This window comes from Mauremys reevesii, linkage group 1 (assembly GCF_016161935.1).
Source record: "Mauremys reevesii isolate NIE-2019 linkage group 1, ASM1616193v1, whole genome shotgun sequence".
Lineage (NCBI taxonomy): Eukaryota > Metazoa > Chordata > Testudines > Geoemydidae > Mauremys > Mauremys reevesii.
Genome location: NC_052623.1, coordinates 92,669,733 through 92,741,821, shown reverse-complemented (window position 1 = coordinate 92,741,821; position 72,089 = coordinate 92,669,733). Strand labels below are relative to the sequence as shown.

The window sequence follows — 72,089 nt, the reverse complement described above, 5'->3', positions numbered from 1 at the left end:
ATCCTAAGAAATGGTAGGAGGGAAAATATTAGAATAAAAACAGTGGCCTTCAAGAAGGCAGATTCCAGCAAGCTCAGATAATTGGTAGGTAAGATCCCATGGGAAACAAGTCTAAAAGGGAAAAAGAGTTCAGGCAGTGGGCATTTTTTTGAATGAGACATTATTAAGCGTGTGATGTTGTACTGAATGTGTGAGAAATATTATGACATTAACAATATCAATATTATAAAACGGCAACAAATCTTAACAGGTATGCCGTGTAAGGTATCAGTGGCATTTTGACTTGCTAAGTATGATAATCTTGTTAACATGTTTATATCATCTTTGTATCATGAATTATAATTATGTGTGATATATCTGTATTTCAAACTTGTGCTATGTTTCTAGGTGGCACCCCCAGACATATTGGCATCAACACTAAGCCTGAGTGATGTCTCATCAAGGACAATCAGCTATAAATGGACCCATTGAGAAAGGGCAGTGGTTAAACCTATGAGTCAGTAGGACAAGAGTCAGCAACCTTTGCCACACAGCCTATCAGGGTAATCTGCTGTCAGGATGTGAGACATTTTGTTTATATTGACCGTCCACATGCACAGCCCCCTGCTGCTCCCAGTGGCCATGGTTCACCATACTTGGACAATGGGAGCTGCAGGAAGTGGAGGGCCACAGGGATGTGCGGGCCGCTGCTTTCCACAGCGCCCATTGGCCAGGAACATTGAACCACGGCCACTGGGAGCGGCAGGGGGCCCTGCCTGCGTACGGTCAATGAAATCAAAATGTCTCGTGGCCTGCCAACGGATTATTCTGATGGGCCGCGTACAAAGATTGCCAACCCCTGCAGTAGTATATGTAGGGACATGTCTAATGCTTTTCCACACCATTTGTTGCAAGGAGTATAAGCAATATGACAAAGGATATAAAAAGGTAGCTGTATCGTCTCCATTTTGTCTTCAATCCTGTTTCTTACTTCTGAAGTAGCTTCTCTACAAACTGAAGCTCTGAACAAAGGACGGAATGACCCATCCAGGTTTTGGATGTATATTCCAGAGGGATATGCAAACCAGCAAACTCACCAATACTGCTAGGAAAGTGATATATGGAATCTGATGTCTTATGTATGTATCTGCTTTTACCATTTAACAACTCACTTCTTTTTTTTTTCCTAATAAGCCTTTAGTTTTAGATACAAAAGGTCTGGCTGGCAGCCTGTTTTTTTGGGTAAGATCCAAACTAATATTGACCTGATAATGTGTCTGGCCCTTTGCGTACCAGAAGAACATTTTGCACAGTGAGCAGAGTTTTTAAATAACTTCTCACTTTATTGGACCTAAATGCTGACTACGAACCAGAGAACTGGAATGCAGCAAAGTGGACTATGTGATTTCTTTTTTCAGCTTCTTGATAAACAATGCAGGGGATCAGGAGGACAGTTTGTGACTGGTTGGTGAATTTAACTTCAGTTTTAATGTCCAGTTTTAGGAGAATCAGCTCTTCTTTTTGAAGCCTGCACGGACCTTGGCATTTTCACTGAGGGCTGCCCTAGGCACCATGTGTCACAAACGGCACAAAAGCAAGCTTTCCCAGTACATAGGAAAAATAGGAAGTATGATAAAAGACCATCCTGATTTAACCAGGAGATCTTCAATGATCTTAAACAAACAAAAAAGTCATACAAAAAGTGGAAACTAGGTCAAATGATGAAAGATGAATATATAAAAACAACATAAGCAGGTAGGAAAAAAATTAGAATAGCCAAGATTAAACTAGCTAGGGACATAAAGGGTAATAAGAAAACATTTTACTTATACATTAGAAGCAAGAGGAATACCAGAAGCAGAGTAGGCCAATGAACCAATGAGTAGGGAAAGACAATAACAGAAAACAGAGCAATGGCCAAAATGTTAAATGCCTTTTTTTGTTTCAACCAAAAAGATTAGCAGTGATTGGATGTCTAAGATAGTGAACATCACTGTAAATGGGGTATGATCTTAGACTAAAATAAGGAAAGAACTAATTATGTATTGCTTGGACAAGTCAACAGAACTTAACAAAATACTTCCTAGTATACTAAAAGAACTGGCTGAATAGATCTCTGAAACATTAGTGATTATCTCTGAGAACTCGTGGAGGATGGGAGAGATCCTAAATAACTGGAAAAGGTCAAATATAGTACCTATCTATAAAAAGGGGAATAAGAACAACCCAGGGAATTCTACATCAGTCATCTTAACTTCAGTACCTATAAGATAACAGAACAAATAATCAAACAATAAAATTTTAAGTACTTAGAGGATAATGAGGTGATAAAAAAGATAAAATTCTGTCATGGAGGTCATGGGTTCTGTGACTTTCAGGGAGCTCTGTGACTTCTTCTGGGGCAAGGCAGGACCCGCTGTCATCCCCGGGGGATGCTGGAAGAGTGACCCCCAGGGCTGAAGCAGCAGTTGGTGTTTAGCTTGGGTCAGAAGAAGCAGGGGGGGTGGAGCAGCTGCTGGCAGTCAGCCCCGATGCTGCCAGAGCAGGAGCAGCAACAGTCTTTGGGGTCTCTGGAAAAGCTGAATGGCGGTCAGCTCTGGTGGCCACCAGAGCAGCTGACCAGTGGTCGATCCTGGGCCACTGGAGCAACTGACCGGTGGTCAGCCCTCAGGCTGTCAGATCAGTGGTTCCTGGGCCATGTGAGCAGCAGCCAGGGCTGGAGCAGCTGCAAGCCCACAGTCATACTCTATTTGTTTCCCCTACAGGGTATTTTTAGTAAAAGTCATGGGCAGGTCAGAGGCTTGCATGAATTTTTGTTTATTGCCTGTGACCTGTCCCTGGCTTTTACTAAAAATACCCGTGACAGAATCTTAACCATAGTAATAAATAACAGTCAACATAGATTTGTTGAGAACAAATAATATCAAACCAACCTAATATCCTCTTTGGACAGGGTAACAAGCCTTGTGGGTTGGGGGGAGGGAGCAGAAGATGTGATATATATTGACTTTAATAAGACTTTTGATAACCTTATTATGAGCAAACTAAGAGAATATAGCCTAGATGAACCTACTATAAGGTGGGTGAATAACTCATTGAAATCCTTACTCAGAGAGTAGTTATCAATTGTTCACAGTTAAGCTGGAAGGCATGTGGGACCCCCAAGTGGCGTCCCACATAGATCTGTCTTGGGTCTGGTTCTTTCAATATGTTCATAAATGGTGTGGATAATGGCCAATTCCTTACTCTGTCCCAGACTTTCTCTATGAACCTGGGCAAATCACTTAGTCTCATCTGTAAAATGGATACAATACTTTGCACAGAAGGGTATTGTGGGGATAAATACATTAAAGGTTTTTAGGTGCCATATAAGTACTTAAAAGAGGAATTTGTTTCTTTCATCAGGAAAAAGGCAACAGTGTTTCTAAAAAGAACGAGGAGTCCTTGTAGCACCTTAGAGACTAACAAATTTATTTGAGCATAAGCTTTCGTGGGCTAAAACCCACTTCTTTGTTTAGATATACACCACATAAGTAAAGCCCAATATTTCTTACAGGTATTTCACTTAGCTTTATGAACGAATTGGGCAAATTCTAGTATAAAGTACAGAAGTTTAGAAAACATTCACTGATTCCCTCAGTGTCATTTATAAAGAATGTATAGCACTTTTTGATTGACTGATACTATCTTTGTTCTCATCTGCAGTGGCACAGACATAGTAACATGAGAAGATAATAGGGTTAGTTGCTTTAAATAACAAACTCAAAGTTTGTTACATTCAAATCTTCAGTATTACTGTGGAATTATATGCAGTTCTGCACTGGTATGTCTCAATTATGTTAATGCATCATAGCTTGAGATGCTATATGTGCACAGGAGTCAGGACATTTTCTTATGACTCCCACAGCAAACATAATTCAGTAACATTCCAGATAGGTAATAATTTGCATGTCTACATTTGTTGTTAACTTTAGTGCTTTACCTTCTGAATATAATGGGCTAGATTTTACTTTTGGTTACACTAGTGCAGGGGTTCCCAAACTTGGTTCACCACTTGTTCAGGGTAAGCTCCTGGCAGGCCATGAGACGCTTTGTTTTCCTGAGCATCCGCAGGTATGACCGCTCCCAGCTCCCAGTGGTCGTGGTTCGCTGTTCCTGGCCAATGGGAGCTGAGGGAAGCGGTGCCCAGCCCGCGCCACTTAGCACAGCTCCCATTGGCCGGCAATGGTGAACCACGGCCACTGTGAGCTGCGAGCAGCCATACCTATGGATGCTCAAGTAAACAAAACATCTCGCGGTCCACCAGGGGCTTACCATGAACAAGTCGTGAACCAAGTTTGGGAACCCCTGCACTAGTGTTTAACGTTTCTGGGCCAGATCACAGCCTTAACACTGAGGGCAACTGAATAGTGAAGAAAGGAAAAGTTGCTCTAAGCCACTTTTCTGCTCCACTTTTCCTGGACCATTTAAGGCAAAACTACCCCAACAGATAAAATTCCAAATTGACTTTAATGGGAGCTGAGTTTAGGCTGAGAGTCTTTGAAAATCTGACCTATATCTTTCAGCACTAAGTGCAAGGTGAAAACTTGCCACACTGGCTGGACCCCCTTTAACAGATTTCTTAAGGCCAGGAGAGGCAGAGATGGATTATCAAAGTATAAGAGGCAAGCAGGTAGCCAAAACTTATCTGTGCTTTAGTGAGGTATGGAGTTGCCTCACTAATATATTTGCCCCAGGGTGACTTGTTAATAGGTAAAGTGTTTTTAACAGCTGTTATTCAAAGGTTTCACCAATAGGCATGGTCTTTGCTTATAACTGGCATGTAACAGGTTACATTTAGTTATGCAGGAGAACTAGAAGGAAAATTAAAAATGAGAACAAGCATTATTGTGTGTAGTTTAAATTGTCTCATCTAAACTTTGCTAAATAAAAGACTTTTGGTTTTAATGGGAAACTTGTGGTCATATAAATTCACAAAATACTGATGTGAGATGACAGAGGAGACAAGAGGAAAACGTCAGCTTCTGTGTGACATTGACAATAGAGCTTTTCCAAAAAAAATAAAATAAAAATAAAGCTAATCTTTGTCAAATAGTAATTATATTTCTTACCACCTCTGTATTCCAGAAATATAAACAATGTGGTCAACTTCTGTTATTAATTACCCCCATTCAGCTCCACTAATTTCAGTAAGATTGTAAAAGAATAACTGAGGGCAGATTATGGTTGTATGTCTTGTTTGGTTTTTTTAAGCATTTCTTTACATGAATCTCTTTCTATGAGTGTTGCAATGGCCTCTCTATTTCTCAGGCTTAATAGCAAACAGATTAATCCTTTGGAGTTTCATGTAGTGAAAATTTCTCTTACTGTTGAATGACACAAATATTAAAACCAACTGTCCATATTAACCAATATCAGAAGGGTACCCTGAAATCAATTTTGTCAAACTAATGCATACCTCTTCACATTTCATTACAACATGAACTTTCATTCCATAATTAATTATTTGAGCTGCATGAGTAGACACTGGATAGTAAAAGATTAGGATCTGGTTTTTTATGTCTTAGTTCAGCCATGAAGGTACGTGTCTGAATTTAGAAATGAGCCAAATCAATAGTTTGGATCCAAATCCAGAAATAAATTTTGGGGTATTTAGACCTGTAATGTTGATTCAGACCCATCACAGATTTCGAGTCAGCTTAAAAATGTCAATTTAAAAATCTATCTATTTTAGACAAAAATTGGATTCTATACTAGGTTTTCTTATAGTTCTGTTCTATTCTATATGGATTCTTATATAGTCCTCCTCCTCATCATATCTGTATAGTATCTTTACCAGAGATGTTATGAGGCTTTTTAAATTCACATTTTTTAAATGGTTTGAGATCCTCAGATTAAACACGTTATATAATTGCAAAGAATTTTCCAAGCTAAATGGTACAAGCAATGTAATGCTCACCTTCAGATAAGGTGAGGAGCACATCAATTTTGATGGTGGTCAGAACATATCTCAATATTTTGGTATGATACAGTGTTTTATCATTTGGTGGTCATGGGATAAGAGGGAAGGTCCTCTCATGGACCAGGAACTGGTTAAAAGAGAGGAAACAAAAGTTAGGAATAAATGGTCACTTTTCACAATGGAGAAATTATCTGTACTGGGACCTGTGCTGTTCAACATATTCATAAATGACCTTGGAAAGGAGGTGAACAGTGAGGTGACAAAATTTGCATATAATTCAAAATTACTCAAGATAGGTCCAAAGCTGACTTAAAATAGTTATAAAACAATCTTACTAACTTGGGTGACTGGACAACAAAATGAAAGATGAAATTCATTGTTGATAAGTGCCAAGCAATGCACATCAAGAAACATAATCTCAACTGCACAAACAGAATGATGGGGTCTAAATTAACTGTTACCACTAAAGAAAGACTATTATAGGTTTCACCCTCACTCTGAACCATAGAGTATAGATGTGGGGACCTGCATGTGAACCTCCTAAGCTTAATTACCAGCTTAGATCAATGGGCTGCCACTATCCAAATGTTTGAGTCATTTGGAGAACTCTGTCTTCCCCCCAAAACCTTCCCCTCCCTGGGTAGCCTTGAGAGACTCCTCCACCAATTCCCTGGTGAACACTGATCCAAACCCCTTGGATCTTAAAAAAAGGAAGAATTACTCATTCTCCCTCCCTTTTTCCCCCCACCAATCCCTGGTGAGTCCAGATCCAATCCCCTTGGATCTAAAAACAAGGAAAAAAATCAATCAGGTTCTTAAAAATAAGACTTTTTATTAAAGAAAAGAAAAGTAAAAGAAAAAAAAACCTCTGGGAGATAGCATACAAGCTGATCTCACAGAGAACAGATTCAAAACACAGAGGATGTTCCACTGGACAAAATTTAGTACACAAAAGAATTCCCAATTTGATTATTCCTCTAATTGCACAAAGACAAAGTCACAAAAAGAAAATAAACATAACCCTATTTATTCTTTTCTAAAACTTACTATTCTGATAAGAGGCTGGTTCTTTGATCTTTTCCACTCCGGCTGAAACTGAAACTGACTTTAAACAAAGGAAACTTCCCTCATTCCTTTTGAAACATCTTGTTCCCCCATTGGTTCCTCTGATCAGGTGTCAGCTAGGCTAGGTGAACTTCTTAACCCTTTACAGGTAAAAGAGGCATTAACCCTTAACTATCTGTTTATGACAAAGACATTCATAAATGCATTAATTCCAGGGCTGGAAGGGACCTCGAGAGGTCACTGAGTCCAGTCCCCTGCCCTCATGGCAGGACCAAATACTGTTTAGACCAGCCCGGATAGATATTTATCTAAGCTACTCTTAAATATCTCCAAAGATGGAGATTCCACAACCTCTCTAGGCAGTTTATTCCAGTGTTTAAACACCCTGACAGTTAGGAACTTTTTCCTAATGTTCAACCTAAACCTCCCTTGCTGCAGTTTAAGCCCGTTGCTTCTTGTTCCATCCTTACAGGCTAAGATGAACAAGTTTTCTCCCTCCTCATTATGAGACCCTTTTAGATACCTGAAAACTGCTATCATGTCCCCTCTCATGTCCTGCTATCATGTCACCCCCCTTCTCTTTTCCAAACTAAACAAACCCAATTCTTTCAGCCTTCCTTCATAAGTCATGTTCTCAAGACCTTTAATCATTCTTGTTTCTCTTCTCTGGACTCTCTCCAATTTCTCCACATCTTTCTTGAAATGTGGTGCCCAGAACTGGATGCAATATTCCAGTTGAGGCCTAGCCAGCACAGAATAGAGCAGAAGAATGACTTCTCGTATCTTGCTCACAACACACCTGTTTAATGCATCCCTGAATCACAATCGTGATTGTGGCCTTTTTTTTTGGGGGGGGGGGGCTGCTTGGGGTGGCAAAACCCCTGGAGCCGGCCCTGGTTAGCCCCAGACTAAACAAATCCTAGTTACCATGGTAACTAAATGGCTGTTGCTCCAGGTTAATCAAGACACCTGGGGCCAATTAAGATCCTTCCAGAATGCAATGGAGACAGTTAGATTGATTGGGACACCTGAAGCCAATTAGGGGCTGGCTGACACTCCCAGTTAGTCAAGTGGGGGCACGTGTCAGGAGCCGTGGGAGGAAGTTGTGCTATTGGAGAGACTGAGCAATACACACCATATCAGGCACAAGGAAAGAGGCCCTGACGTAAGGGTGAAGTGGAGCTTGAGGAAGTGGGGGCTGCTGTGGGGCAGTAGCAGAGGGAATTGTATGTGTCCTGTTTCTAAAAGATCAGCTGCCATAGCTGATACTGTTAGGGTCCCTACGCTGGAGCCCGGAGTAGGGGTGGGCCTGGGCTCCCCCTTTTGCCCCCATGATAATCACTGAGACTGAGAGACAACAGAGACTGTGCAAGGGAGGATAGTTTCTCCTCACCTCCCTCACTGGCTTCTGATGAAAATAGCTCAGTAGGCTCTGACCCCTGCCTCTAGAGAGAGAAGGGCTATGTGGAGGGTCACAGTGAGCCTCTGAGGCTAGCGAAATCTGCCAGGAAATGAGGGACCCACGGAGACAAGGACAGAGCTTTGTCACAGGGGATATGATAGCAGTCTATAAAATCATGAGTGGTATAGCGGAAGTGAATAGGGAAACATTATTTACCTCTTCACGTTACATACAAACAAGATGTCACCTAATGAAATTTAATAAGCAGCAGGTTTAAAACAAACAAAAGGAAATACTTTGTCATGCAATGTACAGTCAACCTGTGGAAGTCATTGTCATGGAATGTTGAGAAGACCAAAAGTATAACTCAGCTAAAAGAGAATTAGATAAGTTCATGAAGAATAGATCCATTAATGGCTATTAGCCAACCTAGTCAGAAATGCAATCCCAAGTTCTGGATATACCTAAATCTCCAATTGCCAGAAGCTGGGACTAGATGACAGTGGATGGATCATTCAAAATTGCCCTGTTCTGTTCATTCTTCCTGAATCACCAACCACTGGCCACTGTTGGAAGACAGGATACTGAGCTAGATGGTCCATTTGTCTGACCCCGTATGTCCATTCTTATGATCTTATGATGGGATGCAGCAGGAGAAGAGAATGGGGAGAAAAGAGGAAGTACATCCAAAGCATGACTGTACCTTGACAAATAAAAGTAGATGTATGTGCAGTCTGTGTGTGTGGTGAGTGGAATTGTGAGTGGCATAACCCTGATGCTCCTTCCCAGGACTATTTCTATACATTTTAGCACTTACGTTTGACTAGCATGGAAAATAGAGATTGATGTGAAAACAGATAAAAATGTGATGTTTCTTTCCCAGAATATTTTAAAATACCAAATGTGATTTCCTGTATTTTGGAGCAATGCCAAGCTGCTGGACCTCATCGGCATTTGGGGAGAGGAGGCAGTGCAGTCACAGCTGTTCACCAACTGTCGGAATTATGATACCTATTGACAGATTTCACGATGCATGATAGAAAGGGACTATGACCGGGACACATGGCAGTGCAGGGTCAAAGTGAAGGAGCTGCGGAATGCCTCCCACAAGGCATAGGAGGCAAACCGCCATTCCGGTGGTGCGCCCACGAGCTGCCAGTTCTACAAGATTCAGTGGTGACCCCACCTCCACTGCGAAGTCCTCCATGGATACTAAAATTGTCAGACACATAGAAAAACATAAACTCTTGAGCAATAGTCAACATGGTTTCTGTAAAGGGAAATCGTGTCTTACTAATCTATTAGAGTTCTTTGAAGGGGTCAACAAACATGTGGACAAGGGGGATCCAGTGGACATAGTGTACTTAGATTTCCAGAAAGCCTTTGACAAGGTCCCTCACCAAAGGCTCTTACGTAAATTAAGCTGTCATGGGATAAAAGGAAAGGTCCTTTCATGGATTGAGAACTGGTTAAAGGACAGGGAACAAAGGGTAGGAATTAATGGTAAATTCTCAGAATGGAGAGGGGTAACTAGTGGTGTTCCCCAAGGGTCAGTCCTAGGACCAATCCTATTCAATTTATTCATAAATGATCTGGAGAAAGGGGTAAACAGTGAGGTGGCAAAGTTTGCAGATGATACTAAACTACTCAAGATAGTTAAGACCAAAGCAGATTGTGAAGAACTTCAACAAGATCTCACAAAACTAAGTGATTGGGCAACAAAATGGCAAATGAAATTTAATGTGGATAAATGTAAAGTAATGCACATTGGAAAAAATAACCCCAACTATACATACAACATGATGGGGGCTAATTTAGCTACAACGAGTCAGGAAAAGATCTTGGAGTTATCGTGGATAGTTCTCTGAAGATGTCCACGCAGTGTGCAGAGGCGGTCAAAAAAGCAAACAGGATGTTAGGAATCATTAAAAAGGGGATAGAGAATAAGACTGAGAATATATTATTGCCCTTATATAAATCCATGGTACGCCCGCATCTCGAATACTGTGTACAGATGTGGTCTCCTCACCTCAAAAAAGATATTCTAGCACTAGAAAAGGTTCAGAAAAGAGCAACTAAAATGATTAGGGGTTTAGAGAAGGTCCCATATGAGGAAAGATTAAAGAGGCTAGGACTCTTCAGTTTGGAAAAGAGAAGACTAAGGGGGGACATGATAGAGGTATATAAAATCATGAGTGATGTTGAGAAAGTGGATAAGGAAAAGTTATTTACTTATTCACATAATACAAGAACTAGGGGTCACCAAATGAAATTAATAGGCAGCAGGTTTAAAACAAATAAAAGGAAGTTCTTCTTCACGCAGCGCACAGTCAACTTGTGGAACTCCTTACCTGAGGAGGTTGTGAAGGCTAGGACTATAACAATGTTTAAAAGGGGACTGGATAAATTCATGGTGGCTAAGTCCATAAATGGCTATTAGCCAGGATGGGTAAGAATGGTGTCCCTAGCCTCTGTTCGTCAGAGGATGGAGATGGATGGCAGGAGAGAGATCATTTGATCATTGCCTGTTAGGTTCACTCCCTCAGGGTCACCTGGCATTGGCCACTGTCGGTAGACAGATACTGGGCTAGATGGACCTTTGGTCTGACCCGGTACGGCCTTTCTTATGTTCTTATGTTCTTATGTTGCCAGTTGAGAGTGGACCGAGCCAAGAAGAGGCAATCTTGGATGAAGATGAAGAGGGAAAGGGGGAACCAGAGGCAGAGGATGACTTAGAGGCCAGAGATGCATGCAGTCAGGAGCTCTTTTCTACCTCAGAGGACCCCAGCGAGTCACAGCAGTCAGATTTTGGCGAAGTGCAAACAGGGAGGAGGACCCTGATAAGAGAATCTGATTTTGGGAATTGCTGAAGCTAGTTGTTGGGGGCAGGAGGGTTGCAGAAATCAGGCTTGTCTCCCACCTCATGCCTAATGTGAGTGGCAGAACAGGCTGTTGATACACTCCCTCACTTCACATGAATCTCCCTCAGAGATCTCCAGGAAACTCTCGTGGAGATATTGGGCAACTCGCTCCTGCAGGTTCCTCAGCAGAGCTGCTTTGTTTCTTGCCCCATTAACGGTAACTTTCCCGTGCCACTGTGCCATTGCGGCACAGGGAGACCATAGCTCCTCACAGGCTAGCCACATAGGGTCAGGGTAGAAGCTGAAGGCTTGGAGAAGACCCTCCCTTTATTCCCTGCTCACCCTCAGCAGTGAGCTATCTTCCATAATGATCACCTCCTATGGAAAGTGTGGGGACAGGAATGAATCAGGCCCCCTTATAGTGCTGGCTCTCCCCAGGTGCCCAAGAGCCACTTGCCCAGTATACAGCAGTGTCCAGGAACAGTGATTTAACCTGCCCCTGCAGCTACTCACTATTTTGGGGGTCTTGTGGCTTATGTGTGCTTGCACTCTGCCCCCGAGAAAAAGGAACTGAAGGAGTGTCAGGACAGTGAGAAGAGGGAAGAAAAGGAGAATGTGACACACCAGAAAGAAGCCACGTAGCAGCTCTTAACAATTATGGAGCGCCAAGTGGACATGCTCCAGGAGATACTAGCTCTTCAAACTGAGCAGCTCCGCACCTGCCCTCCCCTGCAGCCACTGTCACAAAATTCTTTCCCATGCACCCCTCCCCCACACACTGCCAAAACACTCTTATCAACCTCCTGGTTCCACTCTCTACCCGCAGCATTCCACTGCTACCGCCTCACAGTCCAGAAGTGTGGACTCCCACTACCCACTGCACTCAACATCCACCCATCTGCAGTTTTGCCCTACTGAAGTACAGCACCTCTGCATCGTTCTCCATAGGAGAAGGTTGGGTATAATCCCTGGACATACACAAATCTGTAGCCGTCCTGGGACCTCTCCTCCCCTTGAGCCCTTCCATTCCCCCATCCTCTTCCCTGCTGATGATTTTTTTTGTTTGACTCTCTCCTCTGGTGGTTGTCTTTTAATAAAAGAATGCTGTTTGCTTGAAAGCAATCTTTATTCTATTAAGTGAAAGCAAAAAGAGCACTGAAAAGCAACATACAATTATGTTAAGGTCCCTTCTTGCATCATGTGCAACAATCACTTCCTAGCATTACAAGTATTGCAATCCCAAGCATAGCAACAAATATTAGTGGCTTTCAACTTCAAATCTCTGCCTCAGAGCATCCCTGATCCTTATGGCCCCACGCTGTGCCCCTCTAATAGCCCTTGTCTCCAGCTGTTCAAAATCAGCCTCCAGGCTCTGAGCCTCTATGGACCAACCCTGAGTGAAACTTTCACCCTTCCCTTCACAAATATTATAGAGCATACAGCATGCAGCTATAAGCATAGGAATATTGTCATCGGCCATGTCCAGCTTCCCACACAGGCATCACCAGCAGGCTTTTAAACAGCCAAATGCACATTCCAGTCATTCTGCACTTGCTCAGCCTATTGTTGAACCACTCCTTGCTGCTGTCAAGTTGCCCCGTGTATAGCTTCAGGAACCATGGCATTAAGGGGTAGGTGGTGTCTCCCAGGATCACAATGGGCATTTTGACTTCCCCTACGGTGATCTTCTGGTCCGGGAAAAAAGTTCCTGCTTGCAGCTTCTTTAGCAGGCCAGTGTTCTGAACCAGCCTGCATTAATGTCTGTGAAATGCCCACACTGATCCATGAGCACCTGCAGAACCATTGAGAAATACCCTTGCAATTAATGTACTCGGTGTCTAGGTGGTCTGGTGCCAGAATTGGAATGTGTGTGCCATCGATCGCTCCTCCGCAGTTAGGGAAGCCCATTTGTGAAAATCCATCCACAATCTCACACATGTTGCCCAGAATCATGGTCTTTCAGAGCAGGATGCGATTAGTGACCCTGCACACTTGCATCAACACGACTCCAACGGTCAACTTTCCCACTCCGAAATGGTTAGCGACTGATCAGTAGCAGTCTGGAGTAGCCAGCTTCCACAGTGCAATCACCATGCACTTCTCCAGCAACAGGACAGCTCTCATTCTTGTGTCCTTGCACCGCAGGGCAGGTGCGAGCTCATCACACAGTCTCATGAATGTGGCTGTCCTCATGTGAAAGTTCTGCAGCCACTGCTCATCATCCCAGACGTGTATCATGATGTGATCCCACCACTCAGTGCTTGTTTCCCGAGCCCAGAAGTGGCATTCCACTGTGGTCAGCACATCCGTGAATGCCACAAGCAATATCATGTCATAGCTACTACCTGTGGCGAGATCAATGTCACACTCCTCTTGCCTTTGTAGTTTAAAGAATAACTCCACTGCCACTCGTGACATGTTGGTCAGTGCGAACAGCATTCTTGTCAACAGCTTGGGATCCATTCCTGCAGCCTGAAAGAGCCAGGGCAGGGCGCGCAGTACACAAACTGTTGAAAGATGGCACCAAATGCAGATGGAAGTACAGGTATTGCTGGGATGCGAAGCAATGCATCACAGGGCATTGGGACAGGACCCAGGATGGCCTGCAACCCCTTCTGCCCCCACAAGTCTTAGCAGCTAAAGAGAAAGAAGTGCTTTGTGGGATAGCTGCCCAGAGTGCACCCCTCTGAATAGCGCTGCAAGTGCCGCAAGTATGAACAAGCTATTGTGCAGGCAGCTGTCAGTGTGAACACACAACAGCTCTTTTCCTTCGGCGCTCTCTGAGTGGTGCTGTAACTTCCGGTACAGTAACTTTACCAGTGTAGACATGCCCTTAGTTCCAGGGCTCACACTGCCAGCTGCTGTACTTCAGAGAATTCACAGCTCTGATGTTGCCAGATGTTTTATTTGCAAAGAGTGAAGCTGAATACAGGTTAAGTTGAACAAGTGGAACTTTATTAAACTCTGTGAACTGTTCTGTTCATGTGGCTGAGTTTCTTCCAGTCTAACTCCCTGCATTCCAGGTGCACTGGTGTCTCATCAATAACAGATCTTTCCAGGTAACATGGGGTCTTTGACTCCACTTCCACAGATCATGATACATGGCTGATGAGAAGCAAGTGCAAAGATCTAAATGTCAGTTTGTTCAACAAATGTGGTCACAATTCTTTCTTGCCTGCTCAACTGTGCAGATCTCTAAAATGAATAATTTTGCAATTAAAAAACAGTTCAGGAGAAATGCCTCTCAACCCTCTTTTAAGACGTATGTATCAAAGGACTTAATCAGAGTGATACCCCCGATGTTAAAGTTCCTGACCTGTTTTGAACTTGCTTCCAACATGCAGCATTTTGCACATATACATATGTTCCCAAGGATTTTTTTTTCCAGATCTTTCTTTGTAGTGTGGTTTTTAATTGCTTTATAGTACCATAATTTTGCAAACCATTAGAGATAAAAATGACAGTCTCTCTAGTCTATTGGCTAGCCTGAGCCTTTGTTCAATGACCTGTGTAAGGAGCAGAGTTTTGCTGCTCCACCATAAGCACAGCACTGTGAAGTAATTGTGACTCAGAGTCAAAACCTGATCCCTAGTTTCCTCCGTTGCTCTGGAGTACAGTGGGGGTGGGTAGTAATCTGAGCCAAACCTGTACCTGGTGCAGAATACTTCCCTTAATGGGTCAGCTCATCGATGCTGGCTGGCGCTTTGTGAGGCAGAACAAAGGCTCTACCCACTCCCCACCCATATGGGAGTAGCAGCCCCAGGAAAACTGCTCTCCTTCCCTTTTTGCTACCATGATATGGATAGCAAATACAGATGGATAACAAGCACATATTAGACCTTTATGAACATTACCAATGGAGTTAAATAAGGGTCAAAGAGTTAAATGGGTATAATTGCTTCAAGAGCAAAAATGTTATGTGTATGAAACAAAAACAATAGAACTTCCGGGACATGGAATTCCAGGACTGTGAAAAATGTCAAGTTTTAGAAAAAAATTCATCCCAAAGTGGGACCCTGAACATTCTGGGAGGCCTGGCTTTGTAGTAGCCCATCCAGTTTGGTGATAAGAAGTGGAGGTTCAGGGTCAGGGCAGGAAACTAGGCAGGAACCTACCTGCCTTTGGTCAGAAATTTATCAAAATCAACATGTTCACACGGAACATGTCAATTTCAACAATTTGATATTTTCTAATGGAGAAAAATGTTCCATCAGAAAATTTCCAACCATTTAAAATCATTATTTCTTAGAATATTTTTGTAAGAGTAGTGTATTCAAATGGTTTGATTTATGTTACACATAAATAAATTAGTTCTGACTCCACTGAAGTCAGAAGAGGTCAACCGCTGTAAAATAGTTGTAAGTGAAATCAGAGTCAGACCCAATTTCATTATAATCACTTTCTCTGGACTAGCTTTAAAATCTTTTGCAACTTATTCTGAGAACTTGGTCTTTCCTAGACAGCACCGATAAAAAGTTGGGAGATATTTAAGAGAAAGTTATTGTATCGCTGTCAAGGTATAGTGGTAATTAGAAGGTCATACTTATTTAAAATACATAAATTTCAAATAAACCATCACTATCTTCCTTCAGCATTATCAGACGACTATCATCCCTAAGAGCAGTGCAGGATAAAAGAACTGTGGCATGAATGTATACTTATCAAAATAACATATTAATGAAAATGTCAACCTTCAAAACACAAAACATAACTGAATAAAGGAAATGTCTCTTATGGATAAAATACTCTAAATATCTCTGGATCAGTCTGTAGGACTCGCTGTCTCTGTCTCTCTCTGAAACACACCATTTGACTGAGACTACAAGGGTCATATTCTGCTCCGCTTGCTCATGATGAGCTGTACCATACTGCATAAGAAACAGAATGGCCTTGTGGAGAAAGTATTGGGCTGTGATTCAGGAGACCTCATTTCTATTCACAAGTCTGCTACTAGTCCGCTCATTGACTTTGGGAAAGTCAGTTCTCTGCCCCACTTCTCTCCGCACCCATCTCTTATATTGAGGTGATGATACTTATAAAGTTCTTTGAAATCTGCAAGAAAAACACTATAGAAAGAGTGAGATTATGAATAATCCTGAATTACTTGCATATTAAGGTGCCAGTGACTGTAAGTGAACCTAGCCAAAACATGGTGCATACTAATACATCTCATAAATCTCAGTTAGAAGGTCTCCAGTCATCTCATGCACCAGCCAGCAAAGTTGGCTGGCTATGGGAGAGCAGGGAGTGCATTTCAACCTCACCGGGGGATGCAGTAGTGGGCTTCCACTCTGTGAGTCCTTGGAGATGTTAAACAAACAAGCCAATGTTATTGGTCACTAACAGGCCTTTCTGCCTATAATAAGGATCAGCTAAAGGAGCTCAAAAGATCCAAGGAGAAGTTGAACTTAAACTAATCTATTACTTTAATTCAGAAATAATGAGTATGTATTTTAAACCAATCCCACCTCCTGCCTTTGCCAGAATCAATTTACTAGAAATAAAATTCTTGATTCCTAAAGGAAGGACTATGCAGATGAAGAATATTGCTGATTCTCGTTTTCTGTAGGGAAAAAAATAGGCCAGAATAACCCTGCTTGCTATATATATTCTATCCTGTTTGAAAAGTCAAATAATAAACTAACCATCTTTCAGATGTAGGATGCACCACAGGACTGATTTGGCTGAACCGTGTCTCTGATAGTCCATGCTAACAGATTGCTTTGTTGGATCGAGTCTTTACAAATGTATTCCCAATCCAGTTGTATTAATATGATGTATCCATTTGGGAATTGCTCCTACTTCTATTAAAAACAATAGCAAAATTCCCACTGATTTCATCTGGAGCAAAAGAAGACACTGGTAAAAGCTAAAAACAGATTGTTTGCTCAGTAGACCATAACAACACATTTTAGCTGTCCAGATAGTTTTATTATGATGAATCTGCATTATAAAGAATGACATACTAGGAAAAGCCAAAAGGCAATTATGAATGCACAATATCTAAGGCACAATCCCAAACCCATTGAAGACGGTAAACGATGCATGCTGACTTCAATGTGCTCTACATCAGGTGCTCAGAGTCAGGAGGCCCTTTTGGTAAATTAAGTCTATACAGTTTATTTAAAAAAAAATACTAAAGATATTATATAAATCATGTGACAGAAAAAAAGCCCATAACCTTTTCTAGGTGAATTATACTTTGTCATGCATGAAATATTTTTAAATTCCTCTCTATCCTCCAACCTTTTATAAAATAAATAAAAATAACTTCTGACCTGAAACCATACACCTGAAGGCCAGATTCTTTTCTCAGTGTAAATCTACAGTAATTGGATTGAAAAAAAATGTGTAAGAGAAGGAAGATTTTTTTCCTGCAAAATTCTTCACTGAATGCACTTTCAGAATGAATTATAACCCTCTGAAATAGATTAAAATTCAAATGCTAACTGATCTTTAATGACATTGGCACTAGAGGAAATCACTAAGTATACCATAAATAAATACTTCTTATTATAGAGCCCCATGTGGAGTGCATTACAATAATCCAGTCTGGTGGTGACAAAGACACGTCACACACATTCTGAGGTCTTTAAACAAGTGAAGGCTGCTAAGATAAGTGAATCCTGTGTTAAAATAGAATTTGCATTTCAATGGCTTAATGAAATCATACGGTGGGAAATATATTTGAATATATTTTTACCATGGTCTGGGAAGTGCAGGCCAGTTTCCTTTTACAATCTTTGGTAAGTTTTTTTTACAAATATTAAACATTGCAACATGTACTGTCAGAAAATAAAACTGTGGCTCTGTATATTTAAAAATCTTCTCTCATTTTTAACAACTTATTCTATCTGTGCAAAAAGCATTTGGTTTTAAGCAGATAGGGCAACACATACTGAACAGAGCTGGCTCGTTACATTGTTTGCCTTCTAGCCTTCCCATAAATTATCTTTCTTGACGGCTTCTTCAGGCAAGCCAAATGTGTAGCTTAGGTTTTGGCAAAGATTAAATCAAAATAACTAGCACGTTCTTCTTTAGGAAAGCTCTGAAAATAACCCAAAGTACAAACGAATTTTGACTACAGGAGAGAAAACAGATTTACCAGGGCATTTGACATTGAAGTTAACTTACTTTTTGGACTTGATTACACTTTGCTGTTCACATTTCTGCAAAATCTTGTCGGATACAATATAGCCATGATCTTTGCTAACCAGAACAATAAAGCACTACAAAGACCTCTACTTAGAAATGTCATTTATGATAATTCTTTCCATTTGCCTTTATGTCTTAGAGCTGTGTAAACCCATCCAGTTTGGGTTTGCTCAGCATGCTGAGTGTTTTCCTGTTGACCCAGCTTATGTGACAATTGCAAGCCATAACTACAGACACCTTTTGCATTAAAATCAGTAAAGAGCTCATGGTTGTGTTTACCTGAGTTCAAACTCCCACAATATCAATCATGGTTCAATGTAGATACATAGTTATTAGCTGTGAGTCTGTATAAATTCACTAGACACTGTTGCCAAAACATTATTAAATGTACTATAAATAAATAAAACAACAGAATGAGAAGATTAAAAAGTATCACAATAATAAAGTTGAGCAGTAGACAATCCAGCCTTCGCCATACCATGGTCCTGAAAGGATTGGTATTCATTTATTAATATGGATGTAACTGTGCAGTGGAAAGGGCATTCAACTGTGGTGGATAGGTGCCTAGGCCCCTTTGAAAAATCTCACTGGGTGTGTATCTGGACCTGTAGGTGCCTGAATACTTTAAATTTCTGTCCCTAAATTATAGAATCATATAAATGTGGGTTTCAAAGAGATCATGAGGGGTCTTCTAGTCCAGCCCTCTGTGCTAAGACAGGACCAAGTATATATATGCCATTTCTGACAGGTGTTTGTCTATTTTTTTTTCTTAAAAACTTGAAAGGATGGAGATTCTACAACCTCCTATGGTAACCTATTATAGAATTTAACTACTCTTATAGTTAGAGAGTTTTTCCTAGTATCTAACCTAAAGGTCCCTTGCTGCATATTAAACTGCTTTCTTTCTGTCCTACCTTCAGTGGGCATAGAGCAGGGATCGGCAACCTTCAGCACATGACCCAGGGTAAGCCTCCTGGTGGGCCAGGCAAGTTGTTTACCTACCATGTCAGCAGGTTTGGCCGTTCGCGGCTCTCACTAGCTACGGTTTGCCATTCCAGGCCAATGGGGACCGCGGGAAGCAGTGTGGGCTGAGGGATGTGCTGGCTGCAGCTTCTCACAGCCCCCATTGACCTGGAATGATGAACCAGGGCCAGTGGGAGCAGCTAACGGCCAAACCTGCGGATGCTGCAGGTAAACAAACCAGCCCAGCCTACCAGAAGACTTACCCTGGTGGTCCACGTGCCAAAGATTGAAGATCCCTGGCACAGAGAATAATGAATCACCAACCTCTTTATAACAGTCCTTAAAATATATGAAGACTGTTATTGGGTCACCTCTCAGTCTTCTTTTCTCAAGACTAAACATGCCCAGTTTTTTTTAATCTTTCCTCATAGGTCAGGTTTTTTTAACCTTTTATCATTTTTGTTGTTCTCCTCTAGACTCTCTCCATTTTGTCTACATATCACTTTAAAAATGAGATTTAGATTTTAAATTACTTGGTCATTTTTGAAAACATTTTTCTAGTTGGTCCAATGATTTTTCTAGAGTTCAGTGTTAGAACTTATGTCTAGTATTTGAAACAATCATGAACTAATAGCAAAACTGAAGTCCCCTAGAAGTGGGTGCATATTTTTCAGCAAATAGTAAATTTATCAAAGAATTTGTTTTGTTTTTAGGTGAATTCAGGTGAAATTCACCAAATAGTTGTGTCTGGGGGAAATAAAAACCTCTTAAACAAATGATTTGGAAATGTCAAAACATTTTATTTTGACATTTTTGAAGCTGTATTTACATTTAATTTTGGAATGAAATATTGTTTTGAACTGTTGACTCAAAAATGACATTAAAACGTTTAGTTCAACTCAATTTTCAGATTTATTTTGTTTCAGCAAGAAAAAATGAAAAAAAAATCAGGTTTTGTTAAAAACAAATGGATTGATTTTTGTTTTATTTTTATTTTTTTCAGTTTACCCACTGAACCAAAAGATTCAGTCATACAGTCAGCTCTTCTCCTTCCTATCCCCCATTGTGGAGAATTATTTTTTTTTCATATTGAAAGCAAACACAACTGTTCTTCAACTACTTATAGACAGACAAACACTGAAATGAGCAAGAAATTCATAAGCAAACCTTGTATGGTAAAAGCCACCTTAGCGGGGGGGGGGGGGGGGGAAGGGAAAGAAAAAGAAAAGAAAAAAAGGAGGGATGTGCACCAAAGTTGCATTCACTCACTTATTCACTCACTCTCTCGTGCACACACATACACAGTCACATACACAGATATATGTCTCTGTTCAAGAGTAAAAACACTACCTCAGCATGATGGCACTCACATGTCAGTGAAACAACTGTAAATTTCCCTATTTAAAATTATGAGACTGTGCTTATGTCAGGTGAAATGTAAAATGATAATAGTAAGACACTTGTCATTAACAGGGGGAGATAATTACTAGAACCTACTGTGGATCAGCCTTTGTCTGTTTAGGAATAATAATAAACTACAGTCTTCAGGCTGATAGCAAAAGACGATGCAGCCATCATGAATCAAATGCATTTCCCCTTGTAGCACTAGCAGATGCGTGTGCCAAATCTGAAATAAAAATAAGACACTTCTCAAAGGAATTGCAGAAGATAGCAAATATACTAGGTCAATGTCTCCTGTGAGGGTTACAACTAGAGGAAGGCAATTAGCCTTTACTGAGAATGTCCTGCAAGTAACCACCTCCCTTTTAAACTGAGGGGGCTGAAGATTTAGTACCTCTGCAATACAGTGTGAAAAGAGAAGCGGTTCCTCAGGTAACCAGGTCCCAAGACAGCTAGGTTTCTATAGGAAACCTGGAAGCATACTGGCAGCAGACTGGAACACTGGTTTAATGTGCTCTTTGTGTGACACACTTTGTAATAAATAGGCAGCTGCATCCCACAAAAGGCAAAAAGGGGGAAGAAACCTCTAAATAAGGGAAGAGGAATAAAACCTAGCAGTTCGGAGATTTCCAGTTTACTCTGATGGATCTGCCAGGCCAGCTGCAGTCATCCAGCTTACGGAGTAGTAATGGGAGAAGAAGAACAAGGCAGTGGCCTCATGCTAAACAGAGCTGCAAGCATCATGTCTGCTCTTACCACAGTCAACTCGATCCCTTTACAAATATAATAAAGAAATCCTGCACAAAACACAAAACTAGCTGTCATTTATTCAGTGAGACAAAGAATAAAATACACAACTAGGTTAAGACTTACAAAGCATGGGGACAGCATTAATACAATATAAATATATGTTTTCTACTGTGTCCCACTTGTTCATGAAAACATAATTGATTTTTCAAAGTCCCTTATGCTTCTTGCAAGATGAAATGTTAAAATTCATATGGAAAATGGGAGGTATTGATTAGATGAAGTGATTAACTGAAAGTTGACAAGATCGTACATCATATTAACTGCTTCTCTATAACTAGGGATAGATATATCATTACTTTCAAGCATTAAAGGTGATACATTATGTTTTATATTTGTCTTCAATTGATCTTATAGGGAAGCTGCATTCATGTCATCCTGTTTATTTGTCACCATATACCATTGTTTCTTATCAATCAGGATGTTATTGATATCACTGTTGCAAAAGTTCCTTAAACTGACCATTGGTCAATTAAAATAGGCAACAGTATTATCTCTTGAATATGAGCATTTCTTGTATTATCTTTTTTTTGGGGGGGAGGGTTAACATTTTATTTTGAAGCCCACATTGCTATCTTCTAGCCAAGTGAACTGATTCTTCAGGAATCGTTCCTAAATGCTAAGGCTCATCGACCACATTATTTCCCCCTTCTTTATTGAATATTCCTCTATACTACATGCTTCAAAAGGCTTCAGGACATCTGAGGCTAAACATTTTGCTATTTAAAATAATTTTTTAATGTGAATTAGAGATTCAGGTAATAATAATATATTGTAAATAACTTTTATACAGTACTTGTGGCTAGGTAGTTCATTTAATAGTTTAGCAGTCGAAGTCCCAGCCAATTTTATTTCAGGAGCTTAAAGTGAGGACACTTTCCTACTAATTAATAAAAAAATTGTACAGATTAGGGCTGATTTTTTAAAAGACCAGTAATAAAGGAGATGATTTTATTTCAAAATATTAGTGATCAAAAATATTGTAAAAGGTGGTTTAAAAACTAAAAATTTAAAGCATGTTTTAAAGGAAAATTACTCTAAGGTGCTGAAATAATAGTACAGCATTCTTCACATGTTTATAATATATAGCTTTAAGGTGAGTTTTGCCTTCATAATATATCAGGCCTGTACTGGGTTCCATTCCTGGCTCTGTCACTTAATCATATTCAACTTGGAAATGTACTCCTGATGGCAAATATTAATGTCTGGAAGAGAGCATTTTCATATGGTCAAACTATGTCTATAGATGGAAGTATTACTTCTAATATAAAAGAGTGGATGATAAAAATTTTAAAGGCTATTCCCCCCCCCCTCTCTCTGTGTATATATATATTGGAAATTACAATAGGAAATCTGACAAAATAGCATCTTTTTGTAACACAGATTTAAGCATGAAATAATCTATTATAGGATTTTAGGATATGATTTATTTTCTTTGTTTAGTACTGACATGATCATTAATAATACACAGATGTGTAGCTACTGAACAAAATATTCCATGTACAAATTTTCTCAAAATTCAGTGAATTATGAATGGAGATTAATGTGAATCATTAATTTATGCCAGTAATGTTTTCTAGTTTAAAAAAACATTAATTTGTTAAAATGATGTAAAACAAAACAATGTACAAGTGCTTACCTAGTACTTTTACATGTGTTAGTAGTATTGATTTCACTCCAAAAAAATAATTAAATATTAAAGACTTTCTTTGACATTCAGTAGTTACTGAATAGTTTATTTTCTATTCAACCAATTCCAATCCAGTTGTGTACTGATTTTTTTATTCTTCTTCAAAATAACGAGCTACATCTCATAAAATTACAAGAAAATACTGAGCCAGAAGAAGCTCCAAAGTGGAACAAGCTCTCTATTCTCTCTATTGGTGGAAAAGGGCTGTGTCACAGGCTCTGCACAAGTTATTGCCCTTTTGTCCCTGTGCTCTGTACTTGGGCTGGTTCACCTGTGTCTTTTTATTTACAGTGCTTAATAAATAGTCCCGATTCACACAACACCAATCCCCACTCTGACCCTTCTCTGGGTCTACCTGGCCCTCGAGGCTTTCTGCAGCCCTTAGAGACAGAGCTGCAGTCCCTTTGTCTTCCCCCTGGCTCACCTTCCCCCTTCAGTGAGCCTTCCCCGGGCTTATATCTTCTCTGAGCCCCCAACACAGATGGCTCCACTCAACTCAGCTGATTCCTCTGAGCCTGCCCTGGAACTGAGCTCCTTACTGAGTGTCTGAGCCCCAGCACTTGGCCATTCTACTGGGAAGCCAGGGAGGAGCTACCCCTTTGACAGGGCATCCAAGGGGTTTATACCCCAGCCCTGCCACACATCTCCCCCCTTCAATTAGCCGTCAGGCTCCACCAGCCCCTACCTCTTCTCAGCCGGACGTATCAGACCTTTGGCGGGAGTTTGTTTACCACTGCTGGGGGTTGCAGCAGGTCACCCTGGGGTTCCCCTCCCCTGCCACCGCAACAGGGGCAGCCCCCCTCCACGTATGTCCCTCTACTCGGCAGAGTACACACTCCTTCTCTGGCCATGGCTGGTTGCCCTCTCACCACCTTGGGCCATCCCTCTGGCCCGGTGGGGTGCCTCTGGCCAGGTCTGGGTTCGGCTCGCCGGACTCTTGGCCTTTGCCTTCAGTGGGCTCTCGAGGGCCACACTCCTGGCACTCCTGCCCAGGGGGTCCTTTGTTACCACATAACCAACATTCTTTGAGTCCATCTGCTTGTTGTCTACTTCACCCCACCCCCCACATTATTGTGAGGGGGGGGGGTCTTACACCTGAGGGTGTTCTACTATTCCCTCTCCTCTGTCACTTCTTTAATTGGGTTCTCTGTGCCCCCTTCCGCAGGCTGCCTCTCCCAGTATTGTGCCTCACCAGCAGGAGACCTCCAATCCCTTCCCAGAAGGACCGGGTAGGGTAAATTCCCTACTACCCCTATCCACTGCCACCAAAAGCGTCCCTGGACCTCCATAGGTACCCGGGCCATCCGGTAGCTCCTCATGTCCCCATGGATACATCGAAGGGCCACCTTCGCTTCTGGAATCATCCAGCACTCTTTTGCTAGACCTTTCTGAACCAGTGAGCGGGTGAAGGCGGAGTCTACCACCTCTGTCCAAGGCTTCCTCCTCAACAACACTGGTATGGTGGTCAGGGGCTGCTTCCCTGATCCCTTCCGCCTCCCAGTCCACCCACAAAAGTCCACTTGTGCACACTCCATCTGCGGACAGTCCTGCTTTTTATGGCCTTGGTGTATGCACTGCCAATAGGTCAATTCATGGATGTGGGGGCGGCCCGGGTCCATCCCCATCTTGGGTGTCGATTCCAGTGGGCTCCTTACAGGACCTGCTCCTTTTCTGGGTTTCATCGCCCTCTGCCTATATGTACACTTCCATCAGACTGCATTGTTTACTTAGGCTGGCTGATGTCTTCGGACCCAAATGTACACTGGGTCTGGGAGCCACAGAAGGAATTGCTCTAGGATCACTTGGTTCTCCTCCACTGTCTGGGTGGTGGGTCTCAGCCACCTCATGGCCCAGTCTGTCAGCTTCTGGGCGAATGCTCTGGGCCTCAGGCCTTCTGTCCAGTGGGCGGTCCGAAACCACTGATGGTACCTCTTGATTGAGAGTCCGACCCTGTGTAGCAGGAATCGGCAACGTTTGGCACGCGGCTCGCCAGGGTAAGCACCCTGGCAGGCCCGGCCAGTTTGTTTAGTTGCTGCATCAGCAGATTCGGCAGACCGCAGCTCCCACTGGCCACGGTTTGCCATCCTAGGCCAATGGGGGCAACGGGAAGCATCGTGGGCCGAGGGATGTGCTGGCCGCAGCTTCCTGCCATCCCCATTGGCCTGGGACGGTGAACCACGGCCAGTGGGAGCCGCTATCAGCCAAACCTGCCGACACGGCAGATAAACAAACTGGCCAGGCCCGCCAGGATGCTTACCCTGGTGAGCCGCATGCCAGAGGTTGCTGACCCCTGCTATATAGGATAGTGGCCTTTACCACCTCGTAGTCCCTCGTAGTCTTGCCCAAAGCCATAAACGCACTTGGGCTTCCTCTCCCAGATACGGGGCTAGTTGCATGGCTCATGTTGACCTCTCCCATCTGGCCGCCATAGCCACCCATTCAAACATCTCCAGAAAGGTGTTAAGGTAGTCTGTGGGGCCTAACTTACAGAACCCCCACCCTGGTGTCCTGGTCCCATCCCTTGGCATTGGACTCACCACATGTTGAAGGAGCTGTTGCTGAGCCGCTGACTCCTCCTTGGTGAACTCCTAGAGGGCCCGCTGTTGGTCTGTCTGCCATGTAATCAGGGCTTGTCTTTCTGTCTGGTGCGACTGCTACATCTCTTGCACTGTATTGACCAGCAACTTTAGGGTATCCTCTATGCTGGCAGCCACAAATAGCGGTGGCTAGGAAGATTCTGGACAAGCTCCCACTGTCACAAGGTCCACACAGGTTGCTGCCCTCTTATCCCTGTGCTCTGTGCTTCGGCTAGTCAAAGAAAGGGTCCCAATGCCTCCTTCAGGTGGTTCACCCATGTCTTTTTATTTACAGTGCTTAATACAGAGTCCCGATTCGCACAATAACAGTCCCCACTCTGACCCTTTTCTGGATTTACCAGCCTCTTAGGCTTTCTGCAGCCATTAGAGACAGAGATGCAGTCCCTCTCCCTCCTGGCTCACTGTTCCCCCTCAGTGAGCCTTCTCTGGGCTTGTATCTCCTCCCAGACCCAGCACAGCTGGCTCCATTCAACTCAGCTGATTCCTCTGAGCCTGCCCTCGTTAGAGCCTGCAGCTGAGCTCCTTACTGAGTGTCTGGGCCTCCGCACTTGACCATTCTACTGGGAAGCCGGGGAGGAGCTATCCCTTTAGCAGGGCATCCAAAGGGTTTATAACCCAACCCTGCCACAGGCTGTCAGAGAAAACCTCATTTGCATAGGCAAGCTAAGAAGAATTCCTCTACCTACACTAGGGAGGTCACCATAACTATATATGAACTTGGATTTGGGTGCTACTAGATAAGTGAAGAGGGGAAAGAGATCTTACATTGTGGTATGGTGGATTGATTTGAACTGAAATTATTTAAATCACTGATTTAAGGTTGTCGAGCAATTAAACAAATTAATCATGATTAATCACACGATTAAAACAATTAACCATGATTAATCACACTGTTAAACAATAATAGAATATCATTTATTGAAATCTTTTTGGATGTTTTCTACCTTTTCAAATATATTGCTTTCAATTACAACACAGAATACAAAGTGTACAGTGCTCACATTATACTTATGATTTCAAATATTTGAACTGTAAAAAACAAAAACAAAAGAAATAGTATATTTCAATTCATCTAATACAATAACTGTAGTGCAATCTCTTTATCATGGAAGTTTAACTTACAGATGTAGAATTATGTACAAAAAATAACTGCATTTAAAAATAAAACAATGTAAAACTTTAAAACCTACAAGTCCACTCAATCCTACTTCAGCCAATCGCTCAGATAAACAAATTTGTTACAATTTGCAGGAGATAATGCTGCCCATTTCTTCTTTACAATGTCACCTGAAAATGAGAACAGATGTTCTCGTGGCACTGTTGTAGCCGGTGTCACAAAATATTTATGTGCCAGATGTGCTTAAGATTCATATGTCCCTTAACTCTTCAACAACCATTCCAGAGGACATGCGTCCATGCTGATAATGGGTTCTGCTCGATAATGATCCATAGCAGAGTTGACCGATGCATGTTCATTTTAATCATCTGAGTCAGGTGCCACCAGCAGAAGGTTGATTTTCTTTTTTGGTGGTTTGGGTTCTGTAGTTTCCACATCTGAGTGTTCTTTTAAGACATCTGAGAGCATGCTCCACACCTTGTCCCTCTCAGATTTTGGAAGGCACTTCAGATTCTTAAACCTTGGGTTGAGTGCTGTGTGATTAATCATGATTAATTTTTTAATCACAGTTAATATTTTTGAGTTAATCGTGTGAGTTAACTGCAATTAAATCGACAGCCCTACCCTAATTTAAACTTATTTTTTGCATTTGTGCTTTTTAGTTATTTTCCTAAAGAAAGTTTGATTCTCATTTATTGGTAACGATTAAAATATGTTGATTTTCAACTAAATATACTTTACACTGATTCTGGTGCAATTTTTTTGCTAATCAGGTATATCTATGAATATTTATTTAATCAATTATATAGAACTGAATTGATTCTGTCAGTGCTTCAAGATTTCAGAACTAGTAGATCTCATCCTCTCATGCCTACTTTTATTCATAGATTGGAAGAGGAAAACAAGATTTCCTGCTTTTTTTCAGCTTTAACGGGGCTAATGTATTCGTTGGAGTGCTACTTTATCAAGACCATTGTGCTGGGTTCCGTTAGCAGTCCACTCTCAGATGCAGAACATATCAGAAAGGACAGCTATTCTGGCTGCACATTGTATAGGTATCTAGTCCTACACTCTTCCGGAAATACAATTACTTTATTATGAACTTTAGAGAAAGCATATTCTGTAACTAGACCCTAACTTCATGTGCTAATTTGTGTTCTGGGTTACTTAGTTTGAGAATGTTCCAAGGAACTCAGTTTTTTTCACTATTTAAATATGCATTATGAAACCTGTGCTAATGAATACCATATTCTTAACTTAAACAGGTTTAGACACAGACAGGAAGAGGTTAGGATTTTCAGCACTTCCTACAAACAGCAGCTTTAAATTCACATATGATCACACACTTAATAAAACCACGTCTTGTTTTTCAGAGCCAAGCTCAGAACAGAATCAGCTGTTCCTAAGGTGCCGTTCTGATGCCATGTTGAGATATTGATAGTTTTCTATATATATGGTTTTGTAATTTCATAGGTATAGATATATCCCCTTTTAAGCCCCAAACCAAATCAAGCCAACAGAAAGGAATATAGAAGCTGGAGCACCAAGGACAAGCTAATAAAACTATCCTCCCTGTATCTCTATGTGAAAAGTTACACATCCACAGACAAAGAGTCTGTTCAAGGAGGTGAAAAGAGTTGTAAAAAAACCTGTGCTCTGAAATTAGTCTTGCAGAAATCCCTTACCAACTTTGTTTATTATCCTGTTTGTTTTCTGCTATTGTATTAAAAAGGTTAAATAGACTGATGAAAGTCTGTCACATCTGGAAAATATTATTGTAAAATAAGGATGTCAAGAAAGGGGAGTTAGTAAAACAAAAGTGTAAGATGTGACTTAAAGATAAAGGATGAATGTGAATGAATGTGTGTAATGCAAATAAATAATTAGCAAATCATAGGTGCCAGCTTAAGAGTTACAACTGTGATCTCCCATGGCCAATGTGTAGCATGGAGATAGCATGGAGATAACTGGATGACCCTACAGGGCAAGCCAGAATCCATCCAAGTGCCCCCTTGGATGGAGGGCTGAAGACTCCGAAGAACAAGATAATACTCAGCCTTCAGGGATGTGCCACCTGCTGATCAATAATCACTTCAAACAAACATCAGCATGATGAAGCGATTCCCATAGACTTGTACAAGGACAAAATCCTAAAAAAACAGAACCAAAACCTCAGGGACTTTGAGTCTGGTTCTGCAACCGCCCTCCAGGAACATCGTATCTGACAAGGACTCGGCTCCACCCTCATGTGCAGGCTACCTGGCCACTACTCTGTCACGAGCAATCTCTAGGCTGGTAACTATAACAACTCTGCAGAACTTGTATGAATGAGTGTGTGAATGAATAAGGCATGGTAGTGAAATAATATTGAATTGCATATCCTGATTTCTCGCTCTTTCTCTGTATTTACAATAAACCTGGCATTTTGCCTTATCCTTCTTATAATATCCTGTTGGTATTACTTTATTAGTGTAACAGCCACTCAATTCTACCTATGAAGCCATCATATTTGTTGCTAATGTCTAGATGACATCCACATACTTACAGAAGTGCCTCCATTTTGAAATTAATTTTAATCTGATTAGTTTAAAGTGTCTGGCAAAAATACATTTTTGTGGGAAAAATAACATTTTGTGTACACGAACAGCAGAAAAGCCAACCACATTACATGGGTTATACATTTCAACAGGATTTTTTTTTAAAAGGACTTAATATTTCTTAGTTAAAAGCATTTTCCCCATACTTTTGATATATCTAAAACTTTCTACATTGTAAACAGTTAAGGCAATATTTAATGTAGCTTTTCTTTACTTAGAATTTTCAGCCCACATATTGGAACCAAAAGTGGAGCTGCTGCACCCAGCATCATCGGGACTGGGGCTTCTGCATTTAGATTGCTCTTACCATATATATAGCATATACCTATATCATGCTAGCATAAAGGGAGCTGCTGACTTGACACCTCATTCCAACTTTCTTGGCTGTGTGTCTTTGTGTATGTTTCAGTGTGACTGGGTTTGAGACAATGTCATTCTGAAGGACAGATATAAATAGAATTATTTCTCCTTTCTATGATTTAAGGAGGAATGCAGGAATCCAATTTTAAAGCTGTCCTCTTATGTTCCACTGGAGACTACTGAGAGTTGTGCTACATGAGCTAACGCTGAACCTATTTTTCCACCATCTTCATGGATTATTAGGCCCATGTCAGACCTCCTGCCTCCTCTGTAACACTAAGGGATTACGTAATTTGCCATCCCACTTATTTTAGCTTGAGTTACATGTACCCTCACAACAGGGTTACAGTGCCCTGCATTGTAACATTAGAGACCCAGGTTCTCAGTACTTCACACTTACCCTCAACACAGCTGTAAGCATGATTTATCAACACAATTCTCCCTCATCACAGTTTAACCTGTGCTAATAGATACTATACAGTTTACATAACAACATGAATGAAAGAGTATTAATAAAAACATAATACCAGGTTGAGACACAGCTGGAGAGAGATTGGGATTTTCAGCAAGAAATATATACTATCAAAAACTTCAGACTCACAAATTCTCACCCACTTGCCTAATCAGCAAAAATATATCCAATTCTTTCCAAACCAAACTCACGAAAAAAATCAGCCATTCCTCAGCTGCCATTCTGATGACACTCCACTCATGAAGTCTACACTTGATCCCTGTTGCCAAAACTCTGATGCTAATGTCCTTGTGTCATACTAACACTTACAGAAGTATCACCTTCTTGCAATTAACCTTATAAATATATATTTTAACATGTGACCCTTCTGCAATCTATTTTAGAGGTAGAAAACAATCATTTTATAACAATTTTTTTGCAGAAAAACAAAATTCAACTCTGCTATGTTCCCTTATATCTGTCAGTCTCTCTATCTTCTACTATTTACAATTATGTTTACCATTATTTAATAAAAATATGCCTACATACATAACTGTTTTATTAAAACTAGCTTACCTGTTTTCACTGTTAAAAATGTGTTTCCTGTCCTTTCCTGTCTAATGTACTGACATGACCCCCATTACAGTGGTATACGAGTACCTCACACAACACCCCTGTAGGTAAGGAGGTACTGTTATCCACATTTTACAGATAGGGTCTCTCTCTCTCTCTCTCTCTCTCTCTCTCTCTCGATGAAGCTAGGAGTTTGCATGAAAGGGGCTTTAAGTACCTATCCATTGTCTAGCCTGGAAGAGACAATGATAGACCATTACATTTAATGGAAAGACATTGAAAGAAGAAGAAAAAAGTCTTGGAATCCTTCTCTGCTGCTTATATCAGCATAACTTTTGTTGCTCAGGTGAACAAATCACCCCCCTGAACAACATAAATTACACCAACATAAGCTGGGTATGCACAGTGCTATGTAAATGGAAGAGCTTCTCCTGCAGACATAGCTACCACGGCTCGCGGGGGCTGGAGTAGGTAAATTGACTGAAGAGCTCTCAGCTTAAAGCAGCTACATTAGGGCTTGGCTACACTTACGGTTTGCAGCACTGGTCATCCAGCTGTGTAGGAGCAGCGCTGGTGTGTGGCCACATTTGCAGCATTTCCAGCGCTGTTGGGAGTGATGCATTATGGGCAGCTATCCCAGCATTCAAGTGGCCACAACGTGCTTTTCAAAAGAGGGGGGTGGAGTGGGGTCTAGTGTGACAGGGAGCGGGGGGAAAGAGAGGGGATTTTTGGAGCCAACACTGTGTGTTTAGCTTCCTGACTTGAAAAATCAGAACATTTTTCTGACCCCTTAGTCTTAACTCTTAATTGCAAACAGCCTGCACGACTCCCCGCTGTTTCCCTGCCTGCTTCTCATTTGATTGTTTACAGCCAGGTACAGATGATCACAGCAAACAGGAGCTCTGTTTGTTTTTTAGATAGCAGCAGCGGCAACGGAGGAGCTCCACAGAGCTGTTCACAACAGGGAGGAGGATCTCATTTGATTGTTCACAGATTGATCACAGCAAACAGGAGCTGATAAGCAGCTCCGGTAGAACCGGAGCTCCGGAGGTTCACAACAAAACAAAGAGAGGCTGCATAACAAAACAAAGGGAGTAATTTTAGTTAAAAGCATTCTGGGATATCTCCTTATTCCCCGGAGGCCAATAAAAGCGCTGGTGTGTGTCCACACTTGATGAGCAGCGCTGGATCACCAGCGCTGCAATCGCTACACCCCAACCTGGCCAGGTGTACAGCCAGCGCTGCAGCCAGGGAGTTGCAGCGCTGGTTGTGCCCTGCAGGTGTGGACGGGGTGTAATTGCAGCGCTGGAAAGCCTCTACCAGCGCTGCAACTTGCAAGTGTAGCCAAGCCCAGAGGGTATGGCTACACTTACAAGTTGCAGCGCTGGGAGTTACAGCGCTGGTCATGCAGCTGTGTAGGGGCCAGCACTGGAGTGTGGCCACACTGACAGCTACCAGCGCTGCAGTGTGGCCACACTTGCAGCACTTTCCAGCGCTGTATTGAGAGGTGCATTGTGGGCAGCTATCCCACAGAACACCTCGTCCCGTTTTGGTGCCGTTTTGGCGCTGAGTATTGTGGGAAGGGGAAGGAAGTGTGTGGGTCATTCCGCTTCCTGTTCCAACGCCCCGTGGTGCATCGCTTCACATCCCAGCATTCTGTCTTTCCGGCAACGTTTGGCGCCTTTGTGAGTGTCTTTCTGTTTTACTCTGTGGGAAATGGAGCCCGAGCTGCTGAGGACTGTGCTGATGAGTGTCGCCAGCACAACACGTTTGGCAGTCGAGCTATTCCTTCAGCTCCAAAGTGACAGCGAGGAGTCTGACGATGATATCGATATCGATTCTCCTGCCACGTGTGACACCAAAGTGCTTGTGGCATTCACAGAAATGCTCAGCACCGTTGAACGCCGCTTTGGGCTCGGGAAACAAGCACTGAGTGGTGGGATCACATCGTCATGGAAGTCTGGGATGACGAGCAGTGGCTGCAGAACTTTCGTATGAGAAAAGCCACTTTCATGGGACTGTGTGCTGAGCTCGCCCCCACTCTGCGGCGCAAGGACACAAGATTGAGAGCTGCCCTGACGGTGGAAAAGCGGGTGGCTATTGCAATCTGGAAGCTGGCAAATCCAGACAGCTACCGGTCGGTCGGGAACCAGTTTGGAGTGGGAAAGTCGACCGTTGGAATCGTTTTGATGCAAGTTTGCAAGGCAATTAATCGCATCCTGCTAAGAAAGACCGTGACTCTGGGGAGCGTGCAGGACATGGTGGATGGCTTTGCACAAATGGGTTTCCCTAACTGTGGAAGGGCAATAGATGGGACGCATATTCCTATTCTGCCCCCCCCCCCCCACCTGGCATCAGAGTACGTTAATCGAAAGGGGTATTTCTCTATGGTTCTCCAGGCGCTTGTGGATCACCGCGGGCGTTTCCATGACATTTACACAGGCTGGCCTGGAAAGGTGCATGATGCACGCATCTTTCGGAACAGTGGCCTGTTCAGGAAGATGCAGGCAGGGACTTTTTTCCCAGACAGGAAGATCACAGTAGGGGACGTCGAAATGCCCATTGTGATCCTTGGAGACCCCGCTTACCCGTTACTGCCTTGGCTCATGAAACCCTATACAGGGAAGCTTGACAGGAGCAAGGACCGGTTCAACTACAGGCTGAGCCGGTGCCGAATGACTGTGGAGTGTGCTTTTGGGAGTTTAAAGGCACGCTGGCGTTGCTTGTATGGGAAGCTAGACTTGGGGGAAAGCAGCATCCCCGCGGTTATATCCGCTTGCTGTACCCTCCATAATATTTGTGAAGGGAAGGGTGAAACATTCAGTGAGGCATGGACCACCGAGGTTCAAGTCCTGGAGGCTGAATATGCACAGCCAGAGAGCAGGGCTAATAGAGAGGCCCAGCACAGGGCTTCAAGGATTAGGGATGCCTTGAGGGAAGAATTTGAGGCTGAAAGCCAACAGTAATGTTTGCTGACTTGCATGGGAGTGAATTGCACTGTTTACACTGTTATTCTATTATCCCTAAAATGATTTGCAGTGCCTCTTTCTTTACTGGGCTAAGGTATCTTTCACTATCTGCTATAATAAAGACTGTTTTCAAAGCCAAGAATTGTTTTATTGTAAAGAAAAAAAATTCCTTGACAGACAGACAGACACACAACATTTCATGAACACAAGAGGGAAGGGGTGTGGGTTGGTGAACTGTACAGTCACAAGTTTGCATGTGTCCTGTCTGGAGTGCTGTTTAACGATTCCTGCACTTCAGGGTGCATATACTGCATGGTTATGGGGGTTGAGTGCAGAGGGTAAGGGTGGTAGGTATCAGGGCTGGTTGGTGAAAGAACAGGTGTTGGAGGCAGCTGGTGGTGGTAAGAAACTGAATGCTGGGGAAAGGCGGTTTGAGCTGACATTGGGGCACAAGGAAAAAAGCTTTGGGACGGGGGGGGCTGTGGGGCAGCACGGGACTGCTCTGCCTGCATGGCTACGATTGCCTTGAGAGAGTCCGCTTGGCTCGACAGGATCTCTAGCAGCTGGTTTGTGCTTTTCTTCTTTGCCACAGCGTTTCTACGCCAATGTCTCTGGCGGATCATGCTTTCCTTCTCTCGCCACTCCTTCAGTTCCTTTCTCTCTGCAGCAGAGTGCTGAAGAACAGTCTTCAGCATGTCCTCTTTGCTCTTTCGGGGATTTCTTCTCAAATTTTGTAGCCTCTGTGCTGTGGAACATCTGCCCACTCCAGGAGTCAAGGTCACTGTAGAAATGAAACATTTAACAGGGGCAGCATTGTATCCACTATCTCCAGACATGAATTGTTACACTGAGGGAGTTCGCACTTTAACATTCTTTTCCCACACGCATAACACGACAGAAGCCACGAAATGGTGAGTGAGGGGTGCTTATAGAAGGAGAAGTGGGGCTTGATTGATAGAGGGGGGCTGGTTGCTTCAGGTAATCTGGAGTGATAGAGGGGTTGAGTGAAGATGCAGCTGCAGGGGTGATCTTCACTATCTACCTATCTCTTCACTAAAGAGTCTCCCAACATTTTTCACAGGAGTTAATCCTGCAAGATATCTCCCTGCTGCGAGTCACTAGGGGACAGCGGGAGGCTCTTTTACAGCAATGTGGATTCCGCCCGGGACCCTACGCGGCTTCCCTGTGTTCAGAAATGATACCCCCCCCACTCGCGGAACAGTGGCGCGGACGCGTCAGCGTGACTGGGACAAGAAACACAGTGGATCTCCCTATAAACCTGCGCAGGCATATTGCCCACGCTCTGGCTGAAACTTTTGCTGAGATAACTGAAGCAGATTACCGCGACGTGATAGACCACATCAATGGGCTATTCCACATCTAGAGGCTGGCATGCATGCAGCCATAACCCCCCTTCCTCTCCAGAAACATTTCCACCCAGAAAATAAAAGCCGCTTACCGTTAACCCGCTCCTCTGCTTGTCCTTCTGCAAGTGCTGGCTGCTGCGATTGGGTACTTTCCTCCTGGCTTGAGAAGAGCTCCTGGCTGCATGCCCACTCTGGGGTGTGTGGCCACATTTGCAGCATTTCCAGCGCTGTTGGGAGTGATGCATTATGGGCAGCTATCCCAGCATTCAAGTGGCCACAACGTGCTTTTCAAAAGAGGGGGGGGTGGAGTGGGGTCTAGTGTGACAGGGAGCGGGGGGAAAGAGAGAGGGGATTTTTGGAGCCAACACTGTGTGTTTAGCTTCCTGACTTGAAAAATCAGAACATTTTTCTGACCCCTTAGTCTTAACTCTTAATTGCAAACAGCCTGCACGACTCCCCGCTGTTTCCCTGCCTGCTTCTCATTTGATTGTTTACAGCCAGGTACAGATGATCACAGCAAACAGGAGCTCTGTTTGTTTTTTAGATAGCAGCAGCGGCAACGGAGGAGCTCCACAGAGCTGTTCACAACAGGGAGGAGGATCTCATTTGATTGTTCACAGATTGATCACAGCAAACAGGAGCTGATAAGCAGCTCCGGTAGAACCGGAGCTCCGGAGGTTCACAACAAAACAAAGAGAGGCTGCATAACAAAACAAAGGGAGTAATTTTAGTTAAAAGCATTCTGGGATATCTCCTTATTCCCCGGAGGCCAATAAAAGCGCTGGTGTGTGTCCACACTTGATGAGCAGCGCTGGATCACCAGCGCTGCAATCGCTACACCCCAACCTGGCCAGGTGTACAGCCAGCGCTGCAGCCAGGGAGTTGCAGCGCTGGTTGTGCCCTGCAGGTGTGGACGGGGTGTAATTGCAGCGCTGGAAAGCCTCTACCAGCGCTGCAACTTGCAAGTGTAGCCAAGCCCAGAGGGTATGGCTACACTTACAAGTTGCAGCGCTGGGAGTTACAGCGCTGGTCATGCAGCTGTGTAGGGGCCAGCGCTGGAGTGTGGCCACACTGACAGCTACCAGCGCTGCAGTGTGGCCACACTTGCAGCACTTTCCAGCGCTGTATTGAGAGGTGCATTGTGGGCAGCTATCCCACAGAACACCTCGTCCCGTTTTGGTGCCGTTTTGGCGCTGAGTATTGTGGGAAGGGAAGGAAGTGTGGGTCATTCCGCTTCCTGTTCCAACGCCCCGTGGTGCATCGCTTCACATCCCAGCATTCTGTCTTTCCGGCAACGTTTGGCGCCATTGTGAGTGTCTTTCTGTTTTACTCTGTGGGAAATGGAGCCCGAGCTGCTGAGGACTGTGCTGATGAGTGTCGCCAGCACAACACGTTTGGCAGTCGAGCTATTCCTTCAGCTCCAAAGTGACAGCGAGGAGTCTGACGATGATATCGATATCGATTCTCCTGCCACGTGTGACACCAAAGTGCTTGTGGCATTCACAGAAATGCTCAGCACCGTTGAACGCCGCTTTTGGGCTCGGGAAACAAGCACTGAGTGGTGGGATCACATCGTCATGGAAGTCTGGGATGACGAGCAGTGGCTGCAGAACTTTCGTATGAGAAAAGCCACTTTCATGGGACTGTGTGCTGAGCTCGCCCCCACTCTGCGGCGCAAGGACACAAGATTGAGAGCTGCCCTGACGGTGGAAAAGCGGGTGGCTATTGCAATCTGGAAGCTGGCAAATCCAGACAGCTACCGGTCGGTCGGGAACCAGTTTGGAGTGGGAAAGTCGACCGTTGGAATCGTTTTGATGCAAGTTTGCAAGGCAATTAATCGCATCCTGCTAAGAAAGACCGTGACTCTGGGGAGCGTGCAGGACATGGTGGATGGCTTTGCACAAATGGGTTTCCCTAACTGTGGAAGGGCAATAGATGGGACGCATATTCCTATTCTGCCCCCCCCCCCCCCACCTGGCATCAGAGTACGTTAATCGAAAGGGGTATTTCTCTATGGTTCTCCAGGCGCTTGTGGATCACCGCGGGCGTTTCCATGACATTTACACAGGCTGGCCTGGAAAGGTGCATGATGCACGCATCTTTCGGAACAGTGGCCTGTTCAGGAAGATGCAGGCAGGGACTTTTTTCCCAGACAGGAAGATCACAGTAGGGGACGTCGAAATGCCCATTGTGATCCTGAGACCCCGCTTACCCGTTACTGCCTTGGCTCATGAAACCCTATACAGGGAAGCTTGACAGGAGCAAGGACCGGTTCAACTACAGGCTGAGCCGGTGCCGAATGACTGTGGAGTGTGCTTTTGGGCATTTAAAGGCACGCTGGCGTTGCTTGTATGGGAAGCTAGACTTGGGGGAAAGCAGCATCCCCGCGGTTATATCCGCTTGCTGTACCCTCCATAATATTTGTGAAGGGAAGGGTGAAACATTCAGTGAGGCATGGACCACCGAGGTTCAAGTCCTGGAGGCTGAATATGCACAGCCAGAGAGCAGGGCTAATAGAGAGGCCCAGCACAGGGCTTCAAGGATTAGGGATGCCTTGAGGGAAGAATTTGAGGCTGAAAGCCAACAGTAATGTTTGCTGACTTGCATGGGAGTGAATTGCACTGTTTACACTGTTATTCTATTATCCCTAAAATGATTTGCAGTGCCTCTTTCTTTACTGGGCTAAGGTATCTTTCACTATCTGCTATAATAAAGACTGTTTTCAAAGCCAAGAATTGTTTTATTGTAAAGAAAAAAAATTCCTTGACAGACAGACAGACACACAACATTTCATGAACACAAGAGGGAAGGGGTGTGGGTTGGTGAACTGTACAGTCACAAGTTTGCATGTGTCCTGTCTGGAGTGCTGTTTAACGATTCCTGCACTTCAGGGTGCATATACTGCATGGTTATGGGGGTTGAGTGCAGAGGGTAAGGGTGGTAGGTATCAGGGCTGGTTGGTGAAAGAACAGGTGTTGGAGGCAGCTGGTGGTGGTAAGAAACTGAATGCTGGGGAAAGGCGGTTTGAGCTGACATTGGGGCACAAGGAAAAAAGCTTTGGGACGGGGGGGGCTGTGGGGCAGCACGGGACTGCTCTGCCTGCATGGCTACGATTGCCTTGAGAGAGTCCGCTTGGCTCGACAGGATCTCTAGCAGCTGGTTTGTGCTTTTCTTCTTTGCCACAGCGTTTCTACGCCAATGTCTCTGGCGGATCATGCTTTCCTTCTCTCGCCACTCCTTCAGTTCCTTTCTCTCTGCAGCAGAGTGCTGAAGAACAGTCTTCAGCATGTCCTCTTTGCTCTTTCGGGGATTTCTTCTCAAATTTTGTAGCCTCTGTGCTGTGGAACATCTGCCCACTCCAGGAGTCAAGGTCACTGTAGAAATGAAACATTTAACAGGGGCAGCATTGTATCCACTATCTCCAGACATGAATTGTTACACTGAGGGAGTTCGCACTTTAACATTCTTTTCCCACACGCATAACACGACAGAAGCCACGAAATGGTGAGTGAGGGGTGCTTATAGAAGGAGAAGTGGGGCTTGATTGATAGAGGGGGGCTGGTTGCTTCGGGTAATCTGGAGTGATAGAGGGGTTGAGTGAAGATGCAGCTGCAGGGGTGATCTTCACTATCTACCTATCTCTTCACTAAAGAGTCTCCCAACATTTTTCACAGGAGTTAATCCTGCAAGATATCTCCCTGCTGCGAGTCACTAGGGGACAGCGGGAGGCTCTTTTACAGCAATGTGGATTCCGCCCGGGACCCTACGCGGCTTCCCTGTGTTCAGAAATGATACCCCACTCGCGGAACAGTGGCGGACGCGTCAGCGTGACTGGGACAAGAAACACAGTGGATCTCCCTATAAACCTGCGCAGGCATATTGCCCACGCTCTGGCTGAAACTTTTGCTGAGATAACTGAAGCAGATTACCGCGACGTGATAGACCACATCAATGGGCTATTCCACATCTAGAGGCTGGCATGCATGCAGCCATAACCCCCCTTCCTCTCCAGAAACATTTCCACCCAGAAAATAAAAGCCGCTTACCGTTAACCCGCTCCTCTGCTTGTCCTTCTGCAAGTGCTGGCTGCTGCGATTGGGTACTTTCCTCCTGGCTTGAGAAGAGCTCCTGGCTGCATGCCCACTCTGGTGTGTCTTCCCCCATCCCAGTAGCTTCACTCGTGGTTTCCTCCCCCCCCCCGCCTCCGCCTCCGCCGCCGCCGCCTCCGCCTCCTCCTCCCGTCCCCCAGCCTGCTCAGAAGTGTCCATCGTTATCCTGGGATTGGCAGTGGGGTCACCCCCAAGTAACTCGTCCATCTCCCTGTAAAAACGGCAGGTCGTGGGGGCAGCTCCGGATCGGCGATTACCCTCGCGGGCTTTGTAATAGGCACTCCGCAGCTCCTTAACTTTCACCCTGCATTGCAGTGCGTCCCGATCATGGCCCCTATCCAGCAAGGACCTTGATATTTGCTCAAAGATATCGTAATTCCTACGGCCGGAGCGCAGCTGTGCCTGCACTGATTCCTCCCCCCAAACACTGATGAGGTCCAACAGCTCGCCATTGCTCCATGCTGGGGCTCGTTTGCCACGTGGAGGCATGGTCACCTGGAAAGATTAACTGATTGCACTCCACACCTGGCTGCAGCAAACAGGAAGGAGATTTTTAAAATTCCCGGGGCATTTAAAGGGCTGGTCACCTGAGGCAAGAGCAGTAGAGTGCAAACTGATGAGCAGAGTGGCTGAACAGGAATTCTGGGATAGCTCCTTATTCCCTGGAGGACAGGTAAAGCGCTGGTGAGTGTCCACACCTGCTGAGCAGCGCTGGATCCACCAGCGCTGCACTCCTTATACCCCTGCCGGGATGGGTTTTCAGCCAGCGCTGCAACCAGGGAGTTGCAGCACTGGTTTTGCCCTGCAAGTGTGGACGGGGTGTAATTGCAGCGCTGGAAAGCCTCCACCAGCGCTGCAACTTGTAAGTGTAGCCAAGCCCTAAGAAAGGAGGGAGTTTTCTCCAACTCTGAATATTCATGGGCTATCATGCCAGGAAAAGAGAAGAGAAAAGGGCAAAGGAGCCTTTTAAAAGCAGACTTGTGGCTGAGATATTTTTTATCCAGACACTGTGGGCCAACATCTAGAAAGGGTGCTGTCTGTGAAATGCTGAATCCTCTCTATGAAGGGCATACCCTGGAAAACTGTTCTAAGGCAATATATAACTTGCATTAGAAAGGGAACTGTATCTAATACACAAGACTAAAACCTGAAGATGTCATTTTTATTTTCTGTGTAACTTGTATGTGTTTGCTTCCCTTGCTATATCATCTTTAAGTCTGTTTGATTTTTTCTATTAAAGAACCCCCCCCCCTTTTTTTTTACCCTAAGCAGGTCTCTATTGTGCAAACTGTTTAGAGTGTGTGTGCCAAAGTGATCTCATAAAAGAGGGCAGGTTTCACTCCTTCAGGATGACAAACCGGAAAGGAGAAGTCTGAGTGTCTGGCAATTAAGAACTTGAGGTAGGCAGATTTGGGTACACTTAGGATCAGAAGGGCTATTGAGGTCACCTTGTAAGGACCAGATAGACTAGTGGAAGCCAGAGTGAGTTCTTTATTACTGTAGGCTGGCTACTTGTGTCAAAACTCTGAGCCATATCATCATAGCATTGAGGCACCCAAAGTTATAAGGCAGGTGGAGAGAGAACACCTTACTGATCTAGGTGACCCCCAAATATCACGGTATTTCTTGGTTCTTTTTCTGCCTAAAAATCTCATTCCTCTTTTGGGAACTGAAACAGAATTGCCTTTTGTAGTATCACCAGGTCTGAGGTTTTCTTCACTAAGATTATTTTAAACTAGGTTGACCAGACAGTAAGTGTGAAAAATTGGGATGGGATGGGGGGATAATAGGAGCCTATATAAGAAAAAGACCCCAAAATCAGGACTGTCCCTATAAAATTGGGACATCTGGTCACCCTATTTTAAACCCCTGTGGTAAACCCAGGACAAACAGCTGGAGGATGGGGGGGGAAGGGGGTTAGTAATTAGTCCCTGGGGGTTAAAAGGCCTCTCCCAATCTCCTGAGGAGAGATAACCACAAGGAAATAAGGTTCAGCTGGAAAAGGGGTTACTAGGGAACTAATTAGGTTCAGCTGGCTCCAAGTGCTTGTGACCTTTTTAAACCCTCCACGGGGTCTGTGAGAGGAGCAGGGAAGCTGTTAGTAGGCTGGATGCATTAAGATATTGAACCCTTCCAAGAAGGAAGGTTGCATGCCTTTCCCAGAAGGGAAGGAAAACAAGCACAAGAGACTGACTGGGGAAAGGTATGGCTGGACCCTGTGCTACTGGTAAGGATTTGCCTTGCCCAAGCCTGTGTCTCTAGGGCTAAAAAAGACTGAGCCTGCTGAGGAGAAGAAGGTAGTTGGCCAAACCCCACACTCCTGTTCCCATTCACACTTTTTTGCCTGAATTATGGACACAAGCCACAGAGTTGATCTTTTAATCCTAGTGGGGCATTGAAAAACCTCTTGAACAACCCCACAAAATATTCTATAACTCCTGTGCAGCAGAATAGCATGCCTCTTCCAGGAAACTGAAAGGTGGTAATTGTGTGTTGCTGCAGTCCCTGGATTATTGTCCCTTCTGAGACTTTTTCCAGTCACCCAAGTGCACCCCTTTCAATAGCCAGGCCTGTCCCTCTGCTTTGTTTTGGGGTGGGACCCTGTAATCCCACATAATCTCACGGTCTCTAGAGAACATATCTCCTGATACCTAATAGACCCCACAGGCTTAGTACTTGCAAGAGTTTCCTTTTGGGAGTCTGTGGTCGTAATATTATATAGTGATACACAGAAGCAGGTTCTTCAAAGCAAGGTGTGATTTATTTGCCCAAAAGTACAAAATTCAGAGAACTTGGAGAAAAGTCTTCAAAACAACAAAAAGACCCATGCACATACTGTCAATCAATCTGTAACAGCCTGCAGCAGCTGATAACTTCCTCTCTCCTTTTCTGCAGGATGGATCTTTTAATTGATCAATGTCTTTTGATCTTCATCAGCCTTGTCAACACAGCAGTGTCACCAGGGTTGGGGCCCAGGAATTGTCTCTTCACAGCTATTAACCTGGTTATTCTGTTAAAGTGTGTGTTGGAAATAAATTCTCCTAATCTAAGACATTGTGGTCTTTTTCCAGCTTTGTTCCCTTAACAGCTCTATTTGATCTAACTCCATAGCACTAATCCTTTACTGAATATTATGAAATGGTGTTCCTCCAATTTGAGGGGTTGAGTCCCAATTTGTACAACTAAGGAGACTGACACTGATTTTAAACTCTCAGGTTTGGAACACTAGGTGAGAAATGGGCTGAGAGCTAGCTGGCTGCTATTTATAAGCTTCTAAACTCACATTAGGAATCTGAGAGCCATATGCCAATGTTGTATAAATCCTTGAGGAAGCATATGAAATCTGGGTTCCACCTGCTTGAATGGGGTATTTCAGCTCGACTGATGTAGCAGGAATATACTTTTGTGGGATAGAACAATATGCCCTCCAGACCCTCCACCCTGAACTCTTACGGTTTATGAGGAAACACAGAAGCCAAATTTTAGAAGATAAACCCTCTTGTTTTCTGCTGGGAATTCTATCAGGAGTGTTGATCAGTACTGCAACTGCTAACACTCAGTGCCTCCAGGAGCCCATTTACCATTATCTCTAATCATTACTGGGCTCGTGGCAGGAAATTGGTCAATATAACAAGCCAAATAAAAAATTGGAAATCCCTCTCACCTCAGTTAGAAATCACTGTGCTGGTTCTGTGCCAACAGGGAAGTTCAATGAACAGGTAAAGATCTGGAGGAATGACAAGAAAAATAAGACTAAAAGCAAATTTTTCTATATTCATGCAGGTGCTCTTCAGCATTTCAAAGATTTTTTTTAAATGTGTCCTGAGTTAGCTAATTCACTAGTTACGTTGCCCTACTCTGTAAAATGAAAAGCCCAGATTCAGGTTTTCTTTCTGCTCTGTAATTTCTTGAGCTGGAAAAAGTGGTGATTGCTATGGACGCTGAAATATCAGCTCCAGGGTCAACCAGTGATATTGCCCTCATTTGTTGATGACCAATAAGAAATAATTTGTGGCTTTAGAAAATGGAGAACAAATAAAATGAAAGTCACCCGGTAGTGATGGAGAAGTGGCCAGGCCAAACCTGTGTGGCACTGCTACCCTGTATGCCAAGTAGCAAGGCACAGGGAGAGCAGCCAGCCTTGGGACAGGAACTGCAGGAGCTGCTGCTGTGTTGATGGTGGTATTTTTTTATTGTTTTTTTAGTTTATTTCTTGCTATTTTGTATTTGTGAAAAACATGGGGCTCAACCTCTGAGTAGCAAAACTGCACTGGTTCCTCTTCCAGGGGACTTAATGGAGAAAATTTGGAGTCAAAATATGAACCACCATTTTTATCACAGTATATTGCTTTTGATGAACTAGAGTTCATCACATTTGGGACCTGAGCCTTAGTGAGTTCAGATAAGGCATCAGGGACCCTGCTACTTACTTGCCATTGAGGTGATATTCTGAGCTATGGAACACTTTAGAAGAGGTGGTATCAGAAGCAATTGTATCTGAATGCCACTCAGATGTCTTCTGCTCCAGAATTTTCTCTTATCCCACATCTGCCAACATATTCCACAACAGAGTGTCACCTCATTGTTGAGTCTATTGCCAGGGCTCCTAGTTAAACATAAGGGGGCTTAGCCCCCAAAATTTGGGTACTGAATTCTCTCAGGACCTGTGAATGGTTTTAAAAAAATTACTTTTGACTCACAAAGGCACATTCCCTCAAACTCAACCAGGTTGAAACAAACATAAAGATACACACAACAAAGAGGATTTCAAATAAGTTTCCTTCTATGTCATGTTCATTAGTGTGTGTGCATAAGGAGGGTGCACTGGGTAAGGAGGGGTGTCACTGAACTTGTGTGATAATACCCAGTGTTCTAGATACTGATGTCTTTGTTTGTTTAAATTAAAACTCCATTGCTCTCCAATTGAGCACTGAGACCTGAATTGTTCACTCGCTAATCTACTACAAACACTGTACAGTCACATTATTTTAACCTAGTAAAAACTATGGATTATAACTTCTGTGACCTTGTGTGTTTTATATGAAGCAAAGCATGGTGGGAATGCTGATGCTATGTTCCCAAATCTGGACTTCAGTAAAATATTTGACATAGTTCCACATGGGAGTTATTAGTTAGATTAGTGAAGATGGGGATCAGTAAAAGGCTTATAAGATGAATAAGGAATTGACTAATGGGGAGAAGGCAATGGGTTATGTTGAAAGGCAAATTATCAGACTGGAGAAAGGATGCCAGTAGAGCTCCTCAAGGATCTGTCTTGGGACCAATCTTATTCAAAATTTTATTAGTGACCTTGGCACAAAACGTAAGTGTGCTAATGAAATGTTCTGATGATACAAGCTGGGAGGCATCATCAATACAGAGGAGGATTGGAACATTACACAGCAAGATCTGGATGACCTTGAAGACTGGAGTGACAGAAAAGGGAAGAAATTCAACAGTATAAAGTGCAAGAATCATGCACTTAAAGTTTAATAAGAATTTCTGTTACAAGTGGGGGCTTCACTGTTGGAAGTGAGAGAGGAGGCGAGAGATCTGATATAAGGGTTAATCTCAGGAAGACTGCAAGCCACCAATGTAATGTGGTTGTGAAAAATACAAATGTGCTCCTAGGATGTATTTGAGGTGTTTCCAGTAGAGACAGAGAATTATCAATGGCATTGTACAAGAAACTGTTAAGACCCCACTTAGAATACTGTATATAATTCTGTTAATCCATTTTCAAGATACACCTCTACCTCGATATAATGAGACCCAATATAATACAAATTTGGATACAACGCGGTAAAGCAGTGCTCTGGGGGGGGGGGGTGATGCACATGCTGGTGGATCAAAGCAAGTTCAGTGTAACACGGTTTCACCTATAATGTAAGATTTTTTTTGGTTCCCGACGACAGCATTATATCAAGGTAGAGGTGTAAATGAAATCAATCAGGAACAGATGGAGAGAAGAAATATTAGGATGATCAGAGAAATGAGGGGGCTACTTATGATAGGAGACTCAAAGAGCTTGGGTTGCTTAGTCTTCCAAAAAGAAGGTTGAGGGGGATATTATCTCTCTTTATTAATACATTAGGGGGATAAATTCCAGGAAGTGTGAAGAGCCATTTAATCTAAAGGACAATGTTGGTACAAGAACAAATGGATATAAATTGTCCATGAACAGATTTAGGCTGGAAATTAGAAGGAGGTTTCTAACCATCAGTAGGATAAGATTCTTGAACATCCTCTGAATAGGATGCAACTTAATTAGTTTCAGAAGGAGCTGGACAAATTTCTGAGTGACATTGTATAATGGGATTTCTTGTGATGGTGGTGGGGAGGGTAGAGTTCAACAGTCCAGCAGTCATTCCAGTTTGTCTTATATTCCAAAGTTCATGCTTTGTTGCTTCAGCTGCTCACTGACAGGGCTCAGGAAGGGATTTTCCCCAATATATTCTCAGAATTTTTTTATTCTCCTTCCTTTGGAGATGGGATACTGGGCAGGGAGGATTAGGGCTCTGAAGTGGCACTGAGCATTCTCTTCCTTAGGTGATTGGCTGGCTGGTCCCTGCTTACATGCTCAGTGTTTAACTGATTGTCTTATGTGGAGTTGGGAAGGAATTTTCCCCATGTCAGATGGCAGTCTGCAGATTTTGGCATACCTGACAGGATTATCTGCATGTATCTCATTTAATTATTTCCCAATTATTGCATGGGCCTCAAGCACTGGTGCACCCCAGTCCCTCTTATTCTCTTCCTGTGACACATAATAGTCTAGTCTTTTGTGGATCTCATTTACTCTGGTCTCTTTCTATGGTTGGGTTTATTGTGGTGGTGGTAGTGGGCTATAAAATTGAAGAGGTCAGACTAGATGATCCTTAGTCGGTCCCTTATGGCTTTAAACTCTGTGACTCAAATGAACAATCTTAAATCTGGACTCTGATTTGTAATCTGGTGACCTGACTAAGTGTTGAATTGACTACCCATTTCATAGCTGGGGTAAGACAGTAGAATTTTTACTTGCTGCAGACCATGTGCTTATGTCCCTCATCACTTTTCCACCCTGTTCTGAAACAGCATGTGTATTCAAGGAACTCAAAATTCTCCCAAAGAAAACAACTTCTTTTTCCTAATGACTCAATGTTTTCAAAATTGGGATAAGTATTTTAAGACCATTAATGGGGAAGCTGAGTCCCCATTCACATATTTTAATGTGAAATATGCAAAACCCACTGCAAGTAAAGTCCTCTAAAACCATGCACAAAACTTATCTGCAGTAATGGAAAATATACATAGATTCCCAGTGACTGAGGGAACCTCAGTGACATTTGAAGGAGAGGACTGGAGTAGAAAAACATTTAAAAATAGAGGGGAGTAACTCTTGAAAGAAAACACTTTCAAACCTGTGTACCATAGGTTGTCTTCTAAATTCATATATTAGCACCTAAATGGAAATAGCCTAAATTTCAGAGTTGATGAGGACATGAAGGTCCGTTCAGTTTTTCTGGGAGCTGAGTTTGCAAAGCACCACTGAATATCAGGCCACATTTGTTCAGATTCATAAAAGTAAATGTATGTAGGCTTCTTTTCACAAGTTACCTTTCAACAACAGGCCCCAAGACAGATCATCTCTCATTATTTGTTCCTGTCTTTTAGATGAAAACTCAGGAGCTTGTTATTCCTTTCAGGTGTCCCCGTCCAGTAGCTTCAGGAATGAGAGGACAGGTTATTTGTCTACCTCTGATATCCTTATGGGGGCAGTCAGCAGGCCACTTCTCCCTCTATCTTCAGGGTACCTCTCTTCCTATCAATTGGAATAGTGAAGGTGTGGATGAGAATCTTCTCCCTTCTGTCTATCTTCTAGGGAAAATAAAGGACTTTCCCCTTTCCTCTGTCATCCTAGGATCTTCATATTTCTTTCACATTTGGAAAGGGTGCCGGTGCTTTTCTCCTATCCTTTTTAATTCTATCCCCAGGAGAAAAGCATTTTCATCCCATTAGGAGAGATACTTTTCTCCCCCATTCTCTCCTGCTTACTGTTGGAAGAGAGAGGGTGGCTCTTCTACAATGTGGGCTGGAGTGAAAGACTGAAGTGAAAATATAACTCCACCCCCTTCAATCACTCTTTACTAAATTTTCCCCTAAAAATGCCTCAGCCTTCTACACCAAACATCTACAACTAATGGGGTCAGTATGGATTAGTGTTACAAAGGGTTATGTAAGAGGGAAGATTGAGGGGTAGTCTGTGTTTGGAGGAGACAGTTTGGTGAAAGGAGTGACTGAGGGCTGCCATCCCTAGTGCTGCACCGTTAAGTTTGGGGTGCATAGTTTAGAGTGCATGGTAGTTGTAATGTAAAGGAATGTTTCTGGGTTGAGGAGTAGAGGAGATCTCTGGTTGTTAGTCTAACACTTCATTTCCTTGCTTTTGTGGTTTTGTTAGGTATGCATGTGTGTACCAACCATAATTGTTTTACAACACATTTTTGAGTGTACATTTTTACATATGTATTATACAATTTAAGAAATAAGTCCAGTATGTTGACAGTTCATAGATGTGACCATTGCATTTTGTACTTGTACGTTTTATATTGATCAAGTTTTTATCTCTATCTTGCCAGGTATGTGTTTATCTCACAATGTATTGATTTAATTTAAGTGTTGTCTTTGATAAGATAGTACCTTATTTATGAGTAAGTCTTAACCCATTGGCTTTAGGACTTAAGAGCCAACTGATTTATTTTACACAGTACATACTATGAGTAGTTGACAATCAAATAACCCAACATTTTACTTAAATCATATATTTAAAGATTTTTTCAGTATGTTGTTGCCATATGATGGAGTCTGTGACTGAATATCAATGCTTCACTTCAAAAGTGGATCTTTATCTATTACCCTTTGACAGGTCATGCAAACATGACCATATCAAGCAACCTGCAACCTATAATTCTGCAAGACATTTTGAATTTCCAAATGCTTTTCTTGGATTTGAATGCGAGATCCCTTATAATATTTAAAACACAATACATATATGCCTGTCTAAATAGCTTATTTTATTCATTTGCATTTGACTGGGGAGAATCTAACTCACGATGCCATGAACTTTTTTATCTAATTGAACTTATGTATTTTACAGAATAACAATAATAATTAAACACAATATTAACTTCCAAGGTATTTTTAAAAACTTAATAGCAGCCAAACCAGGTTCTAATAAACTGTTCTCAAGAAAAGAAAGCAACCATTTGTAAACACAAGATGAAAAGGGAAAAGTCATAAAGGACATGTAAAAGTATATATTTACAAGCATAAATAAAAGGATGTTAACAAACATACATGAGGAAAGAAATTTCTCATAAGTTAGCAATAACTGTCAGTCATATTTTGTAGGCATGCCCCTAAAACTGTGCCTGTAGTTTTGTGCAAATGTTTTTACATGCGCATTTATTCAGATATATGTATATAGCGAGTGTACAGGTCAGGTCTTTCCTATATACAAAATATGCACTGGTGTCTAACTACAATCAGTTTTTCAACCGATTTACTTAAATTGCTGTAGGGGACACACTGAAATGGTTTACCTCTGGCATAACAATGGAGCTGATTTAGGTTATTTCAACAGATTTTTATTAAAGCTTGTAGAAATTTTGTCTCGTTTGTGTGTACAAACAGAATTTGCTCTCCAAATCATGAGATGACCAGCTATCTAATTTGCATATATAAATTTGAGAACCTGTGTATATAATAACTTAGATGAAAAATGGCAGATGAGTTTTAGAAGCTGCCTCAGGAAACTAACCCCTAAATGAAGGACAAAATAATGAAAAAATAAAGCTTAGGAGCCAATAAAAATACTGAATTTGAGGGACTTTTTCATAGATTACATTAATATTATAAATATTTTGGACATTCTTGAATAATGGAAATTTTGCATCCATCAAACATGTGTGGTAATATGCTATTTAAAATGCAGCTAATGAAGGAGTCTATTAATTTTCAGAGATCTAGTGTCTTCAATGTACACAATGCATCAAATTTCAACTGTGTGTCTGGCTAACATTGCAGAGATGAGCTAACCAATAAAAGCCAGTTTACGGGGAGTGGCTCAGGAGAGGCTAGAATTGATCCAGGCACTGATGATTCATAGATGGAGGAGCATTTCTACCTCAGCAAATCATGACCCCAAATTAATCTCTCAGTTTAAAGTGATTAGCTGTGCAGAGAGTTTCAGAGTTTGTCTAGCATAGAAGAGACTCCACAGGAGTGCCCGACACAGTTAGGAAGCTCCCACCCCATGGAAAGAGATACCAGGAGAATTGGATTAGCTTGAGGGGAAAACTTGGCAGAATTGCAAAGAATACCTCACACTGCATCTACAGCTGCAGGTATTATAATATTTTTTTCTCCCAAAATATTTCTGTATGAAAGAATGTGGATATAAATTACTTCAGACACAGTCCAGTAACAAAGTGCTTAGTTATTGACTTCAGGGGTAAATTTGCCTCTGAAAGGACTGTGGGAATAGGACCCATATGGGAATGTGTGTATCAAATTGATTTCTGTATATGTCGAGCACTGGTCTAGACTTGTCTGAAATGCAGTACAATATCCCACCTTAAGACAGCTGCCTTGCCTGGGAGATGTTGAAAACTTGTCTCTTCCACCAACAGAAGTTGGTCCAATAAGATATTACCTCATCCACCTTGTCTCACATTAACCTGGGACCACTATGTTTATGACAAATCCACATACCTCTTTGAAGGACCATCACTGAGAGCACTGAATGACTCTTCCTACTGCCCCCATTGTCCTGGAGCGGCAAACTGCGACCTGTGGGAGCCACAATCGGTCAAACCTGAGGAGGCGGCAGGTAAACAAACTGGCTGGGCCAGCCAGGGTGCTTACCCTGCTGGGTGGTGTGCCAAAGGTTGCTGATCCATGCTCTACTGACTCATCCCCATAGAACTTTTTTTTCTGGACAGGGACTTGGAAGTGTGAGGAAACCATGACTGGCGGATCGGGAACTTCTCCATGTGAGCACACACTATAGAGACTGGGTTCTGCTCTGTGCAGGGGTCCTACCATTGCCATACATAACAAGGACTTATAGGAAGGACTCTTCCCCACCTGAATGCTGATGAACCTCACACTCACAGAAAGGGTGAGATCAGACATGGAGAGGGTATGTCTCCAGACTCTTCTTGTTTTCAAAATCTGTAACTCTAAGGGTAAGTCTTCACTACCCGCCGGATCGGCGGGTAGCAATCGATTTCTCAGAGTTTGATATATCGCGTCTCATCTAGACGTGATATATCGAACCCCAAACGTGCTCCCGTCGACTCCGGAACTCCACCGGAGCGAGTGGCGGTAGCGGAGTCGACGGGGGAGCCGCGGACGTCAATCCCACGCCATGAGGATGGGTAAGTAATTCGAGCTAAGGTACTTCGACTTCAGCTACGCTATTCACGTACCTGAAGTTGCGTACCTTAGATCGACCTCCCCCCCCCCCCCCCCAGTGTAGACCAGGCCTAAGAGTAAAGTCACTGTAATTAAGGGTAGGTCTATACTTACCTGCCGGGTCGACGCATAGCATTCGACTTCTCATAGTTCGAACTATCGCATCTAATCTAGACGCGATAGTTTGAACTCCGAACGCGCTCCCGTCGACTCCGGAACTCCACCACCATGAACGGCGGTGGCGGAGTCGATGGGGGAGCCGCGGATTTCGATCCCACGGCGTCTGGACAAGTAAGAAGTTCGAACTAAGGTAGTTCGACTTCAGCTATGCTATTCGCGTAGCTGAAGTCGCGTACCTTAATTTGACCCCCCACCCTAGTGTAGACCAGGCCTAAGAAAATCCTTTACTAAGTCTGTGTCCCTTGCTTTCCTGCCATGTTGTCTCCGAAGAGGTTAACTGGAAGCCCAGAGTGCCCACAGCCTAGATGGAGTTCCAGGAGAGCATGTGTACGTGACTGGAGGACTCAGAAGGCCCCAAACACTGATTTAACAGTCTAGGGATGGTAGTGTTCTACATCCCAAGGAAAGGCTGAGATCTCTTGTCTGAGCCTTTCCTTGGGATGTGGCACACTACCAAGAGACTGAGACAGTGCCCTAGAGACACAATGCTAGAAATAATGACTAGAACAGGGATCGGCAACCTTTGGCACACCGCCCAACAGGGTAAGCACCCTGGTGGGCCTGGCCACTTTGTTTACCTGCCGCATCTGCAGTTTCGGCCGAATGTGGCTCCCATTGGCCGCGGTTTGCCGCCCCAGGCCAATGGGGGCTGCGGGAAGTGGCGGCCAGCATATCCCCCTGAGCAGCTTCCTCTACTAGGGACCACTGCTATGTAGAGGAGAAAGAGATGAAGCTGGAGCTGCAGTCAGGAAGTGGAGCCACCAGTAAGCCTGGAACTGGTAGCTACTATTGGAAAAACGGGGAATGAGGCAGCTAGTCAGTAAATTCTGAGGAATAAAGGAAGAAAGAGGCCAGGTGTCTGAGCAAACTGTTTGGGGACAATGGCAACTGTCCATATAGGAAGCATGTTTAGGGGAGAACACGACAGAGAAAGATGTATAAAGGAGCTGATGTGGAGAAAGGAACAAAATAGAAATCGGACTTGAGGGAGACAAAGTGAAGAGCAAAGCGGAAAACGTGATAAACTTGTTTTTGAAAAGGACAAAACACTTACTGAATTAAAATGCATGCCTCATAACATGTCCTCATATATGCAATTGCTGTAGTTGATGCAAGGATGTTATGTGAGCATGAATGGGAGAGGAGATGCTCTGTGTGATCTTAAGTGGGAAGGGAGTCCATGAGGGACTCTCCACTAAGATGTGATCTATGACTAAGAAGTTTGGGAAACTGTCATATCATGGGTATTGATGAACCAGAGCCGATCCTCTGAGGGGGAAAAAAAGGGAGAAACAGAGGATTTTGGTCTAATATTATAGTCATGATTTTTTTTTAAAAATGGCTTAACCCTCTGCTTGTTAAAAATTTCAGATGTATGTGGTATCTAAACAAGATGGATACAACTTCATGTAGTCTTCTATTGTTAAAAAAAAACAAACAATGGGAACATAGAATCAAAAAAGGGGATTAATTCCTTGAAGTTATCTGCTATTCAGCTTTGCATCCTTAAAGCAAGTCTGGAAGATCGTTTGTGCTGACAAAGTTCCAACCTCATGGTTTTAGTATCTGACACTGTAATGAGCCCTTACCTTTTGAAATGCAAATTAATTAATTACTATTAATATTTTGCCTGATCCTACTCCAGTCCTAAAAGCACTTCAAGAATTAATTCAAACAAACAAATTTCAGACTTGTTCCCTAACTCCCTTTGAGGAATACTGCCTGCACCATTGTGTCCTTAAAAGTTTTAACTTTAATGGAGTTTTTTAAAAAAAATCAAACATAACAGAAGTTATGGTCATGTACGTATGATTGTTATAATGTTTTGCAGTCACTGCCTTTTTTATTTTTATTTTTTATATTTACAGGCAGAAATTATAAAATGTCTTTAATTTATAATTAGAAGATTAAAATAATTGGAGAATAAGAGAAAAAAGCTTGGAAAGGATATAGTCTGTGGAAATACCCCAGTTTTATTTCTGAATAAGATAATTATTGCAGGTGAGGTTATGTTGAAGTTATTCAGAGATATTTTACTATTCTAGTTTAGCTGCTGTAAACTCCTGGTACAATATTAAAGTATGAATTCAATATATTTCATTATTTTTGTTTGCATTGAATGTATGGCAATTTGTTTGTGTTATTGTGTGTCAGGAATGATCAGAGCAGAAAAACAGTATGTTAATGAAATGTACAGATTAAACTTAAATGGGAGGTGTTGAAATAGCATTGAAGATTGGGAAAATCTGCAAAACAATGGTATGAAGTTAGAAATCTGGACAGAATATAAGTATGTAATACTCAACTTGAAAGGATACAATATAATACACCTGAGGAAAATGAATTAGGCTTGGATATTGCAAAGATTTAGGCATATGCTTAACTTCACGGATGTGGGTGATCCCATTGACTTCAGTGGGACTGTTTACATGCTTAAAGTTAAGCACTTTGTTTAAGAGATTTGCTGGATGGGAACCTTGGACAACAATGACGTCAGAATGGATGAGAGTCTCAGCAATATGTGTATATAGGAGTCTGAAAGCATATATGACACACAAATATGACCCAGGCTAATTGAGCTGCATTTTTGCAGGGTATTACTGAGAAGCCAGGTAAAATAACCCCTCTCTGTTTTGCTCCAATTTGACTTCATTTGAAAGGTTATTTGTTTGTGAAAATATACTGACAACTGGAATAAATTCAGAGATGAGAAACAGAAGTGACTAAGGACTGGATATATTGATTACTGTGTTAAAAATAAGAACTATAGGATTGACCCAGCACCTAGAGATCTTAATGGGAGTCTTTCTAATGGCTTCCTTGGGTTTTGGATCAGGCGTTAACTATAGCATTTTCTTTTACATTGTATTTTTTATATATTCTCTTCAATTCTGTACAGTTGTCTTAAAACTGATAGCTTTCCCATTCTGGTGCAATGTATTTCAAAGAGAGAAAGATATATTTCTGTTAAGGTTTGCTGCCTTTTCTTCAGACACTTGAAAGTGCTCTTTATTATTATATCTCCATTATACACCATATTTTAATGTTTTGATTTATTTTTTGAAAATGTAGGAGCTTTATTGTTTATCTGTGTTATGAAACTTATGCCATGTCTGGTATGCTTGATATAGCTGGTGTTTCTCTGAGATCTCCATGTCCTCCAGCCTTTCACTACTGAACTGACTGTGAGACAAAATAAAATGGTCCAGAAGTTAAGCTGCTCAGTGATGATAGCAGCACCAAAGGATAGGGATAGAAAAGAGATAAGGAGAGATGGTAAAATAAACAACAAAGACAGGCTTCCAGTGTCAGCTGGAAATATTTTTTTCTAAATAAAGATGGTGCTGTCTCACTCTTATGTCTAAGTGTGTGTGTGTGTGTGTGTGTGTGTGTATGTGTGTAAAGAGGCAAGCGATCCCCATGAGATAGGGTAAGAATTTTATCTTTCCTCTACCCATGTGCCTATCCACTTCTCAGCTTTAGCATCAGGAGGGCTGAGTTGGAGTTAGAAATATTTTCCCAGGAAAGGTAGATGTTTTGGAGATGACTGATTGACATGATGAATATGGGAAGGGAACAGAGAAGTGTGAGAAACTACTTGGGTTGCATATTTAGAAAACAATATAGTATGGAGAGGGAAAAGGTAGGTGGATTGGGGTGAGTGAGACTGGCACAGGTTTTTTAATATGGCAATTGGTGTGATGGGGGTTTTCTGGGCCTTGTTTCAGAAGGAAGGTTGATTTCTGTGAATGTAAAGAAGATGCTTTCACTCCACCCTGGATATCTTTATTTAGGTGCTCAGCTATGATGGCTGAGTGCTTCAAATAGTCACCTTAAGATGGTGGAGATGGCTGGAGCTGCTGTGTATGCAGTGATTTTATCTCCTTCTCCTGGACCTCCATATTGTGAAGGTTTGGTTCCTGCAATCCCTGTGGTACAGATGTACTCTGGAACGTAGCCCTTTTGAATTTTTAAAGGCAGTTAAGCAAGACCCAGCACAGAGGTGACTGGGTTTCTCTGTGTCAGAAATTGTCACCCATCACTGAGTGAAAGGTGGAGCTCTGTTGCCGGAGTCAAAAGAGAAAACGTGGTCCCAAGAGTCTACACGTGAAAACACCACAGATTGACTGGGCTACCCCTGAAGAGAGGGCCCTGACACTAGAAGAGCATTCTCGCAAGAAGACCTGCTAAGATCATGCCCATGAACTCTTTAGATTAATTTAAAAAAAAAAGAGGGTGATTTCTAGTGACCAAAAGAATTGGGCTGAGAAATAGGCTGACATGCCCTGCCTAGACAGAGGCTGTGGCATTTTTTTTACTTTTTTTTTTCCTGTGGAAAGTCAAGATATTTATTGTTTTCTGCTTTCTCCTTTTCTCACTTACCTGTCCTCTATGTCCCAGTCTTGTTCCCATTGCCTTTTCTCCAATATATCTTTGTCCTCATCATCCTCCTTGGAATATCTTGTGGACATTTATCACATTGTTATTCTCTCACCTCTTTCCAATCCCCATCCCTCCTTGGGCCTCTGTCTCCCAAACCATTACTTCTCCCCATTTCTTCCGTCCTGCCCCTCCCCTGTTTCCCTTTCCCAAATTCTCTAACCACTCCTGTCCCCTACCTGGCAATCCCTTTGGTGCTGTTCTACTACCAGAAACACTGGATAAGTCAGGGGAAGGCAACAGCACTGGAAAAAGGAGAGAGGTACTGTCTGGGTAGGTCATTCCCCAATTCTTCCTCACTCCCAGCACAATCTTTTGTCCTGGCTGCCCGTCTTTGAATATTGGCTGCAATTAGCAATGGTGTACCTGGGAGAGGAGAACCTCATGGCATTTACCTCTCTGCATAGTGCTCCCTAAAACATAGGACTGCAGCACAACATTTCTTCATCCCTGTTCCCCTGACATTGGACAGGGCTAGTGAGGGTGGCCTCCATATCACCTCTTGCCCTCTGAAAATTCAGATGATCCAAGAGTCCCTACCAGTGAGAGGGAAAATGTAAGTTTTAACTGTAAAATACAGAAAATGGGAAGATGTGAGGGAGGTGGGTAATGTTGGGATTCAAGAGTAGAGTGTTTGGGTCTTTAACCAGACATCCTTGAACTTTCAAAAATTATGAGTATTTGGTTTGAAGAATGAGCAAATGTTCAGGGATAGCTCTAGTTTAAATCAAATTATCTCACCCAAACCAAGCCTAGCACTCATCTGTCATATAGGACAATGGATAAAATCAATCTCCTTTCAAATGCCTTTGTTTCACCTTCTCCCTAATAATAATAAAAAAGAGAGATAAAGAAATGTAATTGGAGAATATTTTTAGGTAGTGGTTCTACCTTTTGTTGTTCTATGTTCACATTGTTTTAATTTTGCTTCCAAACATAGCTATGTTTTCTTTCTGCTTTACATGGAAGTGCCCTCCATTATTAAGGACAAAGACAGGCAGAGGGTGAGTCAGGGTGCTTTGGAATCAGGGCCAGCTCCAGGCACCAGCATTCCAAGCTGGTGCTTGGGGTGGCATTCTGCAAGGGGCGGCAGTCTCTGTTGTGTTGCCCCCAAGCAGTGCGCCAAATTGCCGTGGCGGGGGCAGTCCATGTGCCGTTAGGGCGGCAGGCATGTTTCCGCGGTGGCGGCAATTCCGCAGCAGCTTCTATATTTAGCTGTCCGCGGCGGCTTCAGCTAAACATAGAAGCTGCTGCCAAATTGCCGCCGCCGCAGAAACTCACCTGCCGCCCTAAGGGCACACGAACTGCCCCCGCAGAGGCAATTCGGTGCGCTGCTTGGGGCGGCGAAAACTGTAGAGCTGGCCCTGTTTGGAACTCCTGTCTGTCTACATGTTCATTTCAGTTTGAGCACCGTTTTATTTGAAGGGGTCCTCCCAGGCTGCATTAGAGAACAAATTGAATTGCTGACAGTTGCTGAAGTTTTTTTGTTTTAGCTCTGAAAAAGACAGCAGCTTTCTTACAAGAAAGGTTATCATAAATTAAGTGTCGTTTAAAAAAAATAAATTGTATTTCTCTGCTTGTTTTTCTCTGAAAAAACATAATGAAAAAATGAGCTATAATGAGGAATTTTAAGAATGTTAGAAGTTTTCAGTGGTTTTAATACTTTCTTCTATAAAACAAATCAGTGTTAGTGAAACTGAGTAGGATGGATCCCTGGGCAGTTGGCTACGGTTCAGTGTGAAAGAGCATTAATGCTATTGATGTGAAAGGTCTTCAAAGTCAGTGACAGAACTAGGCCAGAAACAATGAGAACAAATTAAATGATAAACTGATATTGCTCAACTGCCATCAGATATTGGTGTTCTAGTTCAGAGATCATTGTAAGCCTCCTGCTGTATCATGCAATTAAAAGAAAAAGAAATTGAGAAATATAAAATATCAGTGTACCATAATATCTTACATGTGATACTGTAGAAAAAAATATATATATGTAACCCTTCTGCCTGTTAGAGTTGGCAGCAACAAGGGCTGGGTTCAGTATCTAGGGGTTCCATTTCAATAACACAATGCAAAACCAGCACGAGCCCCCATACAGTGACCTGGGACAATTACATACCACCCCCCCCAGGCACGTCTAAGAGGCAATACTTCCCCTCTTGCAAGCACAGAGTCTGAGTGTATCAAAAGCCTTTTAATAAAGGAGGGAAACATTGTGGCATTATTTTGGGGAAACACCACAAACAGGATTCATAACTAAAACCATGAGCAAAAAACCCACCCCCAAGTAAGTTTGGCAGTGTCCTTTTCCCCTCAGGATCTTAAGTCTAGCAACCAAAAGTCACCCCTCCCACAGTTTTTGTCCTTGGTCAGTGCAGCCCCCAGAGTTCAAAAGTTCATCTGCAGAGTTTACCTCCCAACCTGGGTGGAAGTGGGGGAAGGTATGAAGGCATCTTACATGCTCCGCAGCTCACTTGATAGCCGATTACCATGCCTCTCTGTGGGGTTCTGCTACCGTCTTCTCCACCAGCTGTGCCTCTCCACTAGCTGTCCTGCTAGCGGCTCACCAACTTGTCTTCAGCCCCCCTCCCCCGCCCAACATAGCTCTCAGTGATTTCAGCTCTTTTTTTAGTGATTTCAGCTGCACACTCAAAACCACTAGTCCAAAGCAGGTGTAATACTTAGACCTAGGAATCAATTATTTCAGCTCTGCAGCACCTAACAAGACTCCTAACTGACTCAAAATTAGCTCTATTATTACACCATGGAGAGATACAGGGTCAAACTGGTATTTGGGGCCTACACTACCAGGTACATGTACCTGTGTGACGGTATTGATATAATCTGGGACCATATAGAACATGGTTGCAACCAAGGTCCTGTAGTGGCACCAAATCTCGTGTAAAGGGGGTCATATAAGGTGTCTAAGACCAGGTTATGGGTTGCTGGTTATGATTATTCTGTCTGTATGCATGTGTCATTTTGTAGTTAAAGTTATGAGTATTGGCTCTATACTGTCTGCATTTCAAATTTGCTGTGCCTCTGGGTGACATCTCAGACAAGTTGGTGTTAGCTCTGCCTAGCCTGCTTGATGGCCCATTAAGGACCATCAGCTACACAATTGACACATTGAGAGAAGGCAAATACACCTTATAGCTCAGCAAAGTATGTAGGGACTTGCCCATGTGACTCCAAATTCCATTTTGCTGTAATTTTCCACAGTAAGAACAAAGAGGTTCTTATCCCTGGAAAAGCCTATATAAGACTGATGCCTCATCTCCATCTTGTCTTCAATACTGCTTCTTACTTCTGGAGGAACTTTGCTACGAACTGAAGCTCTGAACAAAGAACTGATTGACCCATCCCAACTGTGGATGTACTCCAGAGACTTGATTTGAACCTGCAGTTTACTCCATCACTGCTACAAGCCTGAACTAAGAACTTTGCCATTACTGTATGTAATTGATTCCATTTAACCAATTCTAGCTCTCATCTTTATCTTTTTCCTTTTATGAATAAACCTTTAGATTTTAGATTCTAAAGGATTGGCAACAGAGTGATTTGTGGGTAAGATCTGATGTGTATATTGACCTGGGTCTGGGGCTTGATTCTTTGGGATCGAGAGAACCTTTTTCTTTTACTGGGGTGTTGGTTTTCATAACCATTCACCCCTAGGACGAGTGGCACTGGTGGTGATACTGGGAGACTGGAGTGTCTAAGGGAATTGCTTGTGTGACTTGTGGTTAGCCAGTGGGGTGAAACCAAAGTCCTCTTTGTCTGGCTGGTTTGGTTTGCCTTAGAAGTGGAAAAACCCCAGCCTTGGGCTGTAACTGCCATGTTTAAGCAATTAGTCCTGAATTGGCACTCTCAATTGGGCCCTGCCAGAACCACATTGTCACAACCTGTCCCCAGCCTCTCTCAATTCACTGGGCTTTGGAACCCATGTCTCTTGCCTAGCGAGTGCTACGTAGTTGAGGGTGACTTCTGCCACCATCAAATGCCAAGTACAGTTCTACTGTCCTTGATTCACATAGCCAGAATAACAACACTTTATTACTCCTGCCCCAATAACAAAGATACTGGGGATTCAACAGCAGCCAAAGTGACCATTTGGACAAGCAGTCCATCATGCTAGGCAAGGTGTGTGTGCCCTTGCAAATGAAATCAGCACCTGAAGTTCTTTTCCACAGCTCACCACCAGCTGTCAGGGTAGAGCTCATTCTGACTCTGCTTACATATAGAACATAGCATATGCACTTATTTTCAAGATAACTCTCATATGATGCACATAATGTGTCAGGGTAAAATTTTCAAAAACACCTACTTTTCAAAAGTGACCCAGGCACTTAAGACTAGATTCACAAAGAGGACCTAGGAGTTGCAACATCTAACTCTTAGGCACTAGAATTCACAGTCCTGAATTAGGCACAAAAGTTTCCAATACATTATTTGGGGGTGAGGAGGATACCTGCAGATATGGCAGGTAAACAAACCAGCCCGACCCACCAGGGGACTTACTCTGGTGAGTCACGTGCCAAAGGTTGTGGATCCCTGATCTACATCATCTGAGGAGTTGGCCCAACTGTTTAGTTTCTTCTATGTTTTCTCATTCATGAAAAGATATCCCATCCTTTCATTGCTCTCTGACTTTTGAACAATATTTGGAGTAAGAAGTCAGAAGCATGTTTTGTGTCAATGTTGGCGATGTGGTTGTGCACAGAGCTTTTGCAACATAAATTAATTCAGTTTGATTGAGCAGCAAAACATGGAAATTGTATGAGCTGGAAATAGAATGGAGTACTCAATTGTAAGAAGTTATTGAGTGGGATTTGTCTGGCTGCAGTTTGTGAATAGCTAGTTCTGATATAGGTTGGTTTTGCTTAACTCTGTTGAAGGATTATAATACTGTATTAATTTAATGTGTCCACTCTTTCATATCTTTGTTGTGAAATAGCCCATTTTTCAGACTAAAATATGCTGACTAATTAGAAATCTGACTAAATTAAGTATGTTTTGAAAATGAGGCTGTATCTGTGCATTTTTACTGTGGAATTTCTTTGTGGGGATAAGCTGCTGTGTGGATTTTTCAGTTGTATGGGGCATGATTGGTAATTGAATTATATGTGAGAGGAATTTGAAGTGCTGCTGCTTTGGATGGTTGTATGTATTATAACTCTGTGCTATTGTATTTTGACACATGCATCAACAGTACCCAGAGCCCTGCCTGAACTATATTTGGTGCAGAGTTCCTTCTTTTAATGTAATTTCAATTTCATTTTGGATCTTAACTTGAATTATTGTATATATTCTTATTTGCAGGTGTGTGGGGTGGCAGGGCAGGAAGACAGCTGTGCTTTGGGAGCTAGAAATTGAATGGGCATGAGAAGTGAAATCTCCCTGTCATAATGATTTGTGAAAAATATTAAGGGGACGCCTCAACAGAAGAAAGATAGCAATGTGGTTCAGTCAGAGGAAAAGAAGCCTTTGACTGTGCCAAGGTTGGCTTTATAGTATAAGGTAAAAGAACACAAAATAGAGATTTAGAGAATTCTTACCTTCATGAAACCTCTGACCAGGAGCTGAATGAACTACAAATTTAAACAACTCTGGGGAGGCATCGTAGAGAAAAAGCTGCTTGAAAGCTTTTTTTGTTTTTGTTAGTCCTATGTTCTTGACAGCACCTACATTGTAGATCTTTACTGAAAGATCTCCTACAAAGATAAAGAACCTATTCTAGACAAACAGGCTTATCTATTTAACCCCATCACACCTGATGGTTTAGTAAGTGTTTGGAGGTAGTTGAGGGAATGGGAAAGTAAGTGTGAGCTGCAGAAAGGAGGTGGTGATGCAAATGGATGCTGGCAGAAGGAGTAAAGAGAGGAACAGAAGTAGGGAGGTGATCGGGAGCAGAGGAAAAGATAGCAAGAGGAGAAGTAGACAGGGAAGAATCAGGAGTAGTGGGAAAGAGCTAGAAAGATTTGGAGAGGAGTAGCAGATGGGGAGGAATGGCAACAGCAACCAGAGCAGCAGCAGATGCAAGCAAGCAATGGTGAGAAGCTGGAGCTGTGAGGGAGACGGATTTCCAGTGACACTAGACAAAAAAAAACAAATCTTTAACCTTCTTCTTGCTAACAGGAAACTTGTCTTTCTTGGGGTGCTGTCAAATGATATGATGATGAGGGCCAGATTCAGAATTTAGATCTAAGGATGGCAGGCAGAAAAATGAGCAACTCAAAAGGTGGATAGAGGACCAGGAGAGTCTGGAGAAGCTGCTTTGCAGAAGAAGACCCAATGGAGGCTATAGACAATGGAAAGGAACTGGAGCCAGGCTGAGAGTAACATGGGTCCATTAATCCACGCCCTAGGTCACAGCAACAGCAAACAGTCCTTTTTAATAAACTCAAATAAATAGCGCATGTGACACAACAAAAATTCTTGAGGCTTCACTCATTGAATTTTCAACAGAGAGACTCATGCAAGATGGCTTTAGCCTCCCAGATTTTTTTTAAAAACAGACCATTAAAATGGACTAATCATTTTGTGCTAAGCCACACAACAAGAGGTTTAATGAGACAGTGTAGTAACATTTCTGGTTCTTCACTAACTCTTTCTGTCTTTTAGGACAGTGCCAATTATTTCTGTTCCTTTCAGCCCCGAGACCAGCCTGTCTTCCAGTTCCTGTGGCTTTGAAGCTGTCAGGCAGAAATGACTGTTTCTTAGTATCCCTTGGGTTTAGGGGTAAAGAATCTAAAAAAGCTGAGTGTAAGAGAAAGTATTATTATTTATTATTTGTATTTTGGTAAGGCTTGAGACTAGAGCTGGGAGAAATATTTCAGATGAATAATTCATTCACCTAAAAATGGAGTTTGAGTTCAACTGAAAGTATTTGTGAATTCAGATCATTTTGAAACATTTTGTTTGTAAATGTAGTTCAATTTACTTAACAAAAAAGTGTGTGTGTGGTGGGGGGAGTGTAAAAAATTCCAAAATGAAACAAAACAAACCAAAAGTTGCTTTGGGTTGCATTTTAGATCAAGCAAAACATTTTGGCAACAAACACACAAAGATATTTTGTAAAAAGTTTTGATAAGAAACAACAAAACAATCTATTTTCAGTTGAAACAAAATGAGCTTTTTTTTTTCATCCATTGGACTGAAAAATCAATTATTTGCACAGTTCTACCTAGAAGGCTGATCTTGGACCAGAACTCTATTGTGCTATGCACTGTATAAACTCAGAACAAAAACAGGTACTTGCCTTACAATCTTAGGAGAGATGGCAGAATTACAGTCTTTGAGAAAAAGTTATCTAAGAACCAAGGAAAATATTGAAAATACAGAAGAAAACATAGACTAAGACACACAGTACAATGAAAGATAAAGGGTAATGAATGAATAATTAAAGGATAAAAATAAAGGGAGAAAAACACAGGAGACTTTTTTTTTAACTGATGGTGTGATTGATACCAAAATGTTAAAATTGCATTAATAATGTAGACATTTAGGTCTCTCCAGTTAAGGGATGAGTTTCATTTTACATTTAAACAGGGATTCAGCCTCTGCATTTATAAAATACAAGCATATCCTCCCAAAATTTCCAGCCCATTCCAACTGAATCCCGAATGAATTTCTGAGAATTTAAAATTAAATCCATTAATTAGTTTGAGTTAAAGTTAATTGAATCCAGGTCATTTAAGAAATTTAGCATCATGTCAGTCTTGTCCCAAATAATCTTATCAGAATAATACAGGCATGCCAAACATTCCATATATTAAAATTATTTGTAACTATAATCCTGTGTACAGGCTATAAGTGAAAGAATTAGGCTATAATTAATCCAAGGTATTAAATATTGCATTTAATAGTTATGATTACATAGCTCAATGGCCAGGTTCTGTAATCAGAGGATGGCCTCTGTATCATGGGAGGTGAGGCATTGTAAATGCCCTTTTGGGCCCTCTTCCACCACATGAGTTATTGTCTGCAACATTGCCCAAAAGTCAGAGCCACAGGAAACTAAGGCAAAGGCAGTGCATAGCTGCAGCTATTCCAGATGAGCCAGAGAGTAATCTGTTGAGCCTGGTCCAGGATCTGTAATAAAGTAGAAAAGGAGGCAGGTGCAGCAATGGACTCCTGAATTTATTTAGTGTGTTAGACTCTCATTCCCTCCAGTGCTTCCACTCTGTAAGGACGTAATTTTCACTCCCTGGAATTGCTGATCATCCATGTATGGTAAAGAGACCGTAGCACTTTTGTTGAAGAGTGCATGAGTTGCTATAGCAAAAGTGATGCGCTCCAGACTGCAGGTGCAGGATTTCTCACCTGAATATAAGCAGACTATTAAGTTAACATTTGCATGTTATTTCCTATCTGTCAACCTGAAATCTAATAGTGGTTTCATCTGTCAAAGCTCTCCATGCAGATTTAACAGTCATGGCATCTTGTCAAAGATCTGGCAGAGCTATGGAGACTGGTGCATAATTAGCACAGGAAGATTGGAGACTGGTACATAATTCTAGTAGCCATTAATAATACCAGTGGCCAAATTCAACTGTGTCAACAAGCTGTGTGTGGCATCTCTGCCTGCAGGCTGCAGAGCAGTATCAGCTGTAGCAAACACCAGGACCAATACTAATGTAGGAAGGACTGAAGGGTCTGCTCCCCAGGAAATTTCAAAATAGTTTTCATATCTAGGTGGTATAGTAAAAGATCTTGATTTTCATATGTTCCAGGTGTTTCATATGTCAGGCTACAGTGAAGTTTTACTCCCAGTATATGATAACTGGATGGAACGGCAGTAGCAATCTTTGGACTTGGATCAAGATGGGTTGTTTGGCAAAATGATTGTTTAGATGGAAAGTAATTGCCAGTCTCCATTACTAGAAGTAAATAATGAATGTGTCTATCTCTTGGCTGAGATTCCCTTCAATCCTCTGGAAGCTGTTTTCAGTATCAGCAATACAGATGTAATCAGCATACACATACTTCTCTCTTTGCATTTCAGGAAGGCCATATTGAACCAAATATATATTGAACAAAGTGAAAGAAAACTTGACCTCAGCTTTTATATTTTGGGTGTCTAGCCTTCTAGTATACTCCACAAACTCTGAGCATGTGTGCCTAAAATCTGCATACAATGCATGGGAAGAGAAAGATGTCTAAGAAGAGGATCCACAAAATCCAGCATACTAGGTGAGGAGCTGCCTAAACCAGCCAATAGCAGATGCCACGGAGAGGTGCATGTCCTAAGCCTCATCTTTCACCAGGACATAGGCGCCTATCTCCACTTGGGATTCACAGCTAGTAACCTTCTCCTGGATTTGGGTACCAAAGCCATTTCTTACAAAAATGGAGGTGGTGGAAGCCTAAATCCAAAAACAAAAACAAAAAACAAAACAAAAAAACACAGCCAGGAGGTGGAGGAGAAGAAAGAGGTTGCCTCCCTCATAGCCCTTATAGTGATTCGAGAACTAATCTTGCATGTAGGAGATCTTGATTCATTCCCCCCATTCTCACCCCACTGCTCATGAGAAGGGATTTGAGGATGGTTCCCCAGACTTCATGTGAGTGCACGTTATACTAGCCTATGCAATCTTCTGAGGTTAATCTCTCTCAGTCTATCCTGTTGAAGCTGTTCCACTGTGTATAAATATCTAAATATTCTTTTGACCAAAGAGAGTGAGAATGGTTCTATAGTTCAGTGATTAGGACACTCACTTAAGAAGTGAGAAACCCATCTTGAAATTATTTAACCTCAGCAGTCAGAAGGGAAAATTGAATGCAGTCTTCCACATCATGGGTGAGTTTCCTAACTTGGCTGGAGGTTATAAAGATGGCTGCTGCTCCTCCTCCCCACTCTTACCGGCCGTGTGGTGTGGAGCTTATGCGTGCTTTGACAATGCCTACCACATCATGCCCTGAAGGTGAAATAGGCAGAGCAATGCCTAGTTTCATTTGGTTTTAGGATACTGCTGCAGACTTAGGTGTGCGATGAACATCCAGGCACCTACACTGAGGCATAATGCACATGACCAGTGGCAGAAACGTCAGCACCTAGCAGGTGTTCGTGGTGAGAATTTAGGTGCTGAAGAGACAAGAGGACAGTATGCTTTGCCTCATGAACAGAATATCACAGCCAAGCCGGCCTCTAATAGTATGGGAAGATTTTGGGTGAGCTTTTGTCCTAAATGACATGACAATGTAATCTTAGTTAAATCTAGGCTCTAGTATGTGTGTTATAAAATAAAATCATATATAATATTTTGTTTCCAATATTTATGCTTGCTATCATTTGAATATGTGTGCTTTGTAACTAAACTTAGAGTTCTATGGTGTAACTAGGACACAGTGGTGTATTGAACCTTGGTATCAAAGAATCTGGGAATTCTCAGAGAACTTGGGGGCAGTAGTGTGCCTATACCTGTAAAGAGATAACGGGGCCTCTGGAGGCCTGGAAGGTAATGCTTGTGTTGCTAAAGGCTGTTGAAATAACTTGCACTTTAATTCTAATTTGAATTGGTCTAGTGTTGCCTTTGAGCCACTGGATCTTATGACATTTTTCTGCTAGATAACAATAATTAATAATGTCAGAAATTTCATTTGTACTTGTAGGTTCTGATCAGGAAATATCTTAGCCCTCTGTTGGAAGAATTAAATTGATTTAACTTCTTAAGTCTCACCCTATAAGCCATGTTTTCCAGACCTCAGTGTGCTGGCTTTTATGGATCCTATTACTAAGCACTTGACTTTCCCCATGCTTTGTATAGGGAATCTGAACATCTAACTCAAGGCTGTGGATTCCATTAGACAGCAGGACAGCTACATGCTAGATGATATAATGCTGTGTCTAAGGCCTGGTCTACCCTACCTTATTTCAATCTAGTTCATGTATCTATGCTTAAATTTGTCTCCCATCAATGTAAGTGCCTTGCTACACTGACACAGTAACACCACCTCCCTGAGTGGTATTGAGCCATGGTTCATATACTGATGTTGACACAGTAGGAATGTAGACAATGCATTACTTATGTTGACACTAACGGTCCTCCATCAGTTGTCCCACTGTACGACACTGGCCATTCTGATCACAAGTGTGAATGCCATTGTCAAGTAGTCATGGACTCCGGATGTCCTCCCTCCCCTACTTAAGGCCCCATTAATTTTTGAAATGCCTTTTCCTTGGTAAGCACACTTAGCAACTCTCCATTGTTGTGTGCAACTGCCCAGCTGATCATGCCATGTACATGCTCCTGATGCTCTCCAATTTAGTGCAGATAGGAGATATTGGATCTCCTGGGCCTGTGGGAAGAAGAGGCTGTTTAAGCTCAGCTATGGAACAACTGTAGAAACAAGGACATCTATAAGCAGATTGCATGAGGAATGCAGGAGAAGGGGTATGACAGGGGCCAGCAGTAGTGTTTCAGTAAAGTGAAGGAATTGTGTCAGACATATCAGAAGGCCAGAAAGGCTAACAGGCAATGTGGTGCCAAGCTGAAGACCTGTCCCTTTTACAAAGAGCTGCAAGTTCTCTTCCATTAATTTATTAAATGTTAATGTCTTTTTTTTAAATCATACAGGATTTTTCTTTGCACTGATTTTCTTACTGAATAAAATAGAAATATTTTCCAAATAATAGATCTTTATTACTTCATAACATATGCTTCAGAATGCCTAGCACAGGGGTCAGCAACCTCTGGCATGTGGCTCTCCAGGGTAAGCACCAGACCAATGGAGGTGGCGGGAAGCGACGCGAGTGAGGGATGTGCTGGCCACGGCTTCCCACAACTGTGCCACTGTTGTGCTTGAAGTGTAGTCATAAACTTAAAGTGGGTATTGTCCGAATTAGATTGCGGTTCGTTCAAGCTTGGTATTGAGTGAGGAAAAACAGGCAGGACCAGGGTAACACTGAAAAGCCAAGTGGCTGAGTTTATTTAGGGGATGATTACAACTTAGGCTGGGGGGGTAGGCAACTTTGGCTGGGATGGTATTAAAAGTATAAACACCCCCCAAAACACAGTAATAATACACTTTATACTGCTCACCACACCACACCAAATAGGCAGACACACCAATCACACAGATAGGAATCGGGTTCGTCAGAGCGATGCCTGGTGCAAACACAGAAAAGAGACCCACAGGCCACTGTCTCAGCCACCCTTGCTTTCACACAGAGGGTAAACCCAGAGTGTGGTGCGGCTGCAGCTGGGCAGATTCCACTCACTCAGACCGCGGGGACTGGACCCCCTTAGTCAGCTACCCTCTAAGTAGAGGCAGCTCCCCAGTTAAACACACACACACTGGACACAGACAGAGCAGTGATTCAAACACATAAAGAAGTTTGCATTTAACAATTTGATAACAAGTAAAACAATTATACAAGCTAGCTAAGCAATTGTGCAATTCTGAGCTCACTAATACAATCCTGATATCCTGAGTAGATATTTGGTACCAAGTTAGGGAAGGGAAAGAATAAGAGGCTAGATAAGCTAACTGTCAGATATCAAAAAACAAATACCGCACTCCAGCCGCAGCTGACCAGCAGAACAGACACCAGAAGCATGACGAGCTGACAGGGATTGGGTCCAAACGACAACGAATCCAAATGATACGACACGAGTGCACTTTACCGGGAGGAGACCCTGGCCGAACGAGTGATCAGGTCCTTCAGCTAACACGCGGATGCTCCACACAAATTTTTGGGGGAAACCTAGTTTTATAGAAGGGTCTCACTCCCTCGTGTCAGCATCTGATTGGCTCCCTGGTCCCTCCTCCCTTCAGGCTTCGAGCTGTTGCCACCCCACGTCGGAAGGATTTGCACACGGCACACTGGAGTATCTGGGCAGAATTAGGTCTCTGTATACAGTACTCTGGAGTTGCTGGGCAGAACTAGCCTGACCTCCAGACGACCGACCCAAAAAAAACAGGTTGCCGGGCAGAATCAGGCCTTCATACACAGAACTAGCCTGACCTTTAGACGGCCCAACAGAAAAAAAACAGGAAAGTACACACAGCACTTTAGTGTTGCTGGGCAGAATTAGGTCTCTGCCCTCTTTTGTGCAACAAGAACCTGGTCCAAGATGGAGGCTGCCTTGTCCTTTTAACAGGACAAGATGGCCGTGGACCGACAATTGGCCATACAGAGCCATAACTATGCATCGGATTGCGACAGGTATAAATGATAATTAGACCTCTGCCCTCTACCCTGGCACACCTTTTCCATCTTTGCTTCACAGATCTTATGCAAGACAAGACAGGCAGCTATAACCAATGGGATTTTTTTTCACTGAGATCCAATCTTGTGAGTAAACAATACCAGAGTCCTTACAATCTACCAAACAGGCATTCAACTATCATTCTGCATCTCTGTGCTGGTAGTTGAATTTTTGCTTGGTGCTGTCAAGGTGACTGATGTACAGCTTAATAATCCAGGATAGCATGCAATAGGCTGGGTCCCTCAGGATCACTATTGGTATTTCAACAATGGTAATCCATCGGTCAGGAAAGAAAGTCCCTGTTTGTAGCTTTCTGAACAGTCTTGTGTTCTTAAAGATGTGAGCATCATGCACCTTCCCTGACTAGCCGAGATTGTTGTCAATGAGCGTCCCTAGTGATCCACCAAAGCTTGTACAACCATAGAAAAGTAGCCCTATATGTTGATGCACTGAGTGACAAGGTGGCGTGATGTCAAAATACAGATATGCATACCATCTATTGCGCCATTGCAATTTGGGAACTCCATTGCTGCAAATCCCTCTGCTATGTCCTGCACATTGCCAAGAGTCACAGTTCTGTGTAGCAGAAGACAATGGCCCTGCACATTTGCCCAACACCTGCACCTGCAGTGGATTTTCCAACGCCAAAATGATCTCGCATTGATCATTAGCAATCCAGAATTGCATGTTTCCATAGGAAACTACTTGCTTATCCATTGTCAGTGCAGGTGTCATTCTGGTATCCCTAGGCTGGAGGGCTAGGCTGAGCTCAGCATATAGATCCAGGAATGTAGCCTTGCTTATCCAAAAGTTCTGCAGCCACTGCTCAGCATCCCAAACCTGCATTATATCAGGATCCCACCAGTTATTGCTAATCTCTTGGGGCCAGAGGTGGTGCTCTACCATCTGCAGATGCACTGTGAACACAGCCTTGAATTGGTTCTTGCTATGTTTCACAGCAATTTGTCTTCCTAGAAATTATCAGGGTCCCTGCTGACTCGGTCCTTCTTACGTCTCTGCAAATAGTGGAGGATCATGCATCCTGTGCTTGCAATGCTTATGAAAATAGTGCAGAGCTTTGCAGTCTCCATGCTTGTGTCAGAGACGGCAGACAGCAAGGAGGGCCATGTGAGTTTGTGGAATTTAAAAAAAAAGTGTTAAAATATGGAATATAAAGGTCATTACGGGTTGGAGACAGTTACATGTTGGAAGTTGATCTCTTGCTCCTAGGCTCCCCTGTTCAACTCGTTTCTCCCTCACCATGCATTGCCAAAATTTCCCAAAAGACAGTGTACTGGAAGAAGGTGGATTTCACACTGTGATCCCTCCCTACTGTGCACTGTACTGTGCAGCAACACAAGCATTTCTGATGTATAGGTGCAGCATTGATGAAAGAAGCAAAGTATGCACATGATCAAGTGATATACTAATTGTGGCAGCTTTCTGCTGACATACCTTTCATTGACCAAAGTGTAGACATGGCCTATATTCCCTTTGTGGATCTAGCACATTATTGCTTAATTTCAAACTCATGTGAACATCACTGGTTCAAAGATTGGATTCAAATAATATGAAAAAAGATTGTAAGCGGCAAAACAAGTCCAGAGAAGTGGGGGTAAAACAGGGCGAAATTAGGCAGAATAGAAAACAAATCCTGAGACACTCAGGAAGAAGGAGGAGAAAAGGGAATTTCTAATATGTGGAATATTGAAACGAATGTCAAAACTCCCATTCACTTCAATAGATCCAGGATTTTGCCCACTGTATGTGTATATCATATAAGGGGGACATGCACTTCTGTGTTTGAAGATTATTCTATCCGCAGTGTCTAGAAAAGATTTCCTTTCAGTTAGAAATATATCTGCTATTTAAAATTAACTCACCTCTGCAAGAAAACAGTTTAAATCACTACAATAAAAAGTTCAAACTAGTTTTGTGTGTGCTACAAAACCCAAAAAGAGGTTTGGCAAACTTTTTGACCTATAATTCCATGAGATTGGCCACCCCCTCATCCAGCAATTAAGTTAACTTTAATATCTTTTCATTGTTTTAATCAAGGCACTTTAACCTATTTTAATCTCTAGCAGCAAATTACCTTGTACTGGCATATTTTCCTCCATTCATAGAATTATGATAAGGATTGTACAGTTATGACAGAACAGTTTACTGCTTATGTGCTTGGGAAGATAATACTTCTACATAAACAAAATGGGCTTCATACAGTATATTAAATATATTAATCATAATCTACTGTACTTTTATAGGTATAATATCAACTGCCAGCCTCAATGCAGTGCCACAACCACCCAGCTCATAAGATATTGACAGTCTAGGTGTTAGTATAAAATTAGTAGAAGTGATTTGATATATTGAAGAGCTTCCTGATCCCCATTCCTAAACAAATCTTTATTTTGTCTTTTGCAATTATATTTGAAGTTTAATGAGGCTAACCTTCCAATAGACAGTGAAAATGTGGAAAACACATAGAGATTCTGGAGATATATTTTCTAAGTTCTGCTTTGTGCCACCTCCTTGAAGCTAATTTTTTAGAACAGATATCCTCAGAGCCATTTGCCTTCTCTTTCGACTTATTTATTTCACTTGTTAGCATGTCACAAAGTTTGGAGAGAGGGTTCACAGCACTACAGCAGGAAAATCACTTAAGGCACTCTAGGGATTTTTGATGCATTCACCATTTACCTTCAGAGCTTGCTATTTTAAGATTTCAAAAACAATTCATTCCTCTGACTCCTACCTTTTTTTGCACTCTGACCTGGTACAAACAGCCTTTAAAAATGACCTCCCTGTCTGCTTGGGTGATAGGTGCAACTTCTCAAATAACGAAAAAGAGGGCTGCTTTTACAATGAGCTCCCAAAGTACAGAGTCTTTGAATAGATGCTAGATACTAATGGAAATATGAGCAGTCAAGCAGAAAGTGACTGTCACACTGATGAAAGCAACACATGGATCTCTGAATCTGTCTATAGCCCCATAGGTGTACATGACATATTACAGGCAAATAGATATGACAGGTGACATCTGCACAAACAGACTCAGGTAATCAGACAACATAATTCTATTATTTCTGCCTACTATTGCCTGAACAAGACCCTAATGACCTGAATTTACAATACTAGACTTGGGGCATCCATTTAAATGAACAGCAATTTGTTGGATAAAGCGGCTCTACAAGACGTCTCTAAATGCTTGTGGGGGTGGTCTTTTTTAATTATTTTATTTTCTTTATTTACTTTAAAGAAACATTCACTCAAGTTTGAAATGGTGATGGCGCACATACAGAATCTCAAATTCAAACCCCAGCAAACACATTTTTAAAGGCCTTGTTATTTAATTGCTGGGTGTGAGCCCACCCCAATT

The 72,089-nt window shown here is 42.6% G+C and overlaps 1 long non-coding RNA gene across 1 annotated transcript; it reads left to right on the top strand.

Annotated features, from left to right (window-relative positions):
* Positions 1 to 41,522: 41,522 nt before the first annotated feature.
* Positions 41,523 to 42,475, top strand: LOC120395883. Its single transcript, XR_005592871.1, has 2 exons — positions 41,523 to 41,652; positions 42,321 to 42,475. It is a non-coding gene; the product is annotated as an uncharacterized LOC120395883 (long non-coding RNA).
* The last annotated feature ends 29,614 nt before the right edge of the window (positions 42,476 to 72,089 follow it).